Source organism: Hippopotamus amphibius, chromosome 8 (genome assembly GCF_030028045.1).
Source record: "Hippopotamus amphibius kiboko isolate mHipAmp2 chromosome 8, mHipAmp2.hap2, whole genome shotgun sequence".
In the NCBI taxonomy this organism is placed as follows: domain Eukaryota; kingdom Metazoa; phylum Chordata; class Mammalia; order Artiodactyla; family Hippopotamidae; genus Hippopotamus; species Hippopotamus amphibius.
This window is the reverse complement of record NC_080193.1, coordinates 31,062,608-31,131,107: the sequence shown is the minus strand read 5'-3', so window position 1 is coordinate 31,131,107 and position 68,500 is coordinate 31,062,608.

The following is a 68,500-nucleotide window of genomic DNA, read 5'->3' as shown; positions in this document are numbered from 1 at the left end:
CTGAAGGCCTCCTGGGGCCTTCTCTCCCCTCACACAGTCGTGCCATTCTGCCCACCCGGGGAGCAAAGGTGCCCCTCGGCAGGGCTCAGGGGACGGCCTATGTGTGTTTTCATGGCTGGGAAAGGGCAGATCCAGAAGCTGGGTGTGCACTTGGGAATGGGGCCTGATGGGCATAGCCGGCCTTCCCTGGTTGGGAAGCAGGAGATCTGGGGCCTCCGAGCTGCATGCAAATCCCCTCCCTGGATGGCCCTCTTGCTTCTTCTCTGCTGCCAAGCCTCTCTCACCACACGTGCGTCTCATCGAAAGGAGCAGGCTGCTTGCCATTCTTTGCAAGGACCTCATCCCACAGGCCTCGTTTCCTCGAACGGGAGTGCAAATTGACCCAGAGCCTCCAGAGGAGCTGCTGTCTCTCCAGCCACAAAGGCCTGCAGCCGAATCCATGACAGCCTGCTGCATGGAGGGCTTCTATGGGAGAGTGCCATACATCCCAGGCGGGTGCTCTTTGGCACGCTGCGTTCCATGGGGAAACACTGTGTGTGCCAAGTGTCTCCTGTGTGCAGAGAAGGTCGCCCCGGCGCCCGAGGTGCAGGGAATCCTCTTGGGACCCAGAGCAAAGTGCTAGGCAGGCCTCCCATGCTGGGAGAGCCTCCACTTCCCCAACTGTCCAACTGCCTCAGGAACACATTTCTAGGGAGTGTGGGCCTGACAGGCAGGGCGGCCCCAGTGAGGAACGTGGACTGCAGGGAAAAGCCACTGCACTGAGCTTTGCCCCTGGAAGGCCTCGCTTGAAGGCTCTCAGCACCAGGCCCAGCCTGCAATGAGGCTGCAGCCTGGCCTCAAGTCCCAGGCTTGTCCTGGGCACGGCTAGCTCGGAGCCCACCCCAGGCTCAGCCAGGCCTCCCTAAGGCCTGTGCTGGCCTAGGCCACTGCCAGCCAGCAGGACCTCGATGGAGCACAGTTCATTCGAGAAGGCCCCAGGGAGGTACCTGTGTGTCTCTTGCACTGCTCGGAAGCTGCAGGTTCAGAGGCTGTGTGTGCAGGTTGCCTTTGGGGCCTGAGGTCCAAACAGTCATAAGCCAACTTTCAAGCGGGACTCCTGCTGCCTCGTAGCTGCCTGCCACACACCCTGGCTGCCTGTGCTGTCTGCACTGCCGGCAGGCCTCTGGGGGCACAGGCCAGTCGAGGCCAAGGAAACAAGGTGCTTGCTCTCCCCTTGCCAGGACCTCCTCCTACAGCACTCTGGACCAGGGCACACACGCCCCTGGACCAGCAGCCTGCAAGGAAGCTGCAGCTTAGCCATCCACAAAGGCCTGCAGCCCTTGGCAGGGAGCCCTCTGCTAAGGACAGCTTTCCCACTCCAAAGCCTTGCAGGAGTTCCTGGAGGCTCAGGCCTGCAGCGTTTTCCATCACAGAGCACTGGGTGCCCAAAGCCTCCCCTGCGGCTTCCGAGCACCCTCCAACCCACAGGCCCTTGGCACCCACTCTGTTGCCAGAGGCAAGTCCTAGGCAGGACTCTCGAGCTTGTAGAGCCAGAGGGCCTCCAGCTTGGAAACCTGCTCAGGAACTCAGTGGCAGCCAGGCTTCTCCTTGCATGCTTGCCGGCCAGCAGATGGAGCCATCGCTCCACCGAAAAACTCTCTGCTTTGCCTTCAGCCAGGGATCGCCTAGCTCAGCTCTCTCTGCCTCAAGCAGAAACTCGAGTGTGCATCCAGCCTGCAGAAAGAAGAGTGCCTTTGCCTGAGCACTGCTCTGCTGTGGCAGCTCCCTGAAGGCCTCCTGGGGCCTTCTCTCCCCTCACACAGTCGTGCCATTCTGCCGACCCGGGGAGCAAAGGTGCCCCTCGGCAGGGCTCAGGGGATGGCCTATGCGTGTTTTCATGGCTGGGAAAGGGCAGATCCAGAAGCTGGGTGTGCACTTGGGAATGGGGCCTGATGGGCATAGCCGGCCTTCCCTGGTTGGGAAGCAGGAGATCTGGGGCCTCCGAGCTGCATGCAAATCCCCTCCCTGGATGGCCCTCTTGCTTCTTCTCTGCTGCCAAGCCTCTCTCACCACACGTGCGTCTCATCGAAAGGAGCAGGCTGCTTGCCATTCTTTGCAAGGACCTCATCCCACAGGCCTCGTTTCCTCGAACGGGAGTGCAAATTGACCCAGAGCCTCCAGAGGAGCTGCTGTCTCTCCAGCCACAAAGGCCTGCAGCCGAATCCATGACAGCCTGCTGCATGGAGGGCTTCTATGGGAGAGTGCCATACATCCCAGGCGGGTGCTCTTTGGCACGCCGCGTTCCATGGGGAAACACTGTGTGTGCCAAGTGTCTCCTGTGTGCAGAGAAGGTCGCCCCGGCGCCCGAGGTGCAGGGAATCCTCTTGGGACCCAGAGCAAAGTGCTAGGCAGGCCTCCCATGCTGGGAGAGCCTCCACTTCCCCAACTGTCCAACTGCCTCAGGAACACATTTCTAGGGAGTGTGGGCCTGACAGGCAGGGCGGCCCCAGTGAGGAACGTGGACTGCAGGGAAAAGCCACTGCACTGAGCTTTGCCCCTGGAAGGCCTCGCTTGAAGGCTCTCAGCACCAGGCCCAGCCTGCAATGAGGCTGCAGCCTGGCCTCAAGTCCCAGGCTTGTCCTGGGCACGGCTAGCTCGGAGCCCACCCCAGGCTCAGCCAGGCCTCCCTAAGGCCTGTGCTGGCCTAGGCCACTGCCAGCCAGCAGGACCTCGATGGAGCACAGTTCATTCGAGAAGGCCCCAGGGAGGTACCTGTGTGTCTCTTGCACTGCTCGGAAGCTGCAGGTTCAGAGGCTGTGTGTGCAGGTTGCCTTTGGGGCCTGAGGTCCAAACAGTCATAAGCCAACTTTCAAGCGGGACTCCTGCTGCCTCGTAGCTGCCTGCCACACACCCTGGCTGCCTGTGCTGTCTGCACTGCCGGCAGGCCTCTGGGGGCACAGGCCAGTCGAGGCCAAGGAAACAAGGTGCTTGCTCTCCCCTTGCCAGGACCTCCTCCTACAGCACTCTGGACCAGGGCACACACGCCCCTGGACCAGCAGCCTGCAAGGAAGCTGCAGCTTAGCCATCCACAAAGGCCTGCAGCCCTTGGCAGGGAGCCCTCTGCTAAGGACAGCTTTCCCACTCCAAAGCCTTGCAGGAGTTCCTGGAGGCTCAGGCCTGCAGCGTTTTCCATCACAGAGCACTGGGTGCCCAAAGCCTCCCCTGCGGCTTCCGAGCACCCTCCAACCCACAGGCCCTTGGCACCCACTCTGTTGCCAGAGGCAAGTCCTAGGCAGGACTCTCGAGCTTGTAGAGCCAGAGGGCCTCCAGCTTGGAAACCTGCTCAGGAACTCAGTGGCAGCCAGGCTTCTCCTTGCATGCTTGCCGGCCAGCAGATGGAGCCATCGCTCCACCGAAAAACTCTCTGCTTTGCCTTCAGCCAGGGATCGCCTAGCTCAGCTCTCTCTGCCTCAAGCAGAAACTCGAGCGTGCATCCGGCCTGCAGAAAGAAGAGTGCCTTTGCCTGAGCACTGCTCTGCTGTGGCAGCTCCCTGAAGGCCTCCTGGGGCCTTCTCTCCCCTCACACAGTCGTGCCATTCTGCCCACCCGGGGAGCAAAGGTGCCCCTCGGCAGGGCTCAGGGGACGGCCTATGTGTGTTTTCATGGCTGGGAAAGGGCAGATCCAGAAGCTGGGTGTGCACTTGGGAATGGGGCCTGATGGGCATAGCCGGCCTTCCCTGGTTGGGAAGCAGGAGATCTGGGGCCTCCGAGCTGCATGCAAATCCCCTCCCTGGATGGCCCTCTTGCTTCTTCTCTGCTGCCAAGCCTCTCTCACCACACGTGCGTCTCATTGAAAGGAGCAGGCTGCTTGCCATTCTTTGCAAGGACCTCATCCCACAGGCCTCGTTTCCTCGAACGGGAGTGCAAATTGACCCAGAGCCTCCAGAGGAGCTGCTGTCTCTCCAGCCACAAAGGCCTGCAGCCGAATCCATGACAGCCTGCTGCATGGAGGGCTTCTATGGGAGAGTGCCATACATCCCAGGCGGGTGCTCTTTGGCACGCTGCGTTCCATGGGGAAACACTGTGTGTGCCAAGTGTCTCCTGTGTGCAGAGAAGGTCGCCCCGGCGCCCGAGGTGCAGGGAATCCTCTTGGGACCCAGAGCAAAGTGCTAGGCAGGCCTCCCATGCTGGGAGAGCCTCCACTTCCCCAACTGTCCAACTGCCTCAGGAACACATTTCTAGGGAGTGTGGGCCTGACAGGCAGGGCGGCCCCAGTGAGGAACGTGGACTGCAGGGAAAAGCCACTGCACTGAGCTTTGCCCCTGGAAGGCCTCGCTTGAAGGCTCTCAGCACCAGGCCCAGCCTGCAATGAGGCTGCAGCCTGGCCTCAAGTCCCAGGCTTGTCCTGGGCACGGCTAGCTCGGAGCCCACCCCAGGCTCAGCCAGGCCTCCCTAAGGCCTGTGCTGGCCTAGGCCACTATCAGCCAGCAGGACCTCGATGGAGCACAGTTCATTCGAGAAGGCCCCAGGGAGGTACCTGTGTGTCTCTTGCACTGCTCGGAAGCTGCAGGTTCAGAGGCTGTGTGTGCAGGTTGCCTTTGGGGCCTGAGGTCCAAACAGTCATAAGCCAACTTTCAAGCGGGACTCCTGCTGCCTCGTAGCTGCCTGCCACACACCCTGGCTGCCTGTGCTGTCTGCACTGCCGGCAGGCCTCTGGGGGCACAGGCCAGTCGAGGCCAAGGAAACAAGGTGCTTGCTCTCCCCTTGCCAGGACCTCCTCCTACAGCACTCTGGACCAGGGCACACACGCCCCTGGACCAGCAGCCTGCAAGGAAGCTGCAGCTTAGCCATCCACAAAGGCCTGCAGCCCTTGGCAGGGAGCCCTCTGCTAAGGACAGCTTTCCCACTCCAAAGCCTTGCAGGAGTTCCTGGAGGCTCAGGCCTGCAGCGTTTTCCATCACAGAGCACTGGGTGCCCAAAGCCTCCCCTGCGGCTTCCGAGCACCCTCCAACCCACAGGCCCTTGGCACCCACTCTGTTGCCAGAGGCAAGTCCTAGGCAGGACTCTCGAGCTTGTAGAGCCAGAGGGCCTCCAGCTTGGAAACCTGCTCAGGAACTCAGTGGCAGCCAGGCTTCTCCTTGCATGCTTGCCGGCCAGCAGATGGAGCCATCGCTCCACCGAAAAACTCTCTGCTTTGCCTTCAGCCAGGGATCGCCTAGCTCAGCTCTCTCTGCCTCAAGCAGAAACTCGAGTGTGCATCCAGCCTGCAGAAAGAAGAGTGCCTTTGCCTGAGCACTGCTCTGCTGTGGCAGCTCCCTGAAGGCCTCCTGGGGCCTTCTCTCCCCTCACACAATCGTGCCATTCTGCCCACCCGGGGAGCAAAGGTGCCCCTCGGCAGGGCTCAGGGGACGGCCTATGCGTGTTTTCATGGCTGGGAAAGGGCAGATCCAGAAGCTGGGTGTGCACTTGGGAATGGGGCCTGATGGGCATAGCCGGCCTTCCCTGGTTGGGAAGCAGGAGATCTGGGGCCTCCGAGCTGCATGCAAATCCCCTCCCTGGATGGCCCTCTTGCTTCTTCTCTGCTGCCAAGCCTCTCTCACCACACGTGCGTCTCATCGAAAGGAGCAGGCTGCTTGCCATTCTTTGCAAGGACCTCATCCCACAGGCCTCGTTTCCTCGAACGGGAGTGCAAATTGACCCAGAGCCTCCAGAGGAGCTGCTGTCTCTCCAGCCACAAAGGCCTGCAGCCGAATCCATGACAGCCTGCTGCATGGAGGGCTTCTATGGGAGAGTGCCATACATCCCAGGTGGGTGCTCTTTGGCACGCCGCGTTCCATGGGGAAACACTGTGTGTGCCACGTGTCTCCTGTGTGCAGAGAAGGTCGCCCCGGCGCCCGAGGTGCAGGGAATCCTCTTGGGACCCAGAGCAAAGTGCTAGGCAGGCCTCCCATGCTGGGAGAGCCTCCACTTCCCCAACTGTCCAACTGCCTCAGGAACACATTTCTAGGGAGTGTGGGCCTGACAGGCAGGGCGGCCCGAGTGAGGAACGTGGACTGCAGGGAAAAGCCACTGCACTGAGCTTTGCCCCTGGAAGGCCTCGCTTGAAGGCCCTCAGCACCAGGCCCAGCCTGCAATGAGGCTGCAGCCTGGCCTCAAGTCCCAGGCTTGTCCTGGGCACGGCTAGCTCGGAGCCCACCCCAGGCTCAGCCAGGCCTCGCTAAGGCCTGTGCTGGCCTAGGCCACTGCCAGCCAGCAGGACCTCGATGGAGCACAGTTCATTCGAGAAGGCCCCAGGGAGGTACCTGTGTGTCTCTTGCACTGCTCGGAAGCTGCAGGTTCAGAGGCTGTGTGTGCAGGTTGCCTTTGGGGCCTGAGGTCCAAACAGTCATAAGCCAACTTTCAAGCGGGACTCCTGCTGCCTCGTAGCTGCCTGCCACACACTCTGGCTGCCTGTGCTGTCTGCACTGCCAGCAGGCCTCTGGGGGCACAGGCCAGTCGAGGCCAAGGAAACAAGGTGCTTACTCTCCCCTTGCCAGGACCTCCTCCTACAGCACTCTGGACCAGGGCACACACGCCCCTGGACCAGCAGCCTGCAAGGAAGCTGCAGCTTAGCCATCCACAAAGGCCTGCAGCCCTTGGCAGGGAGCCCTCTGCTAAGGACAGCTTTCCCACTCCAAAGCCTTGCAGGAGTTCCTGGAGGCTCAGGCCTGCAGCGTTTTCCATCACAGAGCACTGGGTGCCCAAAGCCTCCCCTGCGGCTTCCGAGCACCCTCCAACCCACAGGCCCTTGGCACCCACTCTGTTGCCAGAGGCAAGTCCTAGGCAGGACTCTCGAGCTTGTAGAGCCAGAGGGCCTCCAGCTTGGAAACCTGCTCAGGAACTCAGTGGCAGCCAGGCTTCTCCTTGCATGCTTGCCGGCCAGCAGATGGAGCCATCACTCCACCGAAAAACTCTCTGCTTTGCCTTCAGCCAGGGATCGCCTAGCTCAGCTCTCTCTGCCTCAAGCAGAAACTCGAGTGTGCATCCGGCCTGCAGAAAGAAGAGTGCCTTTGCCTGAGCACTGCTCTGCTGTGGCAGCTCCCTGAAGGCCTCCTGGGGCCTTCTCTCCCCTCACACAGTCGTGCCATTCTGCCCACCCGGGGAGCAAAGGTGCCCCTCGGCAGGGCTCAGGGGACGGCCTATGTGTGTTTTCATGGCTGGGAAAGGGCAGATCCAGAAGCTGGGTGTGCACTTGGGAATGGGGCCTGATGGGCATAGCCGGCCTTCCCTGGTTGGGAAGCAGGAGATCTGGGGCCTCCGAGCTGCATGCAAATCCCCTCCCTGGATGGCCCTCTTGCTTCTTCTCTGCTGCCAAGCCTCTCTCACCACACGTGCGTCTCATCGAAAGGAGCAGGCTGCTTGCCATTCTTTGCAAGGACCTCATCCCACAGGCCTCGTTTCCTCGAACGGGAGTGCAAATTGACCCAGAGCCTCCAGAGGAGCTGCTGTCTCTCCAGCCACAAAGGCCTGCAGCCGAATCCATGACAGCCTGCTGCATGGAGGGCTTCTATGGGAGAGTGCCATACATCCCAGGCGGGTGCTCTTTGGCACGCTGCGTTCCATGGGGAAACACTGTGTGTGCCAAGTGTCTCCTGTGTGCAGAGAAGGTCGCCCCGGCGCCCGAGGTGCAGGGAATCCTCTTGGGACCCAGAGCAAAGTGCTAGGCAGGCCTCCCATGCTGGGAGAGCCTCCACTTCCCCAACTGTCCAACTGCCTCAGGAACACATTTCTAGGGAGTGTGGGCCTGACAGGCAGGGCGGCCCCAGTGAGGAACGTGGACTGCAGGGAAAAGCCACTGCACTGAGCTTTGCCCCTGGAAGGCCTCGCTTGAAGGCTCTCAGCACCAGGCCCAGCCTGCAATGAGGCTGCAGCCTGGCCTCAAGTCCCAGGCTTGTCCTGGGCACGGCTAGCTCGGAGCCCACCCCAGGCTCAGCCAGGCCTCCCTAAGGCCTGTGCTGGCCTAGGCCACTGCCAGCCAGCAGGACCTCGATGGAGCACAGTTCATTCGAGAAGGCCCCAGGGAGGTACCTGTGTGTCTCTTGCACTGCTCGGAAGCTGCAGGTTCAGAGGCTGTGTGTGCAGGTTGCCTTTGGGGCCTGAGGTCCAAACAGTCATAAGCCAACTTTCAAGCGGGACTCCTGCTGCCTCGTAGCTGCCTGCCACACACCCTGGCTGCCTGTGCTGTCTGCACTGCCGGCAGGCCTCTGGGGGCACAGGCCAGTCGAGGCCAAGGAAACAAGGTGCTTGCTCTCCCCTTGCCAGGACCTCCTCCTACAGCACTCTGGACCAGGGCACACACGCCCCTGGACCAGCAGCCTGCAAGGAAGCTGCAGCTTAGCCATCCACAAAGGCCTGCAGCCCTTGGCAGGGAGCCCTCTGCTAAGGACAGCTTTCCCACTCCAAAGCCTTGCAGGAGTTCCTGGAGGCTCAGGCCTGCAGCGTTTTCCATCACAGAGCACTGGGTGCCCAAAGCCTCCCCTGCGGCTTCCGAGCACCCTCCAACCCACAGGCCCTTGGCACCCACTCTGTTGCCAGAGGCAAGTCCTAGGCAGGACTCTCGAGCTTGTAGAGCCAGAGGGCCTCCAGCTTGGAAACCTGCTCAGGAACTCAGTGGCAGCCAGGCTTCTCCTTGCATGCTTGCCGGCCAGCAGATGGAGCCATCGCTCCACCGAAAAACTCTCTGCTTTGCCTTCAGCCAGGGATCGCCTAGCTCAGCTCTCTCTGCCTCAAGCAGAAACTCGAGTGTGCATCCAGCCTGCAGAAAGAAGAGTGCCTTTGCCTGAGCACTGCTCTGCTGTGGCAGCTCCCTGAAGGCCTCCTGGGGCCTTCTCTCCCCTCACACAGTCGTGCCATTCTGCCGACCCGGGGAGCAAAGGTGCCCCTCGGCAGGGCTCAGGGGATGGCCTATGCGTGTTTTCATGGCTGGGAAAGGGCAGATCCAGAAGCTGGGTGTGCACTTGGGAATGGGGCCTGATGGGCATAGCCGGCCTTCCCTGGTTGGGAAGCAGGAGATCTGGGGCCTCCGAGCTGCATGCAAATCCCCTCCCTGGATGGCCCTCTTGCTTCTTCTCTGCTGCCAAGCCTCTCTCACCACACGTGCGTCTCATCGAAAGGAGCAGGCTGCTTGCCATTCTTTGCAAGGACCTCATCCCACAGGCCTCGTTTCCTCGAACGGGAGTGCAAATTGACCCAGAGCCTCCAGAGGAGCTGCTGTCTCTCCAGCCACAAAGGCCTGCAGCCGAATCCATGACAGCCTGCTGCATGGAGGGCTTCTATGGGAGAGTGCCATACATCCCAGGCGGGTGCTCTTTGGCACGCCGCGTTCCATGGGGAAACACTGTGTGTGCCAAGTGTCTCCTGTGTGCAGAGAAGGTCGCCCCGGCGCCCGAGGTGCAGGGAATCCTCTTGGGACCCAGAGCAAAGTGCTAGGCAGGCCTCCCATGCTGGGAGAGCCTCCACTTCCCCAACTGTCCAACTGCCTCAGGAACACATTTCTAGGGAGTGTGGGCCTGACAGGCAGGGCGGCCCCAGTGAGGAACGTGGACTGCAGGGAAAAGCCACTGCACTGAGCTTTGCCCCTGGAAGGCCTCGCTTGAAGGCTCTCAGCACCAGGCCCAGCCTGCAATGAGGCTGCAGCCTGGCCTCAAGTCCCAGGCTTGTCCTGGGCACGGCTAGCTCGGAGCCCACCCCAGGCTCAGCCAGGCCTCCCTAAGGCCTGTGCTGGCCTAGGCCACTGCCAGCCAGCAGGACCTCGATGGAGCACAGTTCATTCGAGAAGGCCCCAGGGAGGTACCTGTGTGTCTCTTGCACTGCTCGGAAGCTGCAGGTTCAGAGGCTGTGTGTGCAGGTTGCCTTTGGGGCCTGAGGTCCAAACAGTCATAAGCCAACTTTCAAGCGGGACTCCTGCTGCCTCGTAGCTGCCTGCCACACACCCTGGCTGCCTGTGCTGTCTGCACTGCCGGCAGGCCTCTGGGGGCACAGGCCAGTCGAGGCCAAGGAAACAAGGTGCTTGCTCTCCCCTTGCCAGGACCTCCTCCTACAGCACTCTGGACCAGGGCACACACGCCCCTGGACCAGCAGCCTGCAAGGAAGCTGCAGCTTAGCCATCCACAAAGGCCTGCAGCCCTTGGCAGGGAGCCCTCTGCTAAGGACAGCTTTCCCACTCCAAAGCCTTGCAGGAGTTCCTGGAGGCTCAGGCCTGCAGCGTTTTCCATCACAGAGCACTGGGTACCCAAAGCCTCCCCTGCGGCTTCCGAGCACCCTCCAACCCACAGGCCCTTGGCACCCACTCTGTTGCCAGAGGCAAGTCCTAGGCAGGACTCTCGAGCTTGTAGAGCCAGAGGGCCTCCAGCTTGGAAACCTGCTCAGGAACTCAGTGGCAGCCAGGCTTCTCCTTGCATGCTTGCCGGCCAGCAGATGGAGCCATCGCTCCACCGAAAAACTCTCTGCTTTGCCTTCAGCCAGGGATCGCCTAGCTCAGCTCTCTCTGCCTCAAGCAGAAACTCGAGCGTGCATCCGGCCTGCAGAAAGAAGAGTGCCTTTGCCTGAGCACTGCTCTGCTGTGGCAGCTCCCTGAAGGCCTCCTGGGGCCTTCTCTCCCCTCACACAGTCGTGCCATTCTGCCCACCCGGGGAGCAAAGGTGCCCCTCGGCAGGGCTCAGGGGACGGCCTATGTGTGTTTTCATGGCTGGGAAAGGGCAGATCCAGAAGCTGGGTGTGCACTTGGGAATGGGGCCTGATGGGCATAGCCGGCCTTCCCTGGTTGGGAAGCAGGAGATCTGGGGCCTCCGAGCTGCATGCAAATCCCCTCCCTGGATGGCCCTCTTGCTTCTTCTCTGCTGCCAAGCCTCTCTCACCACACGTGCGTCTCATTGAAAGGAGCAGGCTGCTTGCCATTCTTTGCAAGGACCTCATCCCACAGGCCTCGTTTCCTCGAACGGGAGTGCAAATTGACCCAGAGCCTCCAGAGGAGCTGCTGTCTCTCCAGCCACAAAGGCCTGCAGCCGAATCCATGACAGCCTGCTGCATGGAGGGCTTCTATGGGAGAGTGCCATACATCCCAGGCGGGTGCTCTTTGGCACGCTGCGTTCCATGGGGAAACACTGTGTGTGCCAAGTGTCTCCTGTGTGCAGAGAAGGTCGCCCCGGCGCCCGAGGTGCAGGGAATCCTCTTGGGACCCAGAGCAAAGTGCTAGGCAGGCCTCCCATGCTGGGAGAGCCTCCACTTCCCCAACTGTCCAACTGCCTCAGGAACACATTTCTAGGGAGTGTGGGCCTGACAGGCAGGGCGGCCCCAGTGAGGAACGTGGACTGCAGGGAAAAGCCACTGCACTGAGCTTTGCCCCTGGAAGGCCTCGCTTGAAGGCTCTCAGCACCAGGCCCAGCCTGCAATGAGGCTGCAGCCTGGCCTCAAGTCCCAGGCTTGTCCTGGGCACGGCTAGCTCGGAGCCCACCCCAGGCTCAGCCAGGCCTCCCTAAGGCCTGTGCTGGCCTAGGCCACTATCAGCCAGCAGGACCTCGATGGAGCACAGTTCATTCGAGAAGGCCCCAGGGAGGTACCTGTGTGTCTCTTGCACTGCTCGGAAGCTGCAGGTTCAGAGGCTGTGTGTGCAGGTTGCCTTTGGGGCCTGAGGTCCAAACAGTCATAAGCCAACTTTCAAGCGGGACTCCTGCTGCCTCGTAGCTGCCTGCCACACACCCTGGCTGCCTGTGCTGTCTGCACTGCCGGCAGGCCTCTGGGGGCACAGGCCAGTCGAGGCCAAGGAAACAAGGTGCTTGCTCTCCCCTTGCCAGGACCTCCTCCTACAGCACTCTGGACCAGGGCACACACGCCCCTGGACCAGCAGCCTGCAAGGAAGCTGCAGCTTAGCCATCCACAAAGGCCTGCAGCCCTTGGCAGGGAGCCCTCTGCTAAGGACAGCTTTCCCACTCCAAAGCCTTGCAGGAGTTCCTGGAGGCTCAGGCCTGCAGCGTTTTCCATCACAGAGCACTGGGTGCCCAAAGCCTCCCCTGCGGCTTCCGAGCACCCTCCAACCCACAGGCCCTTGGCACCCACTCTGTTGCCAGAGGCAAGTCCTAGGCAGGACTCTCGAGCTTGTAGAGCCAGAGGGCCTCCAGCTTGGAAACCTGCTCAGGAACTCAGTGGCAGCCAGGCTTCTCCTTGCATGCTTGCCGGCCAGCAGATGGAGCCATCGCTCCACCGAAAAGCTCTCTGCTTTGCCTTCAGCCAGGGATCGCCTAGCTCAGCTCTCTCTGCCTCAAGCAGAAACTCGAGTGTGCATCCAGCCTGCAGAAAGAAGAGTGCCTTTGCCTGAGCACTGCTCTGCTGTGGCAGCTCCCTGAAGGCCTCCTGGGGCCTTCTCTCCCCTCACACAATCGTGCCATTCTGCCCACCCGGGGAGCAAAGGTGCCCCTCGGCAGGGCTCAGGGGACGGCCTATGCGTGTTTTCATGGCTGGGAAAGGGCAGATCCAGAAGCTGGGTGTGCACTTGGGAATGGGGCCTGATGGGCATAGCCGGCCTTCCCTGGTTGGGAAGCAGGAGATCTGGGGCCTCCGAGCTGCATGCAAATCCCCTCCCTGGATGGCCCTCTTGCTTCTTCTCTGCTGCCAAGCCTCTCTCACCACACGTGCGTCTCATCGAAAGGAGCAGGCTGCTTGCCATTCTTTGCAAGGACCTCATCCCACAGGCCTCGTTTCCTCGAACGGGAGTGCAAATTGACCCAGAGCCTCCAGAGGAGCTGCTGTCTCTCCAGCCACAAAGGCCTGCAGCCGAATCCATGACAGCCTGCTGCATGGAGGGCTTCTATGGGAGAGTGCCATACATCCCAGGCGGGTGCTCTTTGGCACGCCGCGTTCCATGGGGAAACACTGTGTGTGCCACGTGTCTCCTGTGTGCAGAGAAGGTCGCCCCGGCGCCCGAGGTGCAGGGAATCCTCTTGGGACCCAGAGCAAAGTGCTAGGCAGGCCTCCCATGCTGGGAGAGCCTCCACTTCCCCAACTGTCCAACTGCCTCAGGAACACATTTCTAGGGAGTGTGGGCCTGACAGGCAGGGCGGCCCGAGTGAGGAACGTGGACTGCAGGGAAAAGCCACTGCACTGAGCTTTGCCCCTGGAAGGCCTCGCTTGAAGGCCCTCAGCACCAGGCCCAGCCTGCAATGAGGCTGCAGCCTGGCCTCAAGTCCCAGGCTTGTCCTGGGCACGGCTAGCTCGGAGCCCACCCCAGGCTCAGCCAGGCCTCGCTAAGGCCTGTGCTGGCCTAGGCCACTGCCAGCCAGCAGGACCTCGATGGAGCACAGTTCATTCGAGAAGGCCCCAGGGAGGTACCTGTGTGTCTCTTGCACTGCTCGGAAGCTGCAGGTTCAGAGGCTGTGTGTGCAGGTTGCCTTTGGGGCCTGAGGTCCAAACAGTCATAAGCCAACTTTCAAGCGGGACTCCTGCTGCCTCGTAGCTGCCTGCCACACACTCTGGCTGCCTGTGCTGTCTGCACTGCCAGCAGGCCTCTGGGGGCACAGGCCAGTCGAGGCCAAGGAAACAAGGTGCTTACTCTCCCCTTGCCAGGACCTCCTCCTACAGCACTCTGGACCAGGGCACACACGCCCCTGGACCAGCAGCCTGCAAGGAAGCTGCAGCTTAGCCATCCACAAAGGCCTGCAGCCCTTGGCAGGGAGCCCTCTGCTAAGGACAGCTTTCCCACTCCAAAGCCTTGCAGGAGTTCCTGGAGGCTCAGGCCTGCAGCGTTTTCCATCACAGAGCACTGGGTGCCCAAAGCCTCCCCTGCGGCTTCCGAGCACCCTCCAACCCACAGGCCCTTGGCACCCACTCTGTTGCCAGAGGCAAGTCCTAGGCAGGACTCTCGAGCTTGTAGAGCCAGAGGGCCTCCAGCTTGGAAACCTGCTCAGGAACTCAGTGGCAGCCAGGCTACTCCTTGCATGCTTGCCGGCCAGCAGATGGAGCCATCGCTCCACCGAAAAACTCTCTGCTTTGCCTTCAGCCAGGGATCGCCTAGCTCAGCTCTCTCTGCCTCAAGCAGAAACTCGAGTGTGCATCCGGCCTGCAGAAAGAAGAGTGCCTTTGCCTGAGCACTGCTCTGCTGTGGCAGCTCCCTGAAGGCCTCCTGGGGCCTTCTCTCCCCTCACACAGTCGTGCCATTCTGCCCACCCGGGGAGCAAAGGTGCCCCTCGGCAGGGCTCAGGGGACGGCCTATGTGTGTTTTCATGGCTGGGAAAGGGCAGATCCAGAAGCTGGGTGTGCACTTGGGAATGGGGCCTGATGGGCATAGCCGGCCTTCCCTGGTTGGGAAGCAGGAGATCTGGGGCCTCCGAGCTGCATGCAAATCCCCTCCCTGGATGGCCCTCTTGCTTCTTCTCTGCTGCCAAGCCTCTCTCACCACACGTGCGTCTCATCGAAAGGAGCAGGCTGCTTGCCATTCTTTGCAAGGACCTCATCCCACAGGCCTCGTTTCCTCGAACGGGAGTGCAAATTGACCCAGAGCCTCCAGAGGAGCTGCTGTCTCTCCAGCCACAAAGGCCTGCAGCCGAATCCATGACAGCCTGCTGCATGGAGGGCTTCTATGGGAGAGTGCCATACATCCCAGGCGGGTGCTCTTTGGCACGCCGCGTTCCATGGGGAAACACTGTGTGTGCCACGTGTCTCCTGTGTGCAGAGAAGGTCGCCCCGGCGCCCGAGGTGCAGGGAATCCTCTTGGGACCCAGAGCAAAGTGCTAGGCAGGCCTCCCATGCTGGGAGAGCCTCCACTTCCCCAACTGTCCAACTGCCTCAGGAACACATTTCTAGGGAGTGTGGGCCTGACAGGCAGGGCGGCCCCAGTGAGGAACGTGGACTGCAGGGAAAAGCCACTGCACTGAGCTTTGCCCCTGGAAGGCCTCGCTTGAAGGCTCTCAGCACCAGGCCCAGCCTGCAATGAGGCTGCAGCCTGGCCTCAAGTCCCAGGCTTGTCCTGGGCACGGCTAGCTCGGAGCCCACCCCAGGCTCAGCCAGGCCTCCCTAAGGCCTGTGCTGGCCTAGGCCACTGCCAGCCAGCAGGACCTCGATGGAGCACAGTTCATTCGAGAAGGCCCCAGGGAGGTACCTGTGTGTCTCTTGCACTGCTCGGAAGCTGCAGGTTCAGAGGCTGTGTGTGCAGGTTGCCTTTGGGGCCTGAGGTCCAAACAGTCATAAGCCAACTTTCAAGCGGGACTCCTGCTGCCTCGTAGCTGCCTGCCACACACCCTGGCTGCCTGTGCTGTCTGCACTGCCGGCAGGCCTCTGGGGGCACAGGCCAGTCGAGGCCAAGGAAACAAGGTGCTTGCTCTCCCCTTGCCAGGACCTCCTCCTACAGCACTCTGGACCAGGGCACACACGCCCCTGGACCAGCAGCCTGCAAGGAAGCTGCAGCTTAGCCATCCACAAAGGCCTGCAGCCCTTGGCAGGGAGCCCTCTGCTAAGGACAGCTTTCCCACTCCAAAGCCTTGCAGGAGTTCCTGGAGGCTCAGGCCTGCAGCGTTTTCCATCACAGAGCACTGGGTGCCCAAAGCCTCCCCTGCGGCTTCCGAGCACCCTCCAACCCACAGGCCCTTGGCACCCACTCTGTTGCCAGAGGCAAGTCCTAGGCAGGACTCTCGAGCTTGTAGAGCCAGAGGGCCTCCAGCTTGGAAACCTGCTCAGGAACTCAGTGGCAGCCAGGCTTCTCCTTGCATGCTTGCCGGCCAGCAGATGGAGCCATCGCTCCACCGAAAAACTCTCTGCTTTGCCTTCAGCCAGGGATCGCCTAGCTCAGCTCTCTCTGCCTCAAGCAGAAACTCGAGTGTGCATCCAGCCTGCAGAAAGAAGAGTGCCTTTGCCTGAGCACTGCTCTGCTGTGGCAGCTCCCTGAAGGCCTCCTGGGGCCTTCTCTCCCCTCACACAGTCGTGCCATTCTGCCCACCCGGGGAGCAAAGGTGCCCCTCGGCAGGGCTCAGGGGACGGCCTATGCGTGTTTTCATGGCTGGGAAAGGGCAGATCCAGAAGCTGGGTGTGCACTTGGGAATGGGGCCTGATGGGCATAGCCGGCCTTCCCTGGTTGGGAAGCAGGAGATCTGGGGCCTCCGAGCTGCATGCAAATCCCCTCCCTGGATGGCCCTCTTGCTTCTTCTCTGCTGCCAAGCCTCTCTCACCACACGTGCGTCTCATCGAAAGGAGCAGGCTGCTTGCCATTCTTTGCAAGGACCTCATCCCACAGGCCTCGTTTCCTCGAACGGGAGTGCAAATTGACCCAGAGCCTCCAGAGGAGCTGCTGTCTCTCCAGCCACAAAGGCCTGCAGCCGAATCCATGACAGCCTGCTGCATGGAGGGCTTCTATGGGAGAGTGCCATACATCCCAGGCGGGTGCTCTTTGGCACGCCGCGTTCCATGGGGAAACACTGTGTGTGCCAAGTGTCTCCTGTGTGCAGAGAAGGTCGCCCCGGCGCCCGAGGTGCAGGGAATCCTCTTGGGACCCAGAGCAAAGTGCTAGGCAGGCCTCCCATGCTGGGAGAGCCTCCACTTCCCCAACTGTCCAACTGCCTCAGGAACACATTTCTAGGGAGTGTGGGCCTGACAGGCAGGGCGGCCCGAGTGAGGAACGTGGACTGCAGGGAAAAGCCACTGCACTGAGCTTTGCCCCTGGAAGGCCTCGCTTGAAGGCTCTCAGCACCAGGCCCAGCCTGCAATGAGGCTGCAGCCTGGCCTCAAGTCCCAGGCTTGTCCTGGGCACGGCTAGCTCGGAGCCCACCCCAGGCTCAGCCAGGCCTCGCTAAGGCCTGTGCTGGCCTAGGCCACTGCCAGCCAGCAGGACCTCGATGGAGCACAGTTCATTCGAGAAGGCCCCAGGGAGGTACCTGTGTGTCTCTTGCACTGCTCGGAAGCTGCAGGTTCAGAGGCTGTGTGTGCAGGTTGCCTTTGGGGCCTGAGGTCCAAACAGTCATAAGCCAACTTTCAAGCGGGACTCCTGCTGCCTCGTAGCTGCCTGCCACACACCCTGGCTGCCTGTGCTGTCTGCACTGCCGGCAGGCCTCTGGGGGCACAGGCCAGTCGAGGCCAAGGAAACAAGGTGCTTACTCTCCCCTTGCCAGGACCTCCTCCTACAGCACTCTGGACCAGGGCACACACGCCCCTGGACCAGCAGCCTGCAAGGAAGCTGCAGCTTAGCCATCCACAAAGGCCTGCAGCCCTTGGCAGGGAGCCCTCTGCTAAGGACAGCTTTCCCACTCCAAAGCCTTGCAGGAGTTCCTGGAGGCTCAGGCCTGCAGCGTTTTCCATCACAGAGCACTGGGTGCCCAAAGCCTCCCCTGCGGCTTCCGAGCACCCTCCAACCCACAGGCCCTTGGCACCCACTCTGTTGCCAGAGGCAAGTCCTAGGCAGGACTCTCGAGCTTGTAGAGCCAGAGGGCCTCCAGCTTGGAAACCTGCTCAGGAACTCAGTGGCAGCCAGGCTTCTCCTTGCATGCTTGCCGGCCAGCAGATGGAGCCATCGCTCCACCGAAAAACTCTCTGCTTTGCCTTCAGCCAGGGATCGCCTAGCTCAGCTCTCTCTGCCTCAAGCAGAAACTCGAGTGTGCATCCGGCCTGCAGAAAGAAGAGTGCCTTTGCCTGAGCACTGCTCTGCTGTGGCAGCTCCCTGAAGGCCTCCTGGGGCCTTCTCTCCCCTCACACAGTCGTGCCATTCTGCCCACCCGGGGAGCAAAGGTGCCCCTCGGCAGGGCTCAGGGGACGGCCTATGTGTGTTTTCATGGCTGGGAAAGGGCAGATCCAGAAGCTGGGTGTGCACTTGGGAATGGGGCCTGATGGGCATAGCCGGCCTTCCCTGGTTGGGAAGCAGGAGATCTGGGGCCTCCGAGCTGCATGCAAATCCCCTCCCTGGATGGCCCTCTTGCTTCTTCTCTGCTGCCAAGCCTCTCTCACCACACGTGCGTCTCATCGAAAGGAGCAGGCTGCTTGCCATTCTTTGCAAGGACCTCATCCCACAGGCCTCGTTTCCTCGAACGGGAGTGCAAATTGACCCAGAGCCTCCAGAGGAGCTGCTGTCTCTCCAGCCACAAAGGCCTGCAGCCGAATCCATGACAGCCTGCTGCATGGAGGGCTTCTATGGGAGAGTGCCATACATCCCAGGCGGGTGCTCTTTGGCACGCCGCGTTCCATGGGGAAACACTGTGTGTGCCACGTGTCTCCTGTGTGCAGAGAAGGTCGCCCCGGCGCCCGAGGTGCAGGGAATCCTCTTGGGACCCAGAGCAAAGTGCTAGGCAGGCCTCCCATGCTGGGAGAGCCTCCACTTCCCCAACTGTCCAACTGCCTCAGGAACACATTTCTAGGGAGTGTGGGCCTGACAGGCAGGGCGGCCCGAGTGAGGAACGTGGACTGCAGGGAAAAGCCACTGCACTGAGCTTTGCCCCTGGAAGGCCTCGCTTGAAGGCTCTCAGCACCAGGCCCAGCCTGCAATGAGGCTGCAGCCTGGCCTCAAGTCCCAGGCTTGTCCTGGGCACGGCTAGCTCGGAGCCCACCCCAGGCTCAGCCAGGCCTCCCTAAGGCCTGTGCTGGCCTAGGCCACTGCCAGCCAGCAGGACCTCGATGGAGCACAGTTCATTCGAGAAGGCCCCAGGGAGGTACCTGTGTGTCTCTTGCACTGCTCGGAAGCTGCAGGTTCAGAGGCTGTGTGTGCAGGTTGCCTTTGGGGCCTGAGGTCCAAACAGTCATAAGCCAACTTTCAAGCGGGACTCCTGCTGCCTCGTAGCTGCCTGCCACACACCCTGGCTGCCTGTGCTGTCTGCACTGCCGGCAGGCCTCTGGGGGCACAGGCCAGTCGAGGCCAAGGAAACAAGGTGCTTGCTCTCCCCTTGCCAGGACCTCCTCCTACAGCACTCTGGACCAGGGCACACACGCCCCTGGACCAGCAGCCTGCAAGGAAGCTGCAGCTTAGCCATCCACAAAGGCCTGCAGCCCTTGGCAGGGAGCCCTCTGCTAAGGACAGCTTTCCCACTCCAAAGCCTTGCAGGAGTTCCTGGAGGCTCAGGCCTGCAGCGTTTTCCATCACAGAGCACTGGGTGCCCAAAGCCTCCCCTGCGGCTTCCGAGCACCCTCCAACCCACAGGCCCTTGGCACCCACTCTGTTGCCAGAGGCAAGTCCTAGGCAGGACTCTCGAGCTTGTAGAGCCAGAGGGCCTCCAGCTTGGAAACCTGCTCAGGAACTCAGTGGCAGCCAGGCTTCTCCTTGCATGCTTGCCGGCCAGCAGATGGAGCCATCGCTCCACCGAAAAACTCTCTGCTTTGCCTTCAGCCAGGGATCGCCTAGCTCAGCTCTCTCTGCCTCAAGCAGAAACTCGAGTGTGCATCCGGCCTGCAGAAAGAAGAGTGCCTTTGCCTGAGCACTGCTCTGCTGTGGCAGCTCCCTGAAGGCCTCCTGGGGCCTTCTCTCCCCTCACACAGTCGTGCCATTCTGCCCACCCGGGGAGCAAAGGTGCCCCTCGGCAGGGCTCAGGGGACGGCCTATGTGTGTTTTCATGGCTGGGAAAGGGCAGATCCAGAAGCTGGGTGTGCACTTGGGAATGGGGCCTGATGGGCATAGCCGGCCTTCCCTGGTTGGGAAGCAGGAGATCTGGGGCCTCCGAGCTGCATGCAAATCCCCTCCCTGGATGGCCCTCTTGCTTCTTCTCTGCTGCCAAGCCTCTCTCACCACACGTGCGTCTCATCGAAAGGAGCAGGCTGCTTGCCATTCTTTGCAAGGACCTCATCCCACAGGCCTCGTTTCCTCGAACGGGAGTGCAAATTGACCCAGAGCCTCCAGAGGAGCTGCTGTCTCTCCAGCCACAAAGGCCTGCAGCCGAATCCATGACAGCCTGCTGCATGGAGGGCTTCTATGGGAGAGTGCCATACATCCCAGGCGGGTGCTCTTTGGCACGCCGCGTTCCATGGGGAAACACTGTGTGTGCCACGTGTCTCCTGTGTGCAGAGAAGGTCGCCCCGGCGCCCGAGGTGCAGGGAATCCTCTTGGGACCCAGAGCAAAGTGCTAGGCAGGCCTCCCATGCTGGGAGAGCCTCCACTTCCCCAACTGTCCAACTGCCTCAGGAACACATTTCTAGGGAGTGTGGGCCTGACAGGCAGGGCGGCCCGAGTGAGGAACGTGGATTGCAGGGAAAAGCCACTGCACTGAGCTTTGCCCCTGGAAGGCCTCGCTTGAAGGCTCTCAGCACCAGGCCCAGCCTGCAATGAGGCTGCAGCCTGGCCTCAAGTCCCAGGCTTGTCCTGGGCACGGCTAGCTCGGAGCCCACCCCAGGCTCAGCCAGGCCTCCCTAAGGCCTGTGCTGGCCTAGGCCACTGCCAGCCAGCAGGACCTCGATGGAGCACAGTTCATTCGAGAAGGCCCCAGGGAGGTACCTGTGTGTCTCTTGCACTGCTCGGAAGCTGCAGGTTCAGAGGCTGTGTGTGCAGGTTGCCTTTGGGGCCTGAGGTCCAAACAGTCATAAGGCAACTTTCAAGCGGGACTCCTGCTGCCTCGTAGCTGCCTGCCACACACCCTGGCTGCCTGTGCTGTCTGCACTGCCGGCAGGCCTCTGGGGGCACAGGCCAGTCGAGGCCAAGGAAACAAGGTGCTTGCTCTCCCCTTGCCAGGACCTCCTCCTACAGCACTCTGGACCAGGGCACACACGCCCCTGGACCAGCAGCCTGCAAGGAAGCTGCAGCTTAGCCATCCACAAAGGCCTGCAGCCCTTGGCAGGGAGCCCTCTGCTAAGGACAGCTTTCCCACTCCAAAGCCTTGCAGGAGTTCCTGGAGGCTCAGGCCTGCAGCGTTTTCCATCACAGAGCACTGGGTGCCCAAAGCCTCCCCTGCGGCTTCCGAGCACCCTCCAACCCACAGGCCCTTGGCACCCACTCTGTTGCCAGAGGCAAGTCCTAGGCAGGACTCTCGAGCTTGTAGAGCCAGAGGGCCTCCAGCTTGGAAACCTGCTCAGGAACTCAGTGGCAGCCAGGCTTCTCCTTGCATGCTTGCCGGCCAGCAGATGGAGCCATCGCTCCACCGAAAAACTCTCTGCTTTGCCTTCAGCCAGGGATCGCCTAGCTCAGCTCTCTCTGCCTCAAGCAGAAACTCGAGTGTGCATCCAGCCTGCAGAAAGAAGAGTGCCTTTGCCTGAGCACTGCTCTGCTGTGGCAGCTCCCTGAAGGCCTCCTGGGGCCTTCTCTCCCCTCACACAGTCGTGCCATTCTGCCCACCCGGGGAGCAAAGGTGCCCCTCGGCAGGGCTCAGGGGACGGCCTATGTGTGTTTTCATGGCTGGGAAAGGGCAGATCCAGAAGCTGGGTGTGCACTTGGGAATGGGGCCTGATGGGCATAGCCGGCCTTCCCTGGTTGGGAAGCAGGAGATCTGGGGCCTCCGAGCTGCATGCAAATCCCCTCCCTGGATGGCCCTCTTGCTTCTTCTCTGCTGCCAAGCCTCTCTCACCACACGTGCGTCTCATCGAAAGGAGCAGGCTGCTTGCCATTCTTTGCAAGGACCTCATCCCACAGGCCTCGTTTCCTCGAACGGGAGTGCAAATTGACCCAGAGCCTCCAGAGGAGCTGCTGTCTCTCCAGCCACAAAGGCCTGCAGCCGAATCCATGACAGCCTGCTGCATGGAGGGCTTCTATGGGAGAGTGCCATACATCCCAGGCGGGTGCTCTTTGGCACGCCGCGTTCCATGGGGAAACACTGTGTGTGCCAAGTGTCTCCTGTGTGCAGAGAAGGTCGCCCCGGCGCCCGAGGTGCAGGGAATCCTCTTGGGACCCAGAGCAAAGTGCTAGGCAGGCCTCCCATGCTGGGAGAGCCTCCACTTCCCCAACTGTCCAACTGCCTCAGGAACACATTTCTAGGGAGTGTGGGCCTGACAGGCAGGGCGGCCCGAGTGAGGAACGTGGACTGCAGGGAAAAGCCACTGCACTGAGCTTTGCCCCTGGAAGGCCTCGCTTGAAGGCTCTCAGCACCAGGCCCAGCCTGCAATGAGGCTGCAGCCTGGCCTCAAGTCCCAGGCTTGTCCTGGGCACGGCTAGCTCGGAGCCCACCCCAGGCTCAGCCAGGCCTCGCTAAGGCCTGTGCTGGCCTAGGCCACTGCCAGCCAGCAGGACCTCGATGGAGCACAGTTCATTCGAGAAGGCCCCAGGGAGGTACCTGTGTGTCTCTTGCACTGCTCGGAAGCTGCAGGTTCAGAGGCTGTGTGTGCAGGTTGCCTTTGGGGCCTGAGGTCCAAACAGTCATAAGCCAACTTTCAAGCGGGACTCCTGCTGCCTCGTAGCTGCCTGCCACACACCCTGGCTGCCTGTGCTGTCTGCACTGCCGGCAGGCCTCTGGGGGCACAGGCCAGTCGAGGCCAAGGAAACAAGGTGCTTACTCTCCCCTTGCCAGGACCTCCTCCTACAGCACTCTGGACCAGGGCACACACGCCCCTGGACCAGCAGCCTGCAAGGAAGCTGCAGCTTAGCCATCCACAAAGGCCTGCAGCCCTTGGCAGGGAGCCCTCTGCTAAGGACAGCTTTCCCACTCCAAAGCCTTGCAGGAGTTCCTGGAGGCTCAGGCCTGCAGCGTTTTCCATCACAGAGCACTGGGTGCCCAAAGCCTCCCCTGCGGCTTCCGAGCACCCTCCAACCCACAGGCCCTTGGCACCCACTCTGTTGCCAGAGGCAAGTCCTAGGCAGGACTCTCGAGCTTGTAGAGCCAGAGGGCCTCCAGCTTGGAAACCTGCTCAGGAACTCAGTGGCAGCCAGGCTTCTCCTTGCATGCTTGCCGGCCAGCAGATGGAGCCATCGCTCCACCGAAAAACTCTCTGCTTTGCCTTCAGCCAGGGATCGCCTAGCTCAGCTCTCTCTGCCTCAAGCAGAAACTCGAGTGTGCATCCGGCCTGCAGAAAGAAGAGTGCCTTTGCCTGAGCACTGCTCTGCTGTGGCAGCTCCCTGAAGGCCTCCTGGGGCCTTCTCTCCCCTCACACAGTCGTGCCATTCTGCCCACCCGGGGAGCAAAGGTGCCCCTCGGCAGGGCTCAGGGGACGGCCTATGTGTGTTTTCATGGCTGGGAAAGGGCAGATCCAGAAGCTGGGTGTGCACTTGGGAATGGGGCCTGATGGGCATAGCCGGCCTTCCCTGGTTGGGAAGCAGGAGATCTGGGGCCTCCGAGCTGCATGCAAATCCCCTCCCTGGATGGCCCTCTTGCTTCTTCTCTGCTGCCAAGCCTCTCTCACCACACGTGCGTCTCATCGAAAGGAGCAGGCTGCTTGCCATTCTTTGCAAGGACCTCATCCCACAGGCCTCGTTTCCTCGAACGGGAGTGCAAATTGACCCAGAGCCTCCAGAGGAGCTGCTGTCTCTCCAGCCACAAAGGCCTGCAGCCGAATCCATGACAGCCTGCTGCATGGAGGGCTTCTATGGGAGAGTGCCATACATCCCAGGCGGGTGCTCTTTGGCACGCCGCGTTCCATGGGGAAACACTGTGTGTGCCAAGTGTCTCCTGTGTGCAGAGAAGGTTGCCCCCGGGCCCGAGGTGCAGGGAATCCTCTTGGGACCCAGAGCAAAGTGCTAGGCAGGCCTCCCATGCTGGGAGAGCCTCCACTTCCCCAACTGTCCAACTGCCTCAGGAACACATTTCTAGGGAGTGTGGGCCTGACAGGCAGGGCGGCCCGAGTGAGGAACGTGGACTGCAGGGAAAAGCCACTGCACTGAGCTTTGCCCCTGGAAGGCCTCGCTTGAAGGCTCTCAGCACCAGGCCCAGCCTGCAATGAGGCTGCAGCCTGGCCTCAAGTCCCAGGCTTGTCCTGGGCACGGCTAGCTCGGAGCCCACCCCAGGCTCAGCCAGGCCTCCCTAAGGCCTGTGCTGGCCTAGGCCACTGCCAGCCAGCAGGACCTCGATGGAGCACAGTTCATTCGAGAAGGCCCCAGGGAGGTACCTGTGTGTCTCTTGCACTGCTCGGAAGCTGCAGGTTCAGAGGCTGTGTGTGCAGGTTGCCTTTGGGGCCTGAGGTCCAAACAGTCATAAGCCAACTTTCAAGCGGGACTCCTGCTGCCTCGTAGCTGCCTGCCACACACCCTGGCTGCCTGTGCTGTCTGCACTGCCGGCAGGCCTCTGGGGGCACAGGCCAGTCGAGGCCAAGGAAACAAGGTGCTTGCTCTCCCCTTGCCAGGACCTCCTCCTACAGCACTCTGGACCAGGGCACACACGCCCCTGGACCAGCAGCCTGCAAGGAAGCTGCAGCTTAGCCATCCACAAAGGCCTGCAGCCCTTGGCAGGGAGCCCTCTGCTAAGGACAGCTTTCCCACTCCAAAGCCTTGCAGGAGTTCCTGGAGGCTCAGGCCTGCAGCGTTTTCCATCACAGAGCACTGGGTGCCCAAAGCCTCCCCTGCGGCTTCCGAGCACCCTCCAACCCACAGGCCCTTGGCACCCACTCTGTTGCCAGAGGCAAGTCCTAGGCAGGACTCTCGAGCTTGTAGAGCCAGAGGGCCTCCAGCTTGGAAACCTGCTCAGGAACTCAGTGGCAGCCAGGCTTCTCCTTGCATGCTTGCCGGCCAGCAGATGGAGCCATCGCTCCACCGAAAAACTCTCTGCTTTGCCTTCAGCCAGGGATCGCCTAGCTCAGCTCTCTCTGCCTCAAGCAGAAACTCGAGTGTGCATCCGGCCTGCAGAAAGAAGAGTGCCTTTGCCTGAGCACTGCTCTGCTGTGGCAGCTCCCTGAAGGCCTCCTGGGGCCTTCTCTCCCCTCACACAGTCGTGCCATTCTGCCCACCCGGGGAGCAAAGGTGCCCCTCGGCAGGGCTCAGGGGACGGCCTATGTGTGTTTTCATGGCTGGGAAAGGGCAGATCCAGAAGCTGGGTGTGCACTTGGGAATGGGGCCTGATGGGCATAGCCGGCCTTCCCTGGTTGGGAAGCAGGAGATCTGGGGCCTCCGAGCTGCATGCAAATCCCCTCCCTGGATGGCCCTCTTGCTTCTTCTCTGCTGCCAAGCCTCTCTCACCACACGTGCGTCTCATCGAAAGGAGCAGGCTGCTTGCCATTCTTTGCAAGGACCTCATCCCACAGGCCTCGTTTCCTCGAACGGGAGTGCAAATTGACCCAGAGCCTCCAGAGGAGCTGCTGTCTCTCCAGCCACAAAGGCCTGCAGCCGAATCCATGACAGCCTGCTGCATGGAGGGCTTCTATGGGAGAGTGCCATACATCCCAGGCGGGTGCTCTTTGGCACGCCGCGTTCCATGGGGAAACACTGTGTGTGCCACGTGTCTCCTGTGTGCAGAGAAGGTCGCCCCGGCGCCCGAGGTGCAGGGAATCCTCTTGGGACCCAGAGCAAAGTGCTAGGCAGGCCTCCCATGCTGGGAGAGCCTCCACTTCCCCAACTGTCCAACTGCCTCAGGAACACATTTCTAGGGAGTGTGGGCCTGACAGGCAGGGCGGCCCGAGTGAGGAACGTGGATTGCAGGGAAAAGCCACTGCACTGAGCTTTGCCCCTGGAAGGCCTCGCTTGAAGGCTCTCAGCACCAGGCCCAGCCTGCAATGAGGCTGCAGCCTGGCCTCAAGTCCCAGGCTTGTCCTGGGCACGGCTAGCTCGGAGCCCACCCCAGGCTCAGCCAGGCCTCCCTAAGGCCTGTGCTGGCCTAGGCCACTGCCAGCCAGCAGGACCTCGTTGGAGCACAGTTCATTCGAGAAGGCCCCAGGGAGGTACCTGTGTGTCTCTTGCACTGCTCGGAAGCTGCAGGTTCAGAGGCTGTGTGTGCAGGTTGCCTTTGGGGCCTGAGGTCCAAACAGTCATAAGCCAACTTTCAAGCGGGACTCCTGCTGCCTCGTAGCTGCCTGCCACACACCCTGGCTGCCTGTGCTGTCTGCACTGCCGGCAGGCCTCTGGGGGCACAGGCCAGTCGAGGCCAAGGAAACAAGGTGCTTGCTCTCCCCTTGCCAGGACCTCCTCCTACAGCACTCTGGACCAGGGCACACACGCCCCTGGACCAGCAGCCTGCAAGGAAGCTGCAGCTTAGCCATCCACAAAGGCCTGCAGCCCTTGGCAGGGAGCCCTCTGCTAAGGACAGCTTTCCCACTCCAAAGCCTTGCAGGAGTTCCTGGAGGCTCAGGCCTGCAGCGTTTTCCATCACAGAGCACTGGGTGCCCAAAGCCTCCCCTGCGGCTTCCGAGCACCCTCCAACCCACAGGCCCTTGGCACCCACTCTGTTGCCAGAGGCAAGTCCTAGGCAGGACTCTCGAGCTTGTAGAGCCAGAGGGCCTCCAGCTTGGAAACCTGCTCAGGAACTCAGTGGCAGCCAGGCTTCTCCTTGCATGCTTGCCGGCCAGCAGATGGAGCCATCGCTCCACCGAAAAACTCTCTGCTTTGCCTTCAGCCAGGGATCGCCTAGCTCAGCTCTCTCTGCCTCAAGCAGAAACTCGAGTGTGCATCCAGCCTGCAGAAAGAAGAGTGCCTTTGCCTGAGCACTGCTCTGCTGTGGCAGCTCCCTGAAGGCCTCCTGGGGCCTTCTCTCCCCTCACACAGTCGTGCCATTCTGCCCACCCGGGGAGCAAAGGTGCCCCTCGGCAGGGCTCAGGGGACGGCCTATGTGTGTTTTCATGGCTGGGAAAGGGCAGATCCAGAAGCTGGGTGTGCACTTGGGAATGGGGCCTGATGGGCATAGCCGGCCTTCCCTGGTTGGGAAGCAGGAGATCTGGGGCCTCCGAGCTGCATGCAAATCCCCTCCCTGGATGGCCCTCTTGCTTCTTCTCTGCTGCCAAGCCTCTCTCACCACACGTGCGTCTCATCGAAAGGAGCAGGCTGCTTGCCATTCTTTGCAAGGACCTCATCCCACAGGCCTCGTTTCCTCGAACGGGAGTGCAAATTGACCCAGAGCCTCCAGAGGAGCTGCTGTCTCTCCAGCCACAAAGGCCTGCAGCCGAATCCATGACAGCCTGCTGCATGGAGGGCTTCTATGGGAGAGTGCCATACATCCCAGGCGGGTGCTCTTTGGCACGCCGCGTTCCATGGGGAAACACTGTGTGTGCCAAGTGTCTCCTGTGTGCAGAGAAGGTCGCCCCGGCGCCCGAGGTGCAGGGAATCCTCTTGGGACCCAGAGCAAAGTGCTAGGCAGGCCTCCCATGCTGGGAGAGCCTCCACTTCCCCAACTGTCCAACTGCCTCAGGAACACATTTCTAGGGAGTGTGGGCCTGACAGGCAGGGCGGCCCGAGTGAGGAACGTGGACTGCAGGGAAAAGCCACTGCACTGAGCTTTGCCCCTGGAAGGCCTCGCTTGAAGGCTCTCAGCACCAGGCCCAGCCTGCAATGAGGCTGCAGCCTGGCCTCAAGTCCCAGGCTTGTCCTGGGCACGGCTAGCTCGGAGCCCACCCCAGGCTCAGCCAGGCCTCCCTAAGGCCTGTGCTGGCCTAGGCCACTGCCAGCCAGCAGGACCTCGATGGAGCACAGTTCATTCGAGAAGGCCCCAGGGAGGTACCTGTGTGTCTCTTGCACTGCTCGGAAGCTGCAGGTTCAGAGGCTGTGTGTGCAGGTTGCCTTTGGGGCCTGAGGTCCAAACAGTCATAAGCCAACTTTCAAGCGGGACTCCTGCTGCCTCGTAGCTGCCTGCCACACACCCTGGCTGCCTGTGCTGTCTGCACTGCCGGCAGGCCTCTGGGGGCACAGGCCAGTCGAGGCCAAGGAAACAAGGTGCTTACTCTCCCCTTGCCAGGACCTCCTCCTACAGCACTCTGGACCAGGGCACACACGCCCCTGGACCAGCAGCCTGCAAGGAAGCTGCAGCTTAGCCATCCACAAAGGCCTGCAGCCCTTGGCAGGGAGCCCTCTGCTAAGGACAGCTTTCCCACTCCAAAGCCTTGCAGGAGTTCCTGGAGGCTCAGGCCTGCAGCGTTTTCCATCACAGAGCACTGGGTGCCCAAAGCCTCCCCTGCGGCTTCCGAGCACCCTCCAACCCACAGGCCCTTGGCACCCACTCTGTTGCCAGAGGCAAGTCCTAGGCAGGACTCTCGAGCTTGTAGAGCCAGAGGGCCTCCAGCTTGGAAACCTGCTCAGGAACTCAGTGGCAGCCAGGCTTCTCCTTGCATGCTTGCCGGCCAGCAGATGGAGCCATCGCTCCACCGAAAAACTCTCTGCTTTGCCTTCAGCCAGGGATCGCCTAGCTCAGCTCTCTCTGCCTCAAGCAGAAACTCGAGTGTGCATCCGGCCTGCAGAAAGAAGAGTGCCTTTGCCTGAGCACTGCTCTGCTGTGGCAGCTCCCTGAAGGCCTCCTGGGGCCTTCTCTCCCCTCACACAGTCGTGCCATTCTGCCCACCCGGGGAGCAAAGGTGCCCCTCGGCAGGGCTCAGGGGACGGCCTATGTGTGTTTTCATGGCTGGGAAAGGGCAGATCCAGAAGCTGGGTGTGCACTTGGGAATGGGGCCTGATGGGCATAGCCGGCCTTCGCTGGTTGGGAAGCAGGAGATCTGGGGCCTCCGAGCTGCATGCAAATCCCCTCCCTGGATGGCCCTCTTGCTTCTTCTCTGCTGCCAAGCCTCTCTCACCACACGTGCGTCTCATCGAAAGGAGCAGGCTGCTTGCCATTCTTTGCAAGGACCTCATCCCACAGGCCTCGTTTCCTCGAACGGGAGTGCAAATTGACCCAGAGCCTCCAGAGGAGCTGCTGTCTCTCCAGCCACAAAGGCCTGCAGCCGAATCCATGACAGCCTGCTGCATGGAGGGCTTCTATGGGAGAGTGCCATACATCCCAGGCGGGTGCTCTTTGGCACGCCGCGTTCCATGGGGAAACACTGTGTGTGCCAAGTGTCTCCTGTGTGCAGAGAAGGTCGCCCCGGCGCCCGAGGTGCAGGGAATCCTCTTGGGACCCAGAGCAAAGTGCTAGGCAGGCCTCCCATGCTGGGAGAGCCTCCACTTCCCCAACTGTCCAACTGCCTCAGGAACACATTTCTAGGGAGTGTGGGCCTGACAGGCAGGGCGGCCCGAGTGAGGAACGTGGACTGCAGGGAAAAGCCACTGCACTGAGCTTTGCCCCTGGAAGGCCTCGCTTGAAGGCCCTCAGCACCAGGCCCAGCCTGCAATGAGGCTGCAGCCTGGCCTCAAGTCCCAGGCTTGTCCTGGGCACGGCTAGCTCGGAGCCCACCCCAGGCTCAGCCAGGCCTCCCTAAGGCCTGTGCTGGCCTAGGCCACTGCCAGCCAGCAGGACCTCGATGGAGCACAGTTCATTCGAGAAGGCCCCAGGGAGGTACCTGTGTGTCTCTTGCACTGCTCGGAAGCTGCAGGTTCAGAGGCTGTGTGTGCAGGTTGCCTTTGGGGCCTGAGGTCCAAACAGTCATAAGCCAACTTTCAAGCGGGACTCCTGCTGCCTCGTAGCTGCCTGCCACACAGCCTGGCTGCCTGTGCTGTCTGCACTGCCAGCAGGCCTCTGGGGGCACAGGCCAGTCGAGGCCAAGGAAACAAGGTGCTTGCTCTCCCCTTGCCAGGACCTCCTCCTACAGCACTCTGGACCAGGGCACACACGCCCCTGGACCAGCAGCCTGCAAGGAAGCTGCAGCTTAGCCATCCACAAAGGCCTGCAGCCCTTGGCAGGGAGCCCTCTGCTAAGGACAGCTTTCCCACTCCAAAGCCTTGCAGGAGTTCCTGGAGGCTCAGGCCTGCAGCGTTTTCCATCACAGAGCACTGGGTGCCCAAAGCCTCCCCTGCGGCTTCCGAGCACCCTCCAACCCACAGGCCCTTGGCACCCACTCTGTTGCCAGAGGCAAGTCCTAGGCAGGACTCTCGAGCTTGTAGAGCCAGAGGGCCTCCAGCTTGGAAACCTGCTCAGGAACTCAGTGGCAGCCAGGCTTCTCCTTGCATGCTTGCCGGCCAGCAGATGGAGCCATCGCTCCACCGAAAAACTCTCTGCTTTGCCTTCAGCCAGGGATCGCCTAGCTCAGCTCTCTCTGCCTCAAGCAGAAACTCGAGTGTGCATCCAGCCTGCAGAAAGAAGAGTGCCTTTGCCTGAGCACTGCTCTGCTGTGGCAGCTCCCTGAAGGCCTCCTGGGGCCTTCTCTCCCCTCACACAGTCGTGCCATTCTGCCCACCCGGGGAGCAAAGGTGCCCCTCGGCAGGGCTCAGGGGACGGCCTATGTGTGTTTTCATGGCTGGGAAAGGGCAGATCCAGAAGCTGGGTGTGCACTTGGGAATGGGGCCTGATGGGCATAGCCGGCCTTCCCTGGTTGGGAAGCAGGAGATCTGGGGCCTCCGAGCTGCATGCAAATCCCCTCCCTGGATGGCCCTCTTGCTTCTTCTCTGCTGCCAAGCCTCTCTCACCACACGTGCGTCTCATCGAAAGGAGCAGGCTGCTTGCCATTCTTTGCAAGGACCTCATCCCACAGGCCTCGTTTCCTCGAACGGGAGTGCAAATTGACCCAGAGCCTCCAGAGGAGCTGCTGTCTCTCCAGCCACAAAGGCCTGCAGCCGAATCCATGACAGCCTGCTGCATGGAGGGCTTCTATGGGAGAGTGCCATACATCCCAGGTGGGTGCTCTTTGGCACGCCGCGTTCCATGGGGAAACACTGTGTGTGCCAAGTGTCTCCTGTGTGCAGAGAAGGTCGCCCCGGCGCCCGAGGTGCAGGGAATCCTCTTGGGACCCAGAGCAAAGTGCTAGGCAGGCCTCCCATGCTGGGAGAGCCTCCACTTCCCCAACTGTCCAACTGCCTCAGGAACACATTTCTAGGGAGTGTGGGCCTGACAGGCAGGGCGGCCCGAGTGAGGAACGTGGACTGCAGGGAAAAGCCACTGCACTGAGCTTTGCCCCTGGAAGGCCTCGCTTGAAGGCTCTCAGCACCAGGCCCAGCCTGCAATGAGGCTGCAGCCTGGCCTCAAGTCCCAGGCTTGTCCTGGGCACGGCTAGCTCGGAGCCCACCCCAGGCTCAGCCAGGCCTCCCTAAGGCCTGTGCTGGCCTAGGCCACTGCCAGCCAGCAGGACCTCGATGGAGCACAGTTCATTCGAGAAGGCCCCAGGGAGGTACCTGTGTGTCTCTTGCACTGCTCGGAAGCTGCAGGTTCAGAGGCTGTGTGTGCAGGTTGCCTTTGGGGCCTGAGGTCCAAACAGTCATAAGCCAACTTTCAAGCGGGACTCCTGCTGCCTCGTAGCTGCCTGCCACACACCCTGGCTGCCTGTGCTGTCTGCACTGCCAGCAGGCCTCTGGGGGCACAGGCCAGTCGAGGCCAAGGAAACAAGGTGCTTGCTCTCCCCTTGCCAGGACCTCCTCCTACAGCACTCTGGACCAGGGCACACACGCCCCTGGACCAGCAGCCTGCAAGGAAGCTGCAGCTTAGCCATCCACAAAGGCCTGCAGCCCTTGGCAGGGAGCCCTCTGCTAAGGACAGCTTTCCCACTCCAAAGCCTTGCAGGAGTTCCTGGAGGCTCAGGCCTGCAGCGTTTTCCATCACAGAGCACTGGGTGCCCAAAGCCTCCCCTGTGGCTTCCGAGCACCCTCCAACCCACAGGCCCTTGGCACCCACTCTGTTGCCAGAGGCAAGTCCTAGGCAGGACTCTCGAGCTTGTAGAGCCAGAGGGCCTCCAGCTTGGAAACCTGCTCAGGAACTCAGTGGCAGCCAGGCTTCTCCTTGCATGCTTGCCGGCCAGCAGATGGAGCCATCGCTCCACCGAAAAGCTCTCTGCTTTGCCTTCAGCCAGGGATCGCCTAGCTCAGCTCTCTCTGCCTCAAGCAGAAACTCGAGTGTGCATCCAGCCTGCAGAAAGAAGAGTGCCTTTGCCTGAGCACTGCTCTGCTGTGGCAGCTCCCTGAAGGCCTCCTGGGGCCTTCTCTCCCCTCACACAGTCGTGCCATTCTGCCCACCCGGGGAGCAAAGGTGCCCCTCGGCAGGGCTCAGGGGACGGCCTATGTGTGTTTTCATGGCTGGGAAAGGGCAGATCCAGAAGCTGGGTGTGCACTTGGGAATGGGGCCTGATGGGCATAGCCGGCCTTCCCTGGTTGGGAAGCAGGAGATCTGGGGCCTCCGAGCTGCATGCAAATCCCCTCCCTGGATGGCCCTCTTGCTTCTTCTCTGCTGCCAAGCCTCTCTCACCACACGTGCGTCTCATCGAAAGGAGCAGGCTGCTTGCCATTCTTTGCAAGGACCTCATCCCACAGGCCTCGTTTCCTCGAACGGGAGTGCAAATTGACCCAGAGCCTCCAGAGGAGCTGCTGTCTCTCCAGCCACAAAGGCCTGCAGCCGAATCCATGACAGCCTGCTGCATGGAGGGCTTCTATGGGAGAGTGCCATACATCCCAGGCGGGTGCTCTTTGGCACGCCGCGTTCCATGGGGAAACACTGTGTGTGCCAAGTGTCTCCTGTGTGCAGAGAAGGTCGCCCCGGCGCCCGAGGTGCAGGGAATCCTCTTGGGACCCAGAGCAAAGTGCTAGGCAGGCCTCCCATGCTGGGAGAGCCTCCACTTCCCCAACTGTCCAACTGCCTCAGGAACACATTTCTAGGGAGTGTGGGCCTGACAGGCAGGGCGGCCCGAGTGAGGAACGTGGACTGCAGGGAAAAGCCACTGCACTGAGCTTTGCCCCTGGAAGGCCTCGCTTGAAGGCTCTCAGCACCAGGCCCAGCCTGCAATGAGGCTGCAGCCTGGCCTCAAGTCCCAGGCTTGTCCTGGGCATGGCTAGCTCGGAGCCCACCCCAGGCTCAGCCAGGCCTCCCTAAGGCCTGTGCTGGCCTAGGCCACTGCCAGCCAGCAGGACCTCGATGGAGCACGGTTCATTCGAGAAGGCCCCAGGGAGGTACCTGTGTGTCTCTTGCACTGCTCGGAAGCTGCAGGTTCAGAGGCTGTGTGTGCAGGTTGCCTTTGGGGCCTGAGGTCCAAACAGTCATAAGCCAACTTTCAAGCGGGACTCCTGCTGCCTCGTAGCTGCCTGCCACACACCCTGGCTGCCTGTGCTGTCTGCACGCCGGCAGGCCTCTGGGGGCACAGGCCAGTCGAGGCCAAGGAAACAAGGTGCTTTCTCTCCCCTTGCCAGGACCTCCTCCTACAGCACTCTGGACCAGGGCACACACGCCCCTGGACCAGCAGCCTGCAAGGAAGCTGCAGCTTAGCCATCCACAAAGGCCTGCAGCCCTTGGCAGGGAGCCCTCTGCTAAGGACAGCTTTCCCACTCCAAAGCCTTGCAGGAGTTCCTGGAGGCTCAGGCCTGCAGCGTTTTCCATCACAGAGCACTGGGTGCCCAAAGCCTCCCCTGCGGCTTCCGAGCACCCTCCAACCCACAGGCCCTTGGCACCCACTCTGTTGCCAGAGGCAAGTCCTAGGCAGGACTCTCGAGCTTGTAGAGCCAGAGGGCCTCCAGCTTGGAAACCTGCTCAGGAACTCAGTGGCAGCCAGGCTTCTCCTTGCATGCTTGCCGGCCAGCAGATGGAGCCATCGCTCCACCGAAAAACTCTCTGCTTTGCCTTCAGCCAGGGATCGCCTAGCTCAGCTCTCTCTGCCTCAAGCAGAAACTCGAGTGTGCATCCAGCCTGCAGAAAGAAGAGTGCCTTTGCCTGAGCACTGCTCTGCTGTGGCAGCTCCCTGAAGGCCTCCTGGGGCCTTCTCTCCCCTCACACAGTCGTGCCATTCTGCCCACCCGGGGAGCAAAGGTGCCCCTCGGCAGGGCTCAGGGGACAGCCTATGTGTGTTTTCATGGCTGGGAAAGGGCAGATCCAGAAGCTGGGTGTGCACTTGGGAATGGGGCCTGATGGGCATAGCCAGCCTACCCTGGTTGGGAAGCAGGAGATCTGGGGCCTCCGAGCTGCATGCAAATCCCCTCCCTGGATGGCCCTCTTGCTTCTTCTCTGCTGCCAAGCCTCTCTCACCACACGTGCGTCTCATCGAAAGGAGCAGGCTGCTTGCCATTCTTTGCAAGGACCTCATCCCACAGGCCTCGTTTCCTCGAACGGGAGTGCAAATTGACCCAGAGCCTCCAGAGGAGCTGCTGTCTCTCCAGCCACAAAGGCCTGCAGCCGAATCCATGACAGCCTGCTGCATGGAGGGCTTCTATGGGAGAGTGCCATACATCCCAGGCGGGTGCTCTTTGGCACGCCGCGTTCCATGGGGAAACACTGTGTGTGCCAAGTGTCTCCTGTGTGCAGAGAAGGTCGCCCCGGCGCCCGAGGTGCAGGGAATCCTCTTGGGACCCAGAGCAAAGTGCTAGGCAGGCCTCCCATGCTGGGAGAGCCTCCACTTCCCCAACTGTCCAACTGCCTCAGGAACACATTTCTAGGGAGTGTGGGCCTGACAGGCAGGGCGGCCCGAGTGAGGAACGTGGACTGCAGGGAAAAGCCACTGCACTGAGCTTTGCCCCTGGAAGGCCTCGCTTGAAGGCTCTCAGCACCAGGCCCAGCCTGCAATGAGGCTGCAGCCTGGCCTCAAGTCCCAGGCTTGTCCTGGGCACGGCTAGCTCGGAGCCCACCCCAGGCTCAGCCAGGCCTCCCTAAGGCCTGTGCTGGCCTAGGCCACTGCCAGCCAGCAGGACCTCGATGGAGCACAGTTCATTCGAGAAGGCCCCAGGGAGGTACCTGTGTGTCTCTTGCACTGCTCGGAAGCTGCAGGTTCAGAGGCTGTGTGTGCAGGTTGCCTTTGGGGCCTGAGGTCCAAACAGTCATAAGCCAACTTTCAAGCGGGACTCCTGCTGCCTCGTAGCTGCCTGCCACACACCCTGGCTGCCTGTGCTGTCTGCACTGCCGGCAGGCCTCTGGGGGCACAGGCCAGTCGAGGCCAAGGAAACAAGGTGCTTGCTCTCCCCTTGCCAGGACCTCCTCCTACAGCACTCTGGACCAGGGCACACACGCCCCTGGACCAGCAGCCTGCAAGGAAGCTGCAGCTTAGCCATCCACAAAGGCCTGCAGCCCTTGGCAGGGAGCCCTCTGCTAAGGACAGCTTTCCCACTCCAACAAGCCTTGCAGGAGTTCCTGGAGGCTCAGGCCTGCAGCGTTTTCCATCACAGAGCACTGGGTGCCCAAAGCCTCCCCTGCGGCTTCCGAGCACCCTCCAACCCACAGGCCCTTGGCACCCACTCTGTTGCCAGAGGCAAGTCCTAGGCAGGACTCTCGAGCTTGTAGAGCCAGAGGGCCTCCAGCTTGGAAACCTGCTCAGGAACTCAGTGGCAGCCAGGCTTCTCCTTGCATGCTTGCCGGCCAGCAGATGGAGCCATCGCTCCACCGAAAAGCTCTCTGCTTTGCCTTCAGCCAGGGATCGCCTAGCTCAGCTCTCTCTGCCTCAAGCAGAAACTCGAGTGTGCATCCAGCCTGCAGAAAGAAGAGAGCCTTTTCCTGAGCACTGCTCTGCTGTGGCAGCTCCCTGAAGGCCTCCTGGGGCCTTCTCTCCCCTCACACAGTCGTGCCATTCTGCCCACCCGGGGAGCAAAGGTGCCCCTCGGCAGGGCTCAGGGGACGGCCTATGTGTGTTTTCATGGCTGGGAAAGGGCAGATCCAGAAGCTGGGTGTGCACTTGGGAATGGGGCCTGATGGGCATAGCCAGCCTACCCTGGTTGGGAAGCAGGAGATCTGGGGCCTCCGAGCTGCATGCAAATCCCCTCCCTGGATGGCCCTCTTGCTTCTTCTCTGCTGCCAAGCCTCTCTCACCACACGTGCGTCTCATCGAAAGGAGCAGGCTGCTTGCCATTCTTTGCAAGGACCTCATCCCACAGGCCTCGTTTCCTCGAACGGGAGTGCAAATTGACCCAGAGCCTCCAGAGGAGCTGCTGTCTCTCCAGCCACAAAGGCCTGCAGCCGAATCCATGACAGCCTGCTGCATGGAGGGCTTCTATGGGAGAGTGCCATACATCCCAGGCGGGTGCTCTTTGGCACGCCGCGTTCCATGGGGAAACACTGTGTGTGCCAAGTGTCTCCTGTGTGCAGAGAAGGTCGCCCCGGTGCCCGAGGTGCAGGGAATCCTCTTGGGACCCAGAGCAAAGTGCTAGGCAGGCCTCCCATGCTGGGAGAGCCTCCACTTCCCCAACTGTCCAACTGCCTCAGGAACACATTTCTAGGGAGTGTGGGCCTGACAGGCAGGGCGGCCCGAGTGAGGAACGTGGACTGCAGGGAAAAGCCACTGCACTGAGCTTTGCCCCTGGAAGGCCTCGCTTGAAGGCTCTCAGCACCAGGCCCAGCCTGCAATGAGGCTGCAGCCTGGCCTCAAGTCCCAGGCTTGTCCTGGGCACGGCTAGCTCGGAGCCCACCCCAGGCTCAGCCAGGCCTCCCTAAGGCCTGTGCTGGCCTAGGCCACTGCCAGCCAGCAGGACCTCGATGGAGCACAGTTCATTCGAGAAGGCCCCAGGGAGGTACCTGTGTGTCTCTTGCACTGCTCGGAAGCTGCAGGTTCAGAGGTTGTGTGTGCGGGTTGCCTTTGGGGCCTGAGGTCCAAACAGTCATAAGCCAACTTTCAAGCGGGACTCCTGCTGCCTCGTAGCTGCCTGCCACACACCCTGGCTGCCTGTGCTGTCTGCACTGCCGGCAGGCCTCTGGGGGCACAGGCCAGTCGAGGCCAAGGAAACAAGGTGCTTGCTCTCCCCTTGCCAGGACCTCCTCCTACAGCACTCTGGACCAGGGCACACACGCCCCTGGACCAGCAGCCTGCAAGGAAGCTGCAGCTTAGCCATCCACAAAGGCCTGCAGCCCTTGGCAGGGAGCCCTCTGCTAAGGACAGCTTTCCCACTCCAAAGCCTTGCAGGAGTTCCTGGAGGCTCAGGCCTGCAGCGTTTTCCATCACAGAGCACTGGGTGCCCAAAGCCTCCCCTGCGGCTTCCGAGCACCCTCCAACCCACAGGCCCTTGGCACCCACTCTGTTGCCAGAGGCAAGTCCTAGGCAGGACTCTCGAGCTTGTAGAGCCAGGGGGCCTCCAGCTTGGAAACCTGCTCAGGAACTCAGTGGCAGCCAGGCTTCTCCTTGCATGCTTGCCGGCCAGCAGATGGAGCCATCGCTCCACCGAAAAACTCTCTGCTTTGCCTTCAGCCAGGGATCGCCTAGCTCAGCTCTCTCTGCCTCAAGCAGAAACTCGAGTGTGCATCCAGCCTGCAGAAAGAAGAGTGCCTTTGCCTGAGCACTGCTCTGCTGTGGCAGCTCCCTGAAGGCCTCCTGGGGCCTTCTCTCCCCTCACACAGTCGTGCCATTCTGCCCACCCGGGGAGCAAAGGTGCCCCTCGGCAGGGCTCAGGGGACGGCCTATGTGTGTTTTCATGGCTGGGAAAGGGCAGATCCAGAAGCTGGGTGTGCACTTGGGAATGGGGCCTGATGGGCATAGCCAGCCTTCCCTGGTTGGGAAGCAGGAGATCTGGGGCCTCCGAGCTGCATGCAAATCCCCTCCCTGGATGGCCCTCTTGCTTCTTCTCTGCTGCCAAGCCTCTCTCACCACACGTGCGTCTCATCGAAAGGAGCAGGCTGCTTGCCATTCTTTGCAAGGACCTCATCCCACAGGCCTCGTTTCCTCGAACGGGAGTGCAAATTGACCCAGAGCCTCCAGAGGAGCTGCTGTCTCTCCAGCCACAAAGGCCTGCAGCCGAATCCATGACAGCCTGCTGCATGGAGGGCTTCTATGGGAGAGTGCCATACATCCCAGGCGGGTGCTCTTTGGCACGCCACGTTCCATGGGGAAACACTGTGTGTGCCAAGTGTCTCCTGTGTGCAGAGAAGGTTGCCCCGGGGCCCGAGGTGCAGGGAATCCTCTTGGGACCCAGAGCAAAGTGCTAGGCAGGCCTCCCATGCTGGGAGAGCCTCCACTTCCCCAACTGTCCAACTGCCTCAGGAACACATTTCTAGGGAGTGTGGGCCTGACAGGCAGGGCGGCCCGAGTGAGGAACGTGGACTGCAGGGAAAAGCCACTGCACTGAGCTTTGCCCCTGGAAGGCCTCGCTTGAAGGCTCTCAGCACCAGGCCCAGCCTGCAATGAGGCTGCAGCCTGGCCTCAAGTCCCAGGCTTGTCCTGGGCATGGCTAGCTCGGAGCCCACCCCAGGCTCAGCCAGGCCTCCCTAAGGCCTGTGCTGGCCTAGGCCACTGCCAGCCAGCAGGACCTCGATGGAGCACGGTTCATTCGAGAAGGCCCCAGGGAGGTACCTGTGTGTCTCTTGCACTGCTCGGAAGCTGCAGGTTCAGAGGCTGTGTGTGCAGGTTGCCTTTGGGGCCTGAGGTCCAAACAGTCATAAGCCAACTTTCAAGCGGGACTCCTGCTGCCTCGTAGCTGCCTGCCACACACCCTGGCTGCCTGTGCTGTCTGCACGCCGGCAGGCCTCTGGGGGCACAGGCCAGTCGAGGCCAAGGAAACAAGGTGCTTTCTCTCCCCTTGCCAGGACCTCCTCCTACAGCACTCTGGACCAGGGCACACACGCCCCTGGACCAGCAGCCTGCAAGGAAGCTGCAGCTTAGCCATCCACAAAGGCCTGCAGCCCTTGGCAGGGAGCCCTCTGCTAAGGACAGCTTTCCCACTCCAAAGCCTTGCAGGAGTTCCTGGAGGCTCAGGCCTGCAGCGTTTTCCATCACAGAGCACTGGGTGCCCAAAGCCTCCCCTGCGGCTTCCGAGCACCCTCCAACCCACAGGCCCTTGGCACCCACTCTGTTGCCAGAGGCAAGTCCTAGGCAGGACTCTCGAGCTTGTAGAGCCAGAGGGCCTCCAGCTTGGAAACCTGCTCAGGAACTCAGTGGCAGCCAGGCTTCTCCTTGCATGCTTGCCGGCCAGCAGATGGAGCCATCGCTCCACCGAAAAACTCTCTGCTTTGCCTTCAGCCAGGGATCGCCTAGCTCAGCTCTCTCTGCCTCAAGCAGAAACTCGAGTGTGCATCCAGCCTGCAGAAAGAAGAGTGCCTTTGCCTGAGCACTGCTCTGCTGTGGCAGCTCCCTGAAGGCCTCCTGGGGCCTTCTCTCCCCTCACACAGTCGTGCCATTCTGCCCACCCGGGGAGCAAAGGTGCCCCTCGGCAGGGCTCAGGGGACGGCCTATGTGTGTTTTCATGGCTGGGAAAGGGCAGATCCAGAAGCTGGGTGTGCACTTGGGAATGGGGCCTGATGGGCATAGCCAGCCTACCCTGGTTGGGAAGCAGGAGATCTGGGGCCTCCGAGCTGCATGCAAATCCCCTCCCTGGATGGCCCTCTTGCTTCTTCTCTGCTGCCAAGCCTCTCTCACCACACGTGCGTCTCATCGAAAGGAGCAGGCTGCTTGCCATTCTTTGCAAGGACCTCATCCCACAGGCCTCGTTTCCTCGAACGGGAGTGCAAATTGACCCAGAGCCTCCAGAGGAGCTGCTGTCTCTCCAGCCACAAAGGCCTGCAGCCGAATCCATGACAGCCTGCTGCATGGAGGGCTTCTATGGGAGAGTGCCATACATCCCAGGCGGGTGCTCTTTGGCACGCCGCGTTCCATGGGGAAACACTGTGTGTGCCAAGTGTCTCCTGTGTGCAGAGAAGGTCGCCCCGGCGCCCGAGGTGCAGGGAATCCTCTTGGGACCCAGAGCAAAGTGCTAGGCAGGCCTCCCATGCTGGGAGAGCCTCCACTTCCCCAACTGTCCAACTGCCTCAGGAACACATTTCTAGGGAGTGTGGGCCTGACAGGCAGGGCGGCCCGAGTGAGGAACGTGGACTGCAGGGAAAAGCCACTGCACTGAGCTTTGCCCCTGGAAGGCCTCGCTTGAAGGCTCTCAGCACCAGGCCCAGCCTGCAATGAGGCTGCAGCCTGGCCTCAAGTCCCAGGCTTGTCCTGGGCACGGCTAGCTCGGAGCCCACCCCAGGCTCAGCCAGGCCTCCCTAAGGCCTGTGCTGGCCTAGGCCACTGCCAGCCAGCAGGACCTCGATGGAGCACAGTTCATTCGAGAAGGCCCCAGGGAGGTACCTGTGTGTCTCTTGCACTGCTCGGAAGCTGCAGGTTCAGAGGCTGTGTGTGCAGGTTGCCTTTGGGGCCTGAGGTCCAAACAGTCATAAGCCAACTTTCAAGCGGGACTCCTGCTGCCTCGTAGCTGCCTGCCACACACCCTGGCTGCCTGTGCTGTCTGCACTGCCGGCAGGCCTCTGGGGGCACAGGCCAGTCGAGGCCAAGGAAACAAGGTGCTTGCTCTCCCCTTGCCAGGACCTCCTCCTACAGCACTCTGGACCAGGGCACACACGCCCCTGGACCAGCAGCCTGCAAGGAAGCTGCAGCTTAGCCATCCACAAAGGCCTGCAGCCCTTGGCAGGGAGCCCTCTGCTAAGGACAGCTTTCCCACTCCAACAAGCCTTGCAGGAGTTCCTGGAGGCTCAGGCCTGCAGCGTTTTCCATCACAGAGCACTGGGTGCCCAAAGCCTCCCCTGCGGCTTCCGAGCACCCTCCAACCCACAGGCCCTTGGCACCCACTCTGTTGCCAGAGGCAAGTCCTAGGCAGGACTCTCGAGCTTGTAGAGCCAGAGGGCCTCCAGCTTGGAAACCTGCTCAGGAACTCAGTGGCAGCCAGGCTTCTCCTTGCATGCTTGCCGGCCAGCAGATGGAGCCATCGCTCCACCGAAAAGCTCTCTGCTTTGCCTTCAGCCAGGGATCGCCTAGCTCAGCTCTCTCTGCCTCAAGCAGAAACTCGAGTGTGCATCCAGCCTGCAGAAAGAAGAGAGCCTTTTCCTGAGCACTGCTCTGCTGTGGCAGCTCCCTGAAGGCCTCCTGGGGCCTTCTCTCCCCTCACACAGTCGTGCCATTCTGCCCACCCGGGGAGCAAAGGTGCCCCTCGGCAGGGCTCAGGGGACGGCCTATGTGTGTTTTCATGGCTGGGAAAGGGCAGATCCAGAAGCTGGGTGTGCACTTGGGAATGGGGCCTGATGGGCATAGCCAGCCTACCCTGGTTGGGAAGCAGGAGATCTGGGGCCTCCGAGCTGCATGCAAATCCCCTCCCTGGATGGCCCTCTTGCTTCTTCTCTGCTGCCAAGCCTCTCTCACCACACGTGCGTCTCATCGAAAGGAGCAGGCTGCTTGCCATTCTTTGCAAGGACCTCATCCCACAGGCCTCGTTTCCTCGAACGGGAGTGCAAATTGACCCAGAGCCTCCAGAGGAGCTGCTGTCTCTCCAGCCACAAAGGCCTGCAGCCGAATCCATGACAGCCTGCTGCATGGAGGGCTTCTATGGGAGAGTGCCATACATCCCAGGCGGGTGCTCTTTGGCACGCCGCGTTCCATGGGGAAACACTGTGTGTGCCAAGTGTCTCCTGTGTGCAGAGAAGGTCGCCCCGGTGCCCGAGGTGCAGGGAATCCTCTTGGGACCCAGAGCAAAGTGCTAGGCAGGCCTCCCATGCTGGGAGAGCCTCCACTTCCCCAACTGTCCAACTGCCTCAGGAACACATTTCTAGGGAGTGTGGGCCTGACAGGCAGGGCGGCCCGAGTGAGGAACGTGGACTGCAGGGAAAAGCCACTGCACTGAGCTTTGCCCCTGGAAGGCCTCGCTTGAAGGCTCTCAGCACCAGGCCCAGCCTGCAATGAGGCTGCAGCCTGGCCTCAAGTCCCAGGCTTGTCCTGGGCACGGCTAGCTCGGAGCCCACCCCAGGCTCAGCCAGGCCTCCCTAAGGCCTGTGCTGGCCTAGGCCACTGCCAGCCAGCAGGACCTCGATGGAGCACAGTTCATTCGAGAAGGCCCCAGGGAGGTACCTGTGTGTCTCTTGCACTGCTCGGAAGCTGCAGGTTCAGAGGTTGTGTGTGCGGGTTGCCTTTGGGGCCTGAGGTCCAAACAGTCATAAGCCAACTTTCAAGCGGGACTCCTGCTGCCTCGTAGCTGCCTGCCACACACCCTGGCTGCCTGTGCTGTCTGCACTGCCGGCAGGCCTCTGGGGGCACAGGCCAGTCGAGGCCAAGGAAACAAGGTGCTTGCTCTCCCCTTGCCAGGACCTCCTCCTACAGCACTCTGGACCAGGGCACACACGCCCCTGGACCAGCAGCCTGCAAGGAAGCTGCAGCTTAGCCATCCACAAAGGCCTGCAGCCCTTGGCAGGGAGCCCTCTGCTAAGGACAGCTTTCCCACTCCAAAGCCTTGCAGGAGTTCCTGGAGGCTCAGGCCTGCAGCGTTTTCCATCACAGAGCACTGGGTGCCCAAAGCCTCCCCTGCGGCTTCCGAGCACCCTCCAACCCACAGGCCCTTGGCACCCACTCTGTTGCCAGAGGCAAGTCCTAGGCAGGACTCTCGAGCTTGTAGAGCCAGGGGGCCTCCAGCTTGGAAACCTGCTCAGGAACTCAGTGGCAGCCAGGCTTCTCCTTGCATGCTTGCCGGCCAGCAGATGGAGCCATCGCTCCACCGAAAAACTCTCTGCTTTGCCTTCAGCCAGGGATCGCCTAGCTCAGCTCTCTCTGCCTCAAGCAGAAACTCGAGTGTGCATCCAGCCTGCAGAAAGAAGAGTGCCTTTGCCTGAGCACTGCTATGCTGTGGCAGCTCCCTGAAGGCCTCCTGGGGCCTTCTCTCCCCTCACACAGTCGTGCCATTCTGCCCACCCGGGGAGCAAAGGTGCCCCTCGGCAGGGCTCAGGGGACGGCCTATGTGTGTTTTCATGGCTGGGAAAGGGCAGATCCAGAAGCTGGGTGTGCACTTGGGAATGGGGCCTGATGGGCATAGCCAGCCTTCCCTGGTTGGGAAGCAGGAGATCTGGGGCCTCCGAGCTGCATGCAAATCCCCTCCCTGGATGGCCCTCTTGCTTCTTCTCTGCTGCCAAGCCTCTCTCACCACACGTGCGTCTCATCGAAAGGAGCAGGCTGCTTGCCATTCTTTGCAAGGACCTCATCCCACAGGCCTCGTTTCCTCGAACGGGAGTGCAAATTGACCCAGAGCCTCCAGAGGAGCTGCTGTCTCTCCAGCCACAAAGGCCTGCAGCCGAATCCATGACAGCCTGCTGCATGGAGGGCTTCTATGGGAGAGTGCCATACATCCCAGGCGGGTGCTCTTTGGCACGCCGCGTTCCATGGGGAAACACTGTGTGTGCCAAGTGTCTCCTGTGTGCAGAGAAGGTTGCCCCGGGGCCCGAGGTGCAGGGAATCCTCTTGGGACCCAGAGCAAAGTGCTAGGCAGGCCTCCCATGCTGGGAGAGCCTCCACTTCCCCAACTGTCCAACTGCCTCAGGAACACATTTCTAGGGAGTGTGGGCCTGACAGGCAGGGCGGCCCGAGTGAGGAACGTGGACTGCAGGGAAAAGCCACTGCACTGAGCTTTGCCCCTGGAAGGCCTCGCTTGAAGGCTCTCAGCACCAGGCCCAGCCTGCAATGAGGCTGCAGCCTGGCCTCAAGTCCCAGGCTTGTCCTGGGCACGGCTAGCTCGGAGCCCACCCCAGGCTCAGCCAGGCCTCGCTAAGGCCTGTGCTGGCCTAGGCCACTGCCAGCCAGCAGGACCTCGATGGAGCACAGTTCATTCGAGAAGGCCCCAGGGAGGTACCTGTGTGTCTCTTGCACTGCTCGGAAGCTGCAGGTTCAGAGGCTGTGTGTGCAGGTTGCCTTTGGGGCCTGAGGTCCAAACAGTCATAAGCCAACTTTCAAGCGGGACTCCTGCTGCCTCGTAGCTGCCTGCCACACACCCTGGCTGCCTGTGCTGTCTGCACTGCCGGCAGGCCTCTGGGGGCACAGGCCAGTCGAGGCCAAGGAAACAAGGTGCTTGCTCTCCCCTTGCCAGGACCTCCTCCTACAGCACTCTGGACCAGGGCACACACGCCCCTGGACCAGCAGCCTGCAAGGAAGCTGCAGCTTAGCCATCCACAAAGGCCTGCAGCCCTTGGCAGGGAGCCCTCTGCTAAGGACAGCTTTCCCACTCCAAAGCCTTGCAGGAGTTCCTGGAGGCTCAGGCCTGCAGCGTTTTCCATCACAGAGCACTGGGTGCCCAAAGCCTCCCCTGCGGCTTCCGAGCACCCTCCAACCCACAGGCCCTTGGCACCCACTCTGTTGCCAGAGGCAAGTCCTAGGCAGGACTCTCGAGCTTGTAGAGCCAGGGGGCCTCCAGCTTGGAAACCTGCTCAGGAACTCAGTGGCAGCCAGGCTTCTCCTTGCATGCTTGCCGGCCAGCAGATGGAGCCATCGCTCCACCGAAAAACTCTCTGCTTTGCCTTCAGCCAGGGATCGCCTAGCTCAGCTCTCTCTGCCTCAAGCAGAAACTCGAGTGTGCATCCAGCCTGCAGAAAGAAGAGTGCCTTTGCCTGAGCACTGCTATGCTGTGGCAGCTCCCTGAAGGCCTCCTGGGGCCTTCTCTCCCCTCACACAGTCGTGCCATTCTGCCCACCCGGGGAGCAAAGGTGCCCCTCGGCAGGGCTCAGGGGACGGCCTATGTGTGTTTTCATGGCTGGGAAAGGGCAGATCCAGAAGCTGGGTGTGCACTTGGGAATGGGGCCTGATGGGCATAGCCAGCCTTCCCTGGTTGGGAAGCAGGAGATCTGGGGCCTCCGAGCTGCATGCAAATCCCCTCCCTGGATGGCCCTCTTGCTTCTTCTCTGCTGCCAAGCCTCTCTCACCACACGTGCGTCTCATCGAAAGGAGCAGGCTGCTTGCCATTCTTTGCAAGGACCTCATCCCACAGGCCTCGTTTCCTCGAACGGGAGTGCAAATTGACCCAGAGCCTCCAGAGGAGCTGCTGTCTCTCCAGCCACAAAGGCCTGCAGCCGAATCCATGACAGCCTGCTGCATGGAGGGCTTCTATGGGAGAGTGCCATACATCCCAGGCGGGTGCTCTTTGGCACGCCACGTTCCATGGGGAAACACTGTGTGTGCCAAGTGTCTCCTGTGTGCAGAGAAGGTCGCCCCGGCGCCCGAGGTGCAGGGAATCCTCTTGGGACCCAGAGCAAAGTGCTAGGCAGGCCTCCCATGCTGGGAGAGCCTCCACTTCCCCAACTGTCCAACTGCCTCAGGAACACATTTCTAGGGAGTGTGGGCCTGACAGGCAGGGCGGCCCGAGTGAGGAACGTGGACTGCAGGGAAAAGCCACTGCACTGAGCTTTGCCCCTGGAAGGCCTCGCTTGAAGGCTCTCAGCACCAGGCCCAGCCTGCAATGAGGCTGCAGCCTGGCCTCAAGTCCCAGGCTTGTCCTGGGCACGGCTAGCTCGGAGCCCACCCCAGGCTCAGCCAGGCCTCCCTAAAGCCTGTGCTGGCCTAGGCCACTGCCAGCCAGCAGGACCTCGATGGAGCACAGTTCATTCGAGAAGGCCCCAGGGAGGTACCTGTGTGTCTCTTGCACTGCTCGGAAGCTGCAGGTTCAGAGGCTGTGTGTGCAGGTTGCCTTTGGGGCCTGAGGTCCAAACAGTCATAAGCCAACTTTCAAGCGGGACTCCTGCTGCCTCGTAGCTGCCTGCCACACACCCTGGCTGCCTGTGCTGTCTGCACTGCCGGCAGGCCTCTGGGGGCACAGGCCAGTCGAGGCCAAGGAAACAAGGTGCTTGCTCTCCCCTTGCCAGGACCTCCTCCTACAGCACTCTGGACCAGGGCACACACGCCCCTGGACCAGCAGCCTGCAAGGAAGCTGCAGCTTAGCCATCCACAAAGGCCTGCAGCCCTTGGCAGGGAGCCCTCTGCTAAGGACAGCTTTCCCACTCCAAAGCCTTGCAGGAGTTCCTGGAGGCTCAGGCCTGCAGCGTTTTCCATCACAGAGCACTGGGTGCCCAAAGCCTCCCCTGCGGCTTCCGAGCACCCTCCAACCCACAGGCCCTTGGCACCCACTCTGTTGCCAGAGGCAAGTCCTAGGCAGGACTCTCGAGCTTGTAGAGCCAGAGGGCCTCCAGCTTGGAAACCTGCTCAGGAACTCAGTGGCAGCCAGGCTTCTCCTTGCATGCTTGCCGGCCAGCAGATGGAGCCATCGCTCCACCGAAAAGCTCTCTGCTTTGCCTTCAGCCAGGGATCGCCTAGCTCAGCTCTCTCTGCCTCAAGCAGAAACTCGAGTGTGCATCCAGCCTGCAGAAAGAAGAGTGCCTTTGCCTGAGCACTGCTATGCTGTGGCAGCTCCCTGAAGGCCTCCTGGGGCCTTCTCTCCCCTCACACAGTCGTGCCATTCTGCCCACCCGGGGAGCAAAGGTGCCCCTCGGCAGGGCTCAGGGGACGGCCTATGTGTGTTTTCATGGCTGGGAAAGGGCAGATCCAGAAGCTGGGTGTGCACTTGGGAATGGGGCCTGATGGGCATAGCCGGCCTTCCCTGCTTGGGAAGCAGGAGATCTGGGGTCTCCGAGCTGCATGCAAATCCCCTCCCTGGATGGCCCTCTTGCTTCTTCTCTGCTGCCAAGCCTCTCTCACCACACGTGCGTCTCATCGAAAGGAGCAGGCTGCTTGCCATTCTTTGCAAGGACCTCATCCCACAGGCCTCGTTTCCTCGAACGGGAGTGCAAATTGACCCAGAGCCTCCAGAGGAGCTGCTGTCTCTCCAGCCACAAAGGCCTGCAGCCGAATCCATGACAGCCTGCTGCATGGAGGGCTTCTATGGGAGAGTGCCATACATCCCAGGCGGGTGCTCTTTGGCACGCCGCGTTCCATGGGGAAACACTGTGTGTGCCAAGTGTCTCCTGTGTGCAGAGAAGGTCGCCCCGGTGCCCGAGGTGCAGGGAATCCTCTTGGGACCCAGAGCAAAGTGCTAGGCAGGCCTCCCATGCTGGGAGAGCCTCCACTTCCCCAACTGTCCAACTGCCTCAGGAACACATTTCTAGGGAGTGTGGGCCTGACAGGCAGGGCGGCCCGAGTGAGGAACGTGGACTGCAGGGAAAAGCCACTGCACTGAGCTTTGCCCCTGGAAGGCCTCGCTTGAAGGCTCTCAGCACCAGGCCCAGCCTGCAATGAGGCTGCAGCCTGGCCTCAAGTCCCAGGCTTGTCCTGGGCATGGCTAGCTCGGAGCCCACCCCAGGCTCAGCCAGGCCTCCCTAAGGCCTGTGCTGGCCTAGGCCACTGCCAGCCAGCAGGACCTCGATGGAGCACGGTTCATTCGAGAAGGCCCCAGGGAGGTACCTGTGTGTCTCTTGCACTGCTCGGAAGCTGCAGGTTCAGAGGCTGTGTGTGCAGGTTGCCTTTGGGGCCTGAGGTCCAAACAGTCATAAGCCAACTTTCAAGCGGGACTCCTGCTGCCTCGTAGCTGCCTGCCACACACCCTGGCTGCCTGTGCTGTCTGCACGCCGGCAGGCCTCTGGGGGCACAGGCCAGTCGAGGCCAAGGAAACAAGGTGCTTTCTCTCCCCTTGCCAGGACCTCCTCCTACAGCACTCTGGACCAGGGCACACACGCCCCTGGACCAGCAGCCTGCAAGGAAGCTGCAGCTTAGCCATCCACAAAGGCCTGCAGCCCTTGGCAGGGAGCCCTCTGCTAAGGACAGCTTTCCCACTCCAAAGCCTTGCAGGAGTTCCTGGAGGCTCAGGCCTGCAGCGTTTTCCATCACAGAGCAGTGGGTGCCCAAAGCCTCCCCTGCGGCTTCCGAGCACCCTCCAACCCACAGGCCCTTGGCACCCACTCTGTTGCCAGAGGCAAGTCCTAGGCAGGACTCTCGAGCTTGTAGAGCCAGAGGGCCTCCAGCTTGGAAACCTGCTCAGGAACTCAGTGGCAGCCAGGCTTCTCCTTGCATGCTTGCCGGCCAGCAGATGGAGCCATCGCTCCACCGAAAAGCTCTCTGCTTTGCCTTCAGCCAGGGATCGCCTAGCTCAGCTCTCTCTGCCTCAAGCAGAAACTCGAGTGTGCATCCAGCCTGCAGAAAGAAGAGTGCCTTTGCCTGAGCACTGCTCTGCTGTGGCAGCTCCCTGAAGGCCTCCTGGGGCCTTCTCTCCCCTCACACAGTCGTGCCATTCTGCCCACCCGGGGAGCAAAGGTGCCCCTCGGCAGGGCTCAGGGGACGGCCTATGTGTGTTTTCATGGCTGGGAAAGGGCAGATCCAGAAGCTGGGTGTGCACTTGGGAATGGGGCCTGATGGGCATAGCCAGCCTACCCTGGTTGGGAAGCAGGAGATCTGGGGCCTCCGAGCTGCATGCAAATCCCCTCCCTGGATGGCCCTCTTGCTTCTTCTCTGCTGCCAAGCCTCTCTCACCACACGTGCGTCTCATCGAAAGGAGCAGGCTGCTTGCCATTCTTTGCAAGGACCTCATCCCACAGGCCTCGTTTCCTCGAACGGGAGTGCAAATTGACCCAGAGCCTCCAGAGGAGCTGCTGTCTCTCCAGCCACAAAGGCCTGCAGCCGAATCCATGACAGCCTGCTGCATGGAGGGCTTCTATGGGAGAGTGCCATACATCCCAGGTGGGTGCTCTTTGGCACGCCGCGTTCCATGGGGAAACACTGTGTGTGCCAAGTGTCTCCTGTGTGCAGAGAAGGTCGCCCCGGCGCCCGAGGTGCAGGGAATCCTCTTGGGACCCAGAGCAAAGTGCTAGGCAGGCCTCCCATGCTGGGAGAGCCTCCACTTCCCCAACTGTCCAACTGCCTCAGGAACACATTTCTAGGGAGTGTGGGCCTGACAGGCAGGGCGGCCCGAGTGAGGAACGTGGACTGCAGGGAAAAGCCACTGCACTGAGCTTTGCCCCTGGAAGGCCTCGCTTGAAGGCTCTCAGCACCAGGCCCAGCCTGCAATGAGGCTGCAGCCTGGCCTCAAGTCCCAGGCTTGTCCTGGGCACGGCTAGCTCGGAGCCCACCCCAGGCTCAGCCAGGCCTCCCTAAGGCCTGTGCTGGCCTAGGCCACTGCCAGCCAGCAGGACCTCGATGGAGCACAGTTCATTCGAGAAGGCCCCAGGGAGGTACCTGTGTGTCTCTTGCACTGCTCGGAAGCTGCAGGTTCAGAGGCTGTGTGTGCAGGTTGCCTTTGGGGCCTGAGGTCCAAACAGTCATAAGCCAACTTTCAAGCGGGACTCCTGCTGCCTCGTAGCTGCCTGCCACACACCCTGGCTGCCTGTGCTGTCTGCACTGCCGGCAGGCCTCTGGGGGCACAGGCCAGTCGAGGCCAAGGAAACAAGGTGCTTGCTCTCCCCTTGCCAGGACCTCCTCCTACAGCACTCTGGACCAGGGCACACACGCCCCTGGACCAGCAGCCTGCAAGGAAGCTGCAGCTTAGCCATCCACAAAGGCCTGCAGCCCTTGGCAGGGAGCCCTCTGCTAAGGACAGCTTTCCCACTCCAACAAGCCTTGCAGGAGTTCCTGGAGGCTCAGGCCTGCAGCGTTTTCCATCACAGAGCACTGGGTGCCCAAAGCCTCCCCTGCGGCTTCCGAGCACCCTCCAACCCACAGGCCCTTGGCACCCACTCTGTTGCCAGAGGCAAGTCCTAGGCAGGACTCTCGAGCTTGTAGAGCCAGAGGGCCTCCAGCTTGGAAACCTGCTCAGGAACTCAGTGGCAGCCAGGCTTCTCCTTGCATGCTTGCCGGCCAGCAGATGGAGCCATCGCTCCACCGAAAAGCTCTCTGCTTTGCCTTCAGCCAGGGATCGCCTAGCTCAGCTCTCTCTGCCTCAAGCAGAAACTCGAGTGTGCATCCAGCCTGCAGAAAGAAGAGAGCCTTTTCCTGAGCACTGCTCTGCTGTGGCAGCTCCCTGAAGGCCTCCTGGGGCCTTCTCTCCCCTCACACAGTCGTGCCATTCTGCCCACCCGGGGAGCAAAGGTGCCCCTCGGCAGGGCTCAGGGGACGGCCTATGTGTGTTTTCATGGCTGGGAAAGGGCAGATCCAGAAGCTGGGTGTGCACTTGGGAATGGGGCCTGATGGGCATAGCCAGCCTACCCTGGTTGGGAAGCAGGAGATCTGGGGCCTCCGAGCTGCATGCAAATCCCCTCCCTGGATGGCCCTCTTGCTTCTTCTCTGCTGCCAAGCCTCTCTCACCACACGTGCGTCTCATCGAAAGGAGCAGGCTGCTTGCCATTCTTTGCAAGGACCTCATCCCACAGGCCTCGTTTCCTCGAACGGGAGTGCAAATTGACCCAGAGCCTCCAGAGGAGCTGCTGTCTCTCCAGCCACAAAGGCCTGCAGCCGAATCCATGACAGCCTGCTGCATGGAGGGCTTCTATGGGAGAGTGCCATACATCCCAGGCGGGTGCTCTTTGGCACGCCGCGTTCCATGGGGAAACACTGTGTGTGCCAAGTGTCTCCTGTGTGCAGAGAAGGTCGCCCCGGTGCCCGAGGTGCAGGGAATCCTCTTGGGACCCAGAGCAAAGTGCTAGGCAGGCCTCCCATGCTGGGAGAGCCTCCACTTCCCCAACTGTCCAACTGCCTCAGGAACACATTTCTAGGGAGTGTGGGCCTGACAGGCAGGGCGGCCCGAGTGAGGAACGTGGACTGCAGGGAAAAGCCACTGCACTGAGCTTTGCCCCTGGAAGGCCTCGCTTGAAGGCTCTCAGCACCAGGCCCAGCCTGCAATGAGGCTGCAGCCTGGCCTCAAGTCCCAGGCTTGTCCTGGGCACGGCTAGCTCGGAGCCCACCCCAGGCTCAGCCAGGCCTCCCTAAGGCCTGTGCTGGCCTAGGCCACTGCCAGCCAGCAGGACCTCGATGGAGCACAGTTCATTCGAGAAGGCCCCAGGGAGGTACCTGTGTGTCTCTTGCACTGCTCGGAAGCTGCAGGTTCAGAGGTTGTGTGTGCGGGTTGCCTTTGGGGCCTGAGGTCCAAACAGTCATAAGCCAACTTTCAAGCGGGACTCCTGCTGCCTCGTAGCTGCCTGCCACACACCCTGGCTGCCTGTGCTGTCTGCACTGCCGGCAGGCCTCTGGGGGCACAGGCCAGTCGAGGCCAAGGAAACAAGGTGCTTGCTCTCCCCTTGCCAGGACCTCCTCCTACAGCACTCTGGACCAGGGCACACACGCCCCTGGACCAGCAGCCTGCAAGGAAGCTGCAGCTTAGCCATCCACAAAGGCCTGCAGCCCTTGGCAGGGAGCCCTCTGCTAAGGACAGCTTTCCCACTCCAAAGCCTTGCAGGAGTTCCTGGAGGCTCAGGCCTGCAGCGTTTTCCATCACAGAGCACTGGGTGCCCAAAGCCTCCCCTGCGGCTTCCGAGCACCCTCCAACCCACAGGCCCTTGGCACCCACTCTGTTGCCAGAGGCAAGTCCTAGGCAGGACTCTCGAGCTTGTAGAGCCAGGGGGCCTCCAGCTTGGAAACCTGCTCAGGAACTCAGTGGCAGCCAGGCTTCTCCTTGCATGCTTGCCGGCCAGCAGATGGAGCCATCGCTCCACCGAAAAACTCTCTGCTTTGCCTTCAGCCAGGGATCGCCTAGCTCAGCTCTCTCTGCCTCAAGCAGAAACTCGAGTGTGCATCCAGCCTGCAGAAAGAAGAGTGCCTTTGCCTGAGCACTGCTATGCTGTGGCAGCTCCCTGAAGGCCTCCTGGGGCCTTCTCTCCCCTCACACAGTCGTGCCATTCTGCCCACCCGGGGAGCAAAGGTGCCCCTCGGCAGGGCTCAGGGGACGGCCTATGTGTGTTTTCATGGCTGGGAAAGGGCAGATCCAGAAGCTGGGTGTGCACTTGGGAATGGGGCCTGATGGGCATAGCCAGCCTTCCCTGGTTGGGAAGCAGGAGATCTGGGGCCTCCGAGCTGCATGCAAATCCCCTCCCTGGATGGCCCTCTTGCTTCTTCTCTGCTGCCAAGCCTCTCTCACCACACGTGCGTCTCATCGAAAGGAGCAGGCTGCTTGCCATTCTTTGCAAGGACCTCATCCCACAGGCCTCGTTTCCTCGAACGGGAGTGCAAATTGACCCAGAGCCTCCAGAGGAGCTGCTGTCTCTCCAGCCACAAAGGCCTGCAGCCGAATCCATGACAGCCTGCTGCATGGAGGGCTTCTATGGGAGAGTGCCATACATCCCAGGCGGGTGCTCTTTGGCACGCCACGTTCCATGGGGAAACACTGTGTGTGCCAAGTGTCTCCTGTGTGCAGAGAAGGTTGCCCCGGGGCCCGAGGTGCAGGGAATCCTCTTGGGACCCAGAGCAAAGTGCTAGGCAGGCCTCCCATGCTGGGAGAGCCTCCACTTCCCCAACTGTCCAACTGCCTCAGGAACACATTTCTAGGGAGTGTGGGCCTGACAGGCAGGGCGGCCCGAGTGAGGAACGTGGACTGCAGGGAAAAGCCACTGCACTGAGCTTTGCCCCTGGAAGGCCTCGCTTGAAGGCTCTCAGCACCAGGCCCAGCCTGCAATGAGGCTGCAGCCTGGCCTCAAGTCCCAGGCTTGTCCTGGGCACGGCTAGCTCGGAGCCCACCCCAGGCTCAGCCAGGCCTCGCTAAGGCCTGTGCTGGCCTAGGCCACTGCCAGCCAGCAGGACCTCGATGGAGCACAGTTCATTCGAGAAGGCCCCAGGGAGGTACCTGTGTGTCTCTTGCACTGCTCGGAAGCTGCAGGTTCAGAGGCTGTGTGTGCAGGTTGCCTTTGGGGCCTGAGGTCCAAACAGTCATAAGCCAACTTTCAAGCGGGACTCCTGCTGCCTCGTAGCTGCCTGCCACACACCCTGGCTGCCTGTGCTGTCTGCACTGCCGGCAGGCCTCTGGGGGCACAGGCCAGTCGAGGCCAAGGAAACAAGGTGCTTGCTCTCCCCTTGCCAGGACCTCCTCCTACAGCACTCTGGACCAGGGCACACACGCCCCTGGACCAGCAGCCTGCAAGGAAGCTGCAGCTTAGCCATCCACAAAGGCCTGCAGCCCTTGGCAGGGAGCCCTCTGCTAAGGACAGCTTTCCCACTCCAAAGCCTTGCAGGAGTTCCTGGAGGCTCAGGCCTGCAGCGTTTTCCATCACAGAGCACTGGGTGCCCAAAGCCTCCCCTGCGGCTTCCGAGCACCCTCCAACCCACAGGCCCTTGGCACCCACTCTGTTGCCAGAGGCAAGTCCTAGGCAGGACTCTCGAGCTTGTAGAGCCAGGGGGCCTCCAGCTTGGAAACCTGCTCAGGAACTCAGTGGCAGCCAGGCTTCTCCTTGCATGCTTGCCGGCCAGCAGATGGAGCCATCGCTCCACCGAAAAACTCTCTGCTTTGCCTTCAGCCAGGGATCGCCTAGCTCAGCTCTCTCTGCCTCAAGCAGAAACTCGAGTGTGCATCCAGCCTGCAGAAAGAAGAGTGCCTTTGCCTGAGCACTGCTATGCTGTGGCAGCTCCCTGAAGGCCTCCTGGGGCCTTCTCTCCCCTCACACAGTCGTGCCATTCTGCCCACCCGGGGAGCAAAGGTGCCCCTCGGCAGGGCTCAGGGGACGGCCTATGTGTGTTTTCATGGCTGGGAAAGGGCAGATCCAGAAGCTGGGTGTGCACTTGGGAATGGGGCCTGATGGGCATAGCCAGCCTTCCCTGGTTGGGAAGCAGGAGATCTGGGGCCTCCGAGCTGCATGCAAATCCCCTCCCTGGATGGCCCTCTTGCTTCTTCTCTGCTGCCAAGCCTCTCTCACCACACGTGCGTCTCATCGAAAGGAGCAGGCTGCTTGCCATTCTTTGCAAGGACCTCATCCCACAGGCCTCGTTTCCTCGAACGGGAGTGCAAATTGACCCAGAGCCTCCAGAGGAGCTGCTGTCTCTCCAGCCACAAAGGCCTGCAGCCGAATCCATGACAGCCTGCTGCATGGAGGGCTTCTATGGGAGAGTGCCATACATCCCAGGCGGGTGCTCTTTGGCACGCCACGTTCCATGGGGAAACACTGTGTGTGCCAAGTGTCTCCTGTGTGCAGAGAAGGTCGCCCCGGCGCCCGAGGTGCAGGGAATCCTCTTGGGACCCAGAGCAAAGTGCTAGGCAGGCCTCCCATGCTGGGAGAGCCTCCACTTCCCCAACTGTCCAACTGCCTCAGGAACACATTTCTAGGGAGTGTGGGCCTGACAGGCAGGGCGGCCCGAGTGAGGAACGTGGACTGCAGGGAAAAGCCACTGCACTGAGCTTTGCCCCTGGAAGGCCTCGCTTGAAGGCTCTCAGCACCAGGCCCAGCCTGCAATGAGGCTGCAGCCTGGCCTCAAGTCCCAGGCTTGTCCTGGGCACGGCTAGCTCGGAGCCCACCCCAGGCTCAGCCAGGCCTCCCTAAAGCCTGTGCTGGCCTAGGCCACTGCCAGCCAGCAGGACCTCGATGGAGCACAGTTCATTCGAGAAGGCCCCAGGGAGGTACCTGTGTGTCTCTTGCACTGCTCGGAAGCTGCAGGTTCAGAGGCTGTGTGTGCAGGTTGCCTTTGGGGCCTGAGGTCCAAACAGTCATAAGCCAACTTTCAAGCGGGACTCCTGCTGCCTCGTAGCTGCCTGCCACACACCCTGGCTGCCTGTGCTGTCTGCACTGCCGGCAGGCCTCTGGGGGCACAGGCCAGTCGAGGCCAAGGAAACAAGGTGCTTGCTCTCCCCTTGCCAGGACCTCCTCCTACAGCACTCTGGACCAGGGCACACACGCCCCTGGACCAGCAGCCTGCAAGGAAGCTGCAGCTTAGCCATCCACAAAGGCCTGCAGCCCTTGGCAGGGAGCCCTCTGCTAAGGACAGCTTTCCCACTCCAAAGCCTTGCAGGAGTTCCTGGAGGCTCAGGCCTGCAGCGTTTTCCATCACAGAGCACTGGGTGCCCAAAGCCTCCCCTGCGGCTTCCGAGCACCCTCCAACCCACAGGCCCTTGGCACCCACTCTGTTGCCAGAGGCAAGTCCTAGGCAGGACTCTCGAGCTTGTAGAGCCAGAGGGCCTCCAGCTTGGAAACCTGCTCAGGAACTCAGTGGCAGCCAGGCTTCTCCTTGCATGCTTGCCGGCCAGCAGATGGAGCCATCGCTCCACCGAAAAGCTCTCTGCTTTGCCTTCAGCCAGGGATCGCCTAGCTCAGCTCTCTCTGCCTCAAGCAGAAACTCGAGTGTGCATCCAGCCTGCAGAAAGAAGAGAGCCTTTTCCTGAGCACTGCTCTGCTGTGGCAGCTCCCTGAAGGCCTCCTGGGGCCTTCTCTCCCCTCACACAGTCGTGCCATTCTGCCCACCCGGGGAGCAAAGGTGCCCCTCGGCAGGGCTCAGGGGACGGCCTATGTGTGTTTTCATGGCTGGGAAAGGGCAGATCCAGAAGCTGGGTGTGCACTTGGGAATGGGGCCTGATGGGCATAGCCAGCCTACCCTGGTTGGGAAGCAGGAGATCTGGGGCCTCCGAGCTGCATGCAAATCCCCTCCCTGGATGGCCCTCTTGCTTCTTCTCTGCTGCCAAGCCTCTCTCACCACACGCGCGTCTCATCGAAAGGAGCAGGCTGCTTGCCATTCTTTGCAAGGACCTCATCCCACAGGCCTCGTTTCCTCGAACGGGAGTGCAAATTGACCCAGAGCCTCCAGAGGAGCTGCTGTCTCTCCAGCCACAAAGGCCTGCAGCCGAATCCATGACAGCCTGCTGCATGGAGGGCTTCTATGGGAGAGTGCCATACATCCCAGGCGGGTGCTCTTTGGCACGCCGCGTTCCATGGGGAAACACTGTGTGTGCCAAGTGTCTCCTGTGTGCAGAGAAGGTCGCCCCGGTGCCCGAGGTGCAGGGAATCCTCTTGGGACCCAGAGCAAAGTGCTAGGCAGGCCTCCCATGCTGGGAGAGCCTCCACTTCCCCAACTGTCCAACTGCCTCAGGAACACATTTCTAGGGAGTGTGGGCCTGACAGGCAGGGCGGCCCGAGTGAGGAACGTGGACTGCAGGGAAAAGCCACTGCACTGAGCTTTGCCCCTGGAAGGCCTCGCTTGAAGGCTCTCAGCACCAGGCCCAGCCTGCAATGAGGCTGCAGCCTGGCCTCAAGTCCCAGGCTTGTCCTGGGCACGGCTAGCTCGGAGCCCACCCCAGGCTCAGCCAGGCCTCGCTAAGGCCTGTGCTGGCCTAGGCCACTGCCAGCCAGCAGGACCTCGATGGAGCACAGTTCATTCGAGAAGGCCCCAGGGAGGTACCTGTGTGTCTCTTGCACTGCTCGGAAGCTGCAGGTTCAGAGGCTGTGTGTGCGGGTTGCCATTGGGGCCTGAGATCCAAACAGTCATAAGCCAACTTTCAAGCGGGACTCCTGCTGCCTCGTAGCTGCCTGCCACACACCCTGGCTGCCTGTGCTGTCTGCACTGCCGGCAGGCCTCTGGGGGCACAGGCCAGTCGAGGCCAAGGAAACAAGGTGCTTGCTCTCCCCTTGCCAGGACCTCCTCCTACAGCACTCTGGACCAGGGCACACACGCCCCTGGACCAGCAGCCTGCAAGGAAGCTGCAGCTTAGCCATCCACAAAGGCCTGCAGCCCTTGGCAGGGAGCCCTCTGCTAAGGACAGCTTTCCCACTCCAAAGCCTTGCAGGAGTTCCTGGAGGCTCAGGCCTGCAGCGTTTTCCATCACAGAGCACTGGGTGCCCAAAGCCTCCCCTGCGGCTTCCGAGCACCCTCCAACCCACAGGCCCTTGGCACCCACTCTGTTGCCAGAGGCAAGTCCTAGGCAGGACTCTCGAGCTTGTAGAGCCAGAGGGCCTCCAGCTTGGAAACCTGCTCAGGAACTCAGTGGCAGCCAGGCTTCTCCTTGCATGCTTGCCGGCCAGCAGATGGAGCCATCGCTCCACCGAAAAACTCTCTGCTTTGCCTTCAGCCAGGGATCGCCTAGCTCAGCTCTCTCTGCCTCAAGCAGAAACTCGAGTGTGCATCCAGCCTGCAGAAAGAAGAGTGCCTTTGCCTGAGCACTGCTCTGCTGTGGCAGCTCCCTGAAGGCCTCCTGGGGCCTTCTCTCCCCTCACACAGTCGTGCCATTCTGCCCACCCGGGGAGCAAAGGTGCCCCTCGGCAGGGCTCAGGGGACGGCCTATGTGTGTTTTCATGGCTGGGAAAGGGCAGATCCAGAAGCTGGGTGTGCACTTGGGAATGGGGCCTGATGGGCATAGCCAGCCTACCCTGGTTGGGAAGCAGGAGATCTGGGGCCTCCGAGCTGCATGCAAATCCCCTCCCTGGATGGCCCTCTTGCTTCTTCTCTGCTGCCAAGCCTCTCTCACCACACGTGCGTCTCATCGAAAGGAGCAGGCTGCTTGCCATTCTTTGCAAGGACCTCATCCCACAGGCCTCGTTTCCTCGAACGGGAGTGCAAATTGACCCAGAGCCTCCAGAGGAGCTGCTGTCTCTCCAGCCACAAAGGCCTGCAGCCGAATCCATGACAGCCTGCTGCATGGAGGGCTTCTATGGGAGAGTGCCATACATCCCAGGCGGGTGCTCTTTGGCACGCCACGTTCCATGGGGAAACACTGTGTGTGCCAAGTGTCTCCTGTGTGCAGAGAAGGTTGCCCCGGGGCCCGAGGTGCAGGGAATCCTCTTGGGACCCAGAGCAAAGTGCTAGGCAGGCCTCCCATGCTGGGAGAGCCTCCACTTCCCCAACTGTCCAACTGCCTCAGGAACACATTTCTAGGGAGTGTGGGCCTGACAGGCAGGGCGGCCCGAGTGAGGAACGTGGACTGCAGGGAAAAGCCACTGCACTGAGCTTTGCCCCTGGAAGGCCTCGCTTGAAGGCTCTCAGCACCAGGCCCAGCCTGCAATGAGGCTGCAGCCTGGCCTCAAGTCCCAGGCTTGTCCTGGGCACGGCTAGCTCGGAGCCCACCCCAGGCTCAGCCAGGCCTCGCTAAGGCCTGTGCTGGCCTAGGCCACTGCCAGCCAGCAGGACCTCGATGGAGCACAGTTCATTCGAGAAGGCCCCAGGGAGGTACCTGTGTGTCTCTTGCACTGCTCGGAAGCTGCAGGTTCAGAGGCTGTGTGTGCAGGTTGCCTTTGGGGCCTGAGGTCCAAACAGTCATAAGCCAACTTTCAAGCGGGACTCCTGCTGCCTCGTAGCTGCCTGCCACACACCCTGGCTGCCTGTGCTGTCTGCACTGCCGGCAGGCCTCTGGGGGCACAGGCCAGTCGAGGCCAAGGAAACAAGGTGCTTGCTCTCCCCTTGCCAGGACCTCCTCCTACAGCACTCTGGACCAGGGCACACACGCCCCTGGACCAGCAGCCTGCAAGGAAGCTGCAGCTTAGCCATCCACAAAGGCCTGCAGCCCTTGGCAGGGAGCCCTCTGCTAAGGACAGCTTTCCCACTCCAAAGCCTTGCAGGAGTTCCTGGAGGCTCAGGCCTGCAGCGTTTTCCATCACAGAGCACTGGGTGCCCAAAGCCTCCCCTGCGGCTTCCGAGCACCCTCCAACCCACAGGCCCTTGGCACCCACTCTGTTGCCAGAGGCAAGTCCTAGGCAGGACTCTCGAGCTTGTAGAGCCAGGGGGCCTCCAGCTTGGAAACCTGCTCAGGAACTCAGTGGCAGCCAGGCTTCTCCTTGCATGCTTGCCGGCCAGCAGATGGAGCCATCGCTCCACCGAAAAACTCTCTGCTTTGCCTTCAGCCAGGGATCGCCTAGCTCAGCTCTCTCTGCCTCAAGCAGAAACTCGAGTGTGCATCCAGCCTGCAGAAAGAAGAGTGCCTTTGCCTGAGCACTGCTATGCTGTGGCAGCTCCCTGAAGGCCTCCTGGGGCCTTCTCTCCCCTCACACAGTCGTGCCATTCTGCCCACCCGGGGAGCAAAGGTGCCCCTCGGCAGGGCTCAGGGGACGGCCTATGTGTGTTTTCATGGCTGGGAAAGGGCAGATCCAGAAGCTGGGTGTGCACTTGGGAATGGGGCCTGATGGGCATAGCCAGCCTTCCCTGGTTGGGAAGCAGGAGATCTGGGGCCTCCGAGCTGCATGCAAATCCCCTCCCTGGATGGCCCTCTTGCTTCTTCTCTGCTGCCAAGCCTCTCTCACCACACGTGCGTCTCATCGAAAGGAGCAGGCTGCTTGCCATTCTTTGCAAGGACCTCATCCCACAGGCCTCGTTTCCTCGAACGGGAGTGCAAATTGACCCAGAGCCTCCAGAGGAGCTGCTGTCTCTCCAGCCACAAAGGCCTGCAGCCGAATCCATGACAGCCTGCTGCATGGAGGGCTTCTATGGGAGAGTGCCATACATCCCAGGCGGGTGCTCTTTGGCACGCCGCGTTCCATGGGGAAACACTGTGTGTGCCAAGTGTCTCCTGTGTGCAGAGAAGGTCGCCCCGGCGCCCGAGGTGCAGGGAATCCTCTTGGGACCCAGAGCAAAGTGCTAGGCAGGCCTCCCATGCTGGGAGAGCCTCCACTTCCCCAACTGTCCAACTGCCTCAGGAACACATTTCTAGGGAGTGTGGGCCTGACAGGCAGGGCGGCCCGAGTGAGGAACGTGGACTGCAGGGAAAAGCCACTGCACTGAGCTTTGCCCCTGGAAGGCCTCGCTTGAAGGCTCTCAGCACCAGGCCCAGCCTGCAATGAGGCTGCAGCCTGGCCTCAAGTCCCAGGCTTGTCCTGGGCACGGCTAGCTCGGAGCCCACCCCAGGCTCAGCCAGGCCTCCCTAAAGCCTGTGCTGGCCTAGGCCACTGCCAGCCAGCAGGACCTCGATGGAGCACAGTTCATTCGAGAAGGCCCCAGGGAGGTACCTGTGTGTCTCTTGCACTGCTCGGAAGCTGCAGGTTCAGAGGCTGTGTGTGCAGGTTGCCTTTGGGGCCTGAGGTCCAAACAGTCATAAGCCAACTTTCAAGCGGGACTCCTGCTGCCTCGTAGCTGCCTGCCACACACCCTGGCTGCCTGTGCTGTCTGCACTGCCGGCAGGCCTCTGGGGGCACAGGCCAGTCGAGGCCAAGGAAACAAGGTGCTTGCTCTCCCCTTGCCAGGACCTCCTCCTACAGCACTCTGGACCAGGGCACACACGCCCCTGGACCAGCAGCCTGCAAGGAAGCTGCAGCTTAGCCATCCACAAAGGCCTGCAGCCCTTGGCAGGGAGCCCTCTGCTAAGGACAGCTTTCCCACTCCAAAGCCTTGCAGGAGTTCCTGGAGGCTCAGGCCTGCAGCGTTTTCCATCACAGAGCACTGGGTGCCCAAAGCCTCCCCTGCGGCTTCCGAGCACCCTCCAACCCACAGGCCCTTGGCACCCACTCTGTTGCCAGAGGCAAGTCCTAGGCAGGACTCTCGAGCTTGTAGAGCCAGAGGGCCTCCAGCTTGGAAACCTGCTCAGGAACTCAGTGGCAGCCAGGCTTCTCCTTGCATGCTTGCCGGCCAGCAGATGGAGCCATCGCTCCACCGAAAAGCTCTCTGCTTTGCCTTCAGCCAGGGATCGCCTAGCTCAGCTCTCTCTGCCTCAAGCAGAAACTCGAGTGTGCATCCAGCCTGCAGAAAGAAGAGAGCCTTTTCCTGAGCACTGCTCTGCTGTGGCAGCTCCCTGAAGGCCTCCTGGGGCCTTCTCTCCCCTCACACAGTCGTGCCATTCTGCCCACCCGGGGAGCAAAGGTGCCCCTCGGCAGGGCTCAGGGGACGGCCTATGTGTGTTTTCATGGCTGGGAAAGGGCAGATCCAGAAGCTGGGTGTGCACTTGGGAATGGGGCCTGATGGGCATAGCCAGCCTACCCTGGTTGGGAAGCAGGAGATCTGGGGCCTCCGAGCTGCATGCAAATCCCCTCCCTGGATGGCCCTCTTGCTTCTTCTCTGCTGCCAAGCCTCTCTCACCACACGCGCGTCTCATCGAAAGGAGCAGGCTGCTTGCCATTCTTTGCAAGGACCTCATCCCACAGGCCTCGTTTCCTCGAACGGGAGTGCAAATTGACCCAGAGCCTCCAGAGGAGCTGCTGTCTCTCCAGCCACAAAGGCCTGCAGCCGAATCCATGACAGCCTGCTGCATGGAGGGCTTCTATGGGAGAGTGCCATACATCCCAGGCGGGTGCTCTTTGGCACGCCGCGTTCCATGGGGAAACACTGTGTGTGCCAAGTGTCTCCTGTGTGCAGAGAAGGTCGCCCCGGTGCCCAAGGTGCAGGGAATCCTCTTGGGACCCAGAGCAAAGTGCTAGGCAGGCCTCCCATGCTGGGAGAGCCTCCACTTCCCCAACTGTCCAACTGCCTCAGGAACACATTTCTAGGGAGTGTGGGCCTGACAGGCAGGGCGGCCCGAGTGAGGAACGTGGACTGCAGGGAAAAGCCACTGCACTGAGCTTTGCCCCTGGAAGGCCTCGCTTGAAGGCTCTCAGCACCAGGCCCAGCCTGCAATGAGGCTGCAGCCTGGCCTCAAGTCCCAGGCTTGTCCTGGGCACGGCTAGCTCGGAGCCCACCCCAGGCTCAGCCAGGCCTCGCTAAGGCCTGTGCTGGCCTAGGCCACTGCCAGCCAGCAGGACCTCGATGGAGCACAGTTCATTCGAGAAGGCCCCAGGGAGGTACCTGTGTGTCTCTTGCACTGCTCGGAAGCTGCAGGTTCAGAGGTTGTGTGTGCGGGTTGCCTTTGGGGCCTGAGATCCAAACAGTCATAAGCCAACTTTCAAGCGGGACTCCTGCTGCCTCGTAGCTGCCTGCCACACACCCTGGCTGCCTGTGCTGTCTGCACTGCCGGCAGGCCTCTGGGGGCACAGGCCAGTCGAGGCCAAGGAAACAAGGTGCTTGCTCTCCCCTTGCCAGGACCTCCTCCTACAGCACTCTGGACCAGGGCACACACGCCCCTGGACCAGCAGCCTGCAAGGAAGCTGCAGCTTAGCCATCCACAAAGGCCTGCAGCCCTTGGCAGGGAGCCCTCTGCTAAGGACAGCTTTCCCACTCCAAAGCCTTGCAGGAGTTCCTGGAGGCTCAGGCCTGCAGCGTTTTCCATCACAGAGCACTGGGTGCCCAAAGCCTCCCCTGCGGCTTCCGAGCACCCTCCAACCCACAGGCCCTTGGCACCCACTCTGTTGCCAGAGGCAAGTCCTAGGCAGGACTCTCGAGCTTGTAGAGCCAGAGGGCCTCCAGCTTGGAAACCTGCTCAGGAACTCAGTGGCAGCCAGGCTTCTCCTTGCATGCTTGCCGGCCAGCAGATGGAGCCATCGCTCCACCGAAAAGCTCTCTGCTTTGCCTTCAGCCAGGGATCGCCTAGCTCAGCTCTCTCTGCCTCAAGCAGAAACTCGAGTGTGCATCCAGCCTGCAGAAAGAAGAGTGCCTTTGCCTGAGCACTGCTCTGCTGTGGCAGCTCCCTGAAGGCCTCCTGGGGCCTTCTCTCCCCTCACACAGTCGTGCCATTCTGCCCACCCGGGGAGCAAAGGTGCCCCTCGGCAGGGCTCAGGGGACGGCCTATGTGTGTTTTCATGGCTGGGAAAGGGCAGATCCAGAAGCTGGGTGTGCACTTGGGAATGGGGCCTGATGGGCATAGCCGGCCTTCCCTGCTTGGGAAGCAGGAGATCTGGGGTCTCCGAGCTGCATGCAAATCCCCTCCCTGGATGGCCCTCTTGCTTCTTCTCTGCTGCCAAGCCTCTCTCACCACACGTGCGTCTCATCGAAAGGAGCAGGCTGCTTGCCATTCTTTGCAAGGACCTCATCCCACAGGCCTCGTTTCCTCGAACGGGAGTGCAAATTGACCCAGAGCCTCCAGAGGAGCTGCTGTCTCTCCAGCCACAAAGGCCTGCAGCCGAATCCATGACAGCCTGCTGCATGGAGGGCTTCTATGGGAGAGTGCCATACATCCCAGGCGGGTGCTCTTTGGCACGCCGCGTTCCATGGGGAAACACTGTGTGTGCCAAGTGTCTCCTGTGTGCAGAGAAGGTCGCCCCGGCGCCCGAGGTGCAGGGAATCCTCTTGGGACCCAGAGCAAAGTGCTAGGCAGGCCTCCCATGCTGGGAGAGCCTCCACTTCCCCAACTGTCCAACTGCCTCAGGAACACATTTCTAGGGAGTGTGGGCCTGACAGGCAGGGCGGCCCGAGTGAGGAACGTGGACTGCAGGGAAAAGCCACTGCACTGAGCTTTGCCCCTGGAAGGCCTCGCTTGAAGGCTCTCAGCACCAGGCCCAGCCTGCAATGAGGCTGCAGCCTGGCCTCAAGTCCCAGGCTTGTCCTGGGCACGGCTAGCTCGGAGCCCACCCCAGGCTCAGCCAGGCCTCCCTAAGGCCTGTGCTGGCCTAGGCCACTGCCAGCCAGCAGGACCTCGATGGAGCACAGTTCATTCGAGAAGGCCCCAGGGAGGTACCTGTGTGTCTCTTGCACTGCTCGGAAGCTGCAGGTTCAGAGGTTGTGTGTGCAGGTTGCCTTTGGGGCCTGAGGTCCAAACAGTCATAAGCCAACTTTCAAGCGGGACTCCTGCTGCCTCGTAGCTGCCTGCCACACACCCTGGCTGCCTGTGCTGTCTGCACTGCCGGCAGGCCTCTGGGGGCACAGGCCAGTCGAGGCCAAGGAAACAAGGTGCTTGCTCTCCCCTTGCCAGGACCTCCTCCTACAGCACTCTGGACCAGGGCACACACGCCCCTGGACCAGCAGCCTGCAAGGAAGCTGCAGCTTAGCCATCCACAAAGGCCTGCAGCCCTTGGCAGGGAGCCCTCTGCTAAGGACAGCTTTCCCACTCCAAAGCCTTGCAGGAGTTCCTGGAGGCTCAGGCCTGCAGCGTTTTCCATCACAGAGCACTGGGTGCCCAAAGCCTCCCCTGCGGCTTCCGAGCACCCTCCAACCCACAGGCCCTTGGCACCCACTCTGTTGCCAGAGGCAAGTCCTAGGCAGGACTCTCGAGCTTGTAGAGCCCGGGGGCCTCCAGCTTGGAAACCTGCTCAGGAACTCAGTGGCAGCCAGGCTTCTCCTTGCATGCTTGCCGGCCAGCAGATGGAGCCATCGCTCCACCGAAAAACTCTCTGCTTTGCCTTCAGCCAGGGATCGCCTAGCTCAGCTCTCTCTGCCTCAAGCAGAAACTCGAGTGTGCATCCAGCCTGCAGAAAGAAGAGTGCCTTTGCCTGAGCACTGCTATGCTGTGGCAGCTCCCAGAAGGCCTCCTGGGGCCTTCTCTCCCCTCACACAGTCGTGCCATTCTGCCCACCCGGGGAGCAAAGGTGCCCCTCGGCAGGGCTCAGGGGACGGCCTATGTGTGTTTTCATGGCTGGGAAAGGGCAGATCCAGAAGCTGGGTGTGCACTTGGGAATGGGGCCTGATGGGCATAGCCAGCCTTCCCTGGTTGGGAAGCAGGAGATCTGGGGCCTCCGAGCTGCATGCAAATCCCCTCCCTGGATGGCCCTCTTGCTTCTTCTCTGCTGCCAAGCCTCTCTCACCACACGTGCGTCTCATCGAAAGGAGCAGGCTGCTTGCCATTCTTTGCAAGGACCTCATCCCACAGGCCTCGTTTCCTCGAACGGGAGTGCAAATTGACCCAGAGCCTCCAGAGGAGCTGCTGTCTCTCCAGCCACAAAGGCCTGCAGCCGAATCCATGACAGCCTGCTGCATGGAGGGCTTCTATGGGAGAGTGCCATACATCCCAGGCGGGTGCTCTTTGGCACGCCGCGTTCCATGGGGAAACACTGTGTGTGCCAAGTGTCTCCTGTGTGCAGAGAAGGTTGCCCCGGGGCCCGAGGTGCAGGGAATCCTCTTGGGACCCAGAGCAAAGTGCTAGGCAGGCCTCCCATGCTGGGAGAGCCTCCACTTCCCCAACTGTCCAACTGCCTCAGGAACACATTTCTAGGGAGTGTGGGCCTGACAGGCAGGGCGGCCCGAGTGAGGAACGTGGACTGCAGGGAAAAGCCACTGCACTGAGCTTTGCCCCTGGAAGGCCTCGCTTGAAGGCTCTCAGCACCAGGCCCAGCCTGCAATGAGGCTGCAGCCTGGCCTCAAGTCCCAGGCTTGTCCTGGGCACGGCTAGCTCGGAGCCCACCCCAGGCTCAGCCAGGCCTCCCTAAGGCCTGTGCTGGCCTAGGCCACTGCCAGCCAGCAGGACCTCGATGGAGCACAGTTCATTCGAGAAGGCCCCAGGGAGGTACCTGTGTGTCTCTTGCACTGCTCGGAAGCTGCAGGTTCAGAGGCTGTGTGTGCAGGTTGCCTTTGGGGCCTGAGGTCCAAACAGTCATAAGCCAACTTTCAAGCGGGACTCCTGCTGCCTCGTAGCTGCCTGCCACACACCCTGGCTGCCTGTGCTGTCTGCACTGCCGGCAGGCCTCTGGGGGCACAGGCCAGTCGAGGCCAAGGAAACAAGGTGCTTGCTCTCCCCTTGCCAGGACCTCCTCCTACAGCACTCTGGACCAGGGCACACACGCCCCTGGACCAGCAGCCTGCAAGGAAGCTGCAGCTTAGCCATCCACAAAGGCCTGCAGCCCTTGGCAGGGAGCCCTCTGCTAAGGACAGCTTTCCCACTCCAAAGCCTTGCAGGAGTTCCTGGAGGCTCAGGCCTGCAGCGTTTTCCATCACAGAGCACTGGGTGCCCAAAGCCTCCCCTGCGGCTTCCGAGCACCCTCCAACCCACAGGCCCTTGGCACCCACTCTGTTGCCAGAGGCAAGTCCTAGGCAGGACTCTCGAGCTTGTAGAGCCAGAGGGCCTCCAGCTTGGAAACCTGCTCAGGAACTCAGTGGCAGCCAGGCTTCTCCTTGCATGCTTGCCGGCCAGCAGATGGAGCCATCGCTCCACCGAAAAGCTCTCTGCTTTGCCTTCAGCCAGGGATCGCCTAGCTCAGCTCTCTCTGCCTCAAGCAGAAACTCGAGTGTGCATCCAGCCTGCAGAAAGAAGAGAGCCTTTTCCTGAGCACTGCTCTGCTGTGGCAGCTCCCTGAAGGCCTCCTGGGGCCTTCTCTCCCCTCACACAGTCGTGCCATTCTGCCCACCCGGGGAGCAAAGGTGCCCCTCGGCAGGGCTCAGGGGACGGCCTATGTGTGTTTTCATGGCTGGGAAAGGGCAGATCCAGAAGCTGGGTGTGCACTTGGGAATGGGGCCTGATGGGCATAGCCGGCCTTCCCTGCTTGGGAAGCAGGAGATCTGGGGCCTCCGAGCTGCATGCAAATCCCCTCCCTGGATGGCCCTCTTGCTTCTTCTCTGCTGCCAAGCCTCTCTCACCACACGTGCGTCTCATCGAAAGGAGCAGGCTGCTTGCCATTCTTTGCAAGGACCTCATCCCACAGGCCTCGTTTCCTCGAACGGGAGTGCAAATTGACCCAGAGCCTCCAGAGGAGCTGCTGTCTCTCCAGCCACAAAGGCCTGCAGCCGAATCCATGACAGCCTGCTGCATGGAGGGCTTCTATGGGAGAGTGCCATACATCCCAGGCGGGTGCTCTTTGGCACGCCGCGTTCCATGGGGAAACACTGTGTGTGCCAAGTGTCTCCTGTGTGCAGAGAAGGTTGCCCCGGGGCCCGAGGTGCAGGGAATCCTCTTGGGACCCAGAGCAAAGTGCTAGGCAGGCCTCCCATGCTGGGAGAGCCTCCACTTCCCCAACTGTCCAACTGCCTCAGGAACACATTTCTAGGGAGTGTGGGCCTGACAGGCAGGGCGGCCCCAGTGAGGAACGTGGACTGCAGGGAAAAGCCACTGCACTGAGCTTTGCCCCTGGAAGGCCTCGCTTGAAGGCTCTCAGCACCAGGCCCAGCCTGCAATGAGGCTGCAGCCTGGCCTCAAGTCCCAGGCTTGTCCTGGGCACGGCTAGCTCGGAGCCCACCCCAGGCTCAGCCAGGCCTCCCTAAAGCCTGTGCTGGCCTAGGCCACTGCCAGCCAGCAGGACCTCGATGGAGCACAGTTCATTCGAGAAGGCCCCAGGGAGGTACCTGTGTGTCTCTTGCACTGCTCGGAAGCTGCAGGTTCAGAGGCTGTGTGTGCAGGTTGCCTTTGGGGCCTGAGGTCCAAACAGTCATAAGCCAACTTTCAAGCGGGACTCCTGCTGCCTCGTAGCTGCCTGCCACACACCCTGGCTGCCTGTGCTGTCTGCACTGCCAGCAGGCCTCTGGGGGCACAGGCCAGTCGAGGCCAAGGAAACAAGGTGCTTGCTCTCCCCTTGCCAGGACCTCCTCCTACAGCACTCTGGACCAGGGCACACACGCCCCTGGACCAGCAGCCTGCAAGGAAGCTGCAGCTTAGCCATCCACAAAGGCCTGCAGCCCTTGGCAGGGAGCCCTCTGCTAAGGACAGCTTTCCCACTCCAAAGCCTTGCAGGAGTTCCTGGAGGCTCAGGCCTGCAGCGTTTTCCATCACAGAGCACTGGGTGCCCAAAGCCTCCCCTGCGGCTTCCGAGCACCCTCCAACCCACAGGCCCTTGGCACCCACTCTGTTGCCAGAGGCAAGTCCTAGGCAGGACTCTCGAGCTTGTAGAGCCAGAGGGCCTCCAGCTTGGAAACCTGCTCAGGAACTCAGTGGCAGCCAGGCTTCTCCTTGCATGCTTGCCGGCCAGCAGATGGAGCCATCGCTCCACCGAAAAGCTCTCTGCTTTGCCTTCAGCCAGGGATCGCCTAGCTCAGCTCTCTCTGCCTCAAGCAGAAACTCGAGTGTGCATCCAGCCTGCAGAAAGAAGAGTGCCTTTGCCTGAGCACTGCTCTGCTGTGGCAGCTCCCTGAAGGCCTCCTGGGGCCTTCTCTCCCCTCACACAGTCGTGCCATTCTGCCCACCCGGGGAGCAAAGGTGCCCCTCGGCAGGGCTCAGGGGACGGCCTATGTGTGTTTTCATGGCTGGGAAAGGGCAGATCCAGAAGCTGGGTGTGCACTTGGGAATGGGGCCTGATGGGCATAGCCGGCCTTCCCTGGTTGGGAAGCAGGAGATCTGGGGCCTCCGAGCTGCATGCAAATCCCCTCCCCGGATGGCCCTCTTGCTTCTTCTCTGCTGCCAAGCCTCTCTCACCACACGTGCGTCTCATCGAAAGGAGCAGGCTGCTTGCCATTCTTTGCAAGGACCTCATCCCACAGGCCTCGTTTCCTCGAACGGGAGTGCAAATTGACCCAGAGCCTCCAGAGGAGCTGCTGTCTCTCCAGCCACAAAGGCCTGCAGCCGAATCCATGACAGCCTGCTGCATGGAGGGCTTCTATGGGAGAGTGCCATACATCCCAGGCGGGTGCTCTTTGGCACGCCGCGTTCCATGGGGAAACACTGTGTGTGCCAAGTGTCTCCTGTGTGCAGAGAAGGTCGCCCCGGCGCCCGAGGTGCAGGGAATCCTCTTGGGACCCAGAGCAAAGTGCTAGGCAGGCCTCCCATGCTGGGAGAGCCTCCACTTCCCCAACTGTCCAACTGCCTCAGGAACACATTTCTAGGGAGTGTGGGCCTGACAGGCAGGGCGGCCCGAGTGAGGAACGTGGACTGCAGGGAAAAGCCACTGCACTGAGCTTTGCCCCTGGAAGGCCTCGCTTGAAGGCTCTCAGCACCAGGCCCAGCCTGCAATGAGGCTGCAGCCTGGCCTCAAGTCCCAGGCTTGAACTGGGCACGGCTAGCTCGGAGCCCACCCAAGGCTCAGCCAGGCCTCCCTAAGGCCTGTGCTGGCCTAGGCCACTGCCAGCCAGCAGGACCTCGATGGAGCACAGTTCATTCGAGAAGGCCCCAGGGAGGTACCTGTGTGTCTCTTGCACTGCTTGGAAGCTGCAGGTTCAGAGGCTGTGTGTGCAGGTTGCCTTTGGGGCCTGAGGTCCAAACAGTCATAAGCCAACTTTCAAGCGGGACTCCTGCTGCCTCGTAGCTGCCTGCCACACACCCTGGCTGCCTGTGCTGTCTGCACTGCCGGCAGGCCTCTGGGGGCACAGGCCAGTCGAGGCCAAGGAAACAAGGTGCTTGCTCTCCCCTTGCCAGGACCTCCTCCTACAGCACTCTGGACCAGGGCACACACGCCCCTGGACCAGCAGCCTGCAAGGAAGCTGCAGCTTAGCCATCCACAAAGGCCTGCAGCCCTTGGCAGGGAGCCCTCTGCTAAGGACAGCTTTCCCACTCCAAAGCCTTGCAGGAGTTCCTGGAGGCTCAGGCCTGCAGCGTTTTCCATCACAGAGCACTGGGTGCCCA